At 30.1% G+C, this 72,089-nt stretch overlaps 2 protein-coding genes across 2 annotated transcripts; both read right to left on the bottom strand.

The window, feature by feature from the left end:
* Window positions 1-11,520: 11,520 nt before the first annotated feature.
* Window positions 11,521-12,792, bottom strand: LOC107170215 (uncharacterized). Its single transcript, XM_089230764.1, has 2 exons — window positions 12,614-12,792; window positions 11,521-11,866 (listed from the first exon to the last, which is right to left on the bottom strand). The coding sequence occupies exons 1-2, from the start codon at window positions 12,790-12,792 to the stop codon at window positions 11,521-11,523; spliced, it is 525 nt and encodes a 174-aa protein (XP_089086890.1).
* A 17,996-nt stretch (window positions 12,793-30,788) lies between these two features.
* eya (eya transcriptional coactivator and phosphatase 2) lies at window positions 30,789-67,305 on the bottom strand. The gene is made up of 9 exons (XM_089216056.1): window positions 66,896-67,305; window positions 46,743-47,516; window positions 44,932-46,093; window positions 43,904-44,448; window positions 43,032-43,121; window positions 41,934-42,456; window positions 36,618-36,732; window positions 34,604-34,901; window positions 30,789-33,134 (listed from the first exon to the last, which is right to left on the bottom strand). The coding sequence occupies exons 2-9, from the start codon at window positions 47,463-47,465 to the stop codon at window positions 33,054-33,056; spliced, it is 3,537 nt and encodes a 1,178-aa protein (XP_089072182.1). The 5' UTR covers window positions 47,466-47,516; window positions 66,896-67,305; the 3' UTR covers window positions 30,789-33,053.
* Window positions 67,306-72,089: the final 4,784 nt, after the last annotated feature.

The raw sequence follows: 72,089 nt of genomic DNA, 5'->3' as shown, positions 1-72,089 counted from the left end.
TGGATTTTTTTTATCTAATACAAAAACAAAACAAATTTTAAGTTGTCATTCCTAAGTCTTAATAACTTAACTTTTTCCGTGTGGGAATTTACATAGGTATGTACTCGCTTACCTGCTATGTTTCGTGTGGGAACTTACCAACCCCCCTCGAATTGCCTCCCAAATTCAGGTAGTTAACCTTTTTTTACTCTAATTGTCTCCGGAATGTTTTGGGAGGCAATTAGAGTATACCTTAACAGTCTACTCTAATTGCCTCCCATAGTATACTTGGATTATGGATAGTTTTTACTATGGACGATATCAATTTCCATAATGTTCAAAAATATTATTTTAAGACATACAGTATTTCTCAGGCAGATTAATTTGCCAAATGCAACAATCTTTTTGATCACTGATTATCAGTTAACGATTAGTCCGTCATCACCATTCCACACAGACAGTTTCGTAAATAACAATTACACGCAGTGTTATAAAAATGAACGTCATTAGTGTTATTAGTGAAAAAGGCAAAACAATTTTAATTTGTGATGGTATTAAGTTTGGATTCTAAAAAAATTTAGCCAATGACGTTAAGCGATGGACGTCTACAAAAACGAAATATGTTCTGCTTATTTAAAAACTAATAAGTGTACTTAATAAAATCCAGTTCGAAAATAGTAAACTTATTCATTATACGTATTATTATTTATTATAATTACACCTGGCAGTCTACTAAAATATTTATTTTATGTATTATTTTCTCAGTTTATTTAATATGTAAGATTATACCTAAATTGATTAATTATAACTATCGTAGGCGATTCTAGTACAAGAGGGTCACTACTTTTTTTCGGGAGGCAATTATTCGCGTAACCTTTTTAAAAAAAAATCACGGGAGGCAATTCGTGAGCGCCCACCTAACCAACTATATCCCGCTACTAATTTGAATAGGCAACCAGATGCACACAACGACGACTACGATGAGGATGGCAGTTAAAAATAACATGGGAATCAGGAAAATGCAAGTGTTAAGTATGGGGGAGGGTCTCTGCGATCGAATCGATCTAGTGCAATGCCCGCAGAGCTCACATTAAATAGGGACAAAAATGCTTAACACTACTTAACATCTACTGATGTCCGGTGTCGGTGAAAACAGCAGACAGAGGTGGAGAGAGAACGCTGAACTGGACGACCTGGGCGACCTCTCACACAACGCAATGTTGCTGGCAGACTTATGCGCTGGACCCACGTTGAGGTCGAAGATAATTTAAATGAAAAAGACGACTTATTTTTTTAAAGTCGACTTTATTGATTTTGGTTGCACACGGAGCATAGACAATTAATATTGGTGACCGACTTGTTGTCAGATAATTATAATATTGCAACCGTGTACACACAAAGTTGTGTATGAATTTAAAATACACAATATAAGAATTTAGTTGTTTCACTAGCGGACCAAAAAATCACAATTTGAGTCGCATTAATAGTGGATAACAAAAACACAACGGCAGAATAGATGGCACGTTGACACGGTGACGCCAATATAAAAAGAATAATAATAATTAAAGATAATAAAGGCGTTGCCGCAAAACAGACAAACGAAAAAACACAATGATAATAATATTAAGCAAAAGGCCGACCAACGATTAAACACACAGAATACTAAACAAAAAGAGAATAAATACAAATATCAATAATATTATAAGAAACAATAAATTATCGGACGGAGTGGTGGATGGGTGAGGAGAAAGATTAGGAAACGCTCGCCGTCACACAGTTGAATATCGCGATGCGCTATCAGCTTGGCGAGAACACTCATCAAATTAATTAAATCAGATTATGAATTCAGTATTTTGTGCATATGTCAAATTAACAATTGCATCTTCTTTGTAAACGTTATAAGTCGTATTTTTTAGTTTTATATGCTAAAAATATTTATCACAATCTGAAATAATATTAAGTACCTAGTTCTACCAACGTTTTTGGTAAACTACTTAAAAGTTTTGGCTTTTTATCAGCTGCATGTAAATAGATTAAAAATAGTATACAGTTTATTTATTTATTTTTATACAAGCTCTTAACCCAAACTAAGTGTTCGCCATTTTGGAGTTTTGTTTTACTATGAACCGTTAGAGTTGTGGTTTTTGTCTATCAACTTTTTTGTTGTAGAAATTATAACTTATAAGTGCAGTGTGGTTTTTGGATGTAACCTACTAATGTTTAGTTTTGTAGGAAAAGGGCCATCCTATTCAAGTCCGGAGAAATTTTGGAATAAAAAAATAATTATTGCGACCCAAGTTTATTTCCATCATATGAAACGTACCTATAGTTCGGATTTTTTTGGTAAATACAACATACTTATCAAAAATCAAAAATATAAAATATAAAACCAGGTATATAATATTATGGAATATAATATTATTCCGTACATTATTCTATATTTAAATTTCCTTCAAATTTTCACATAATATAATTCGCCACTTATAACTCCTATAGGAGTTAGGACTGTACCTATATAGTATAATATTGTATCACTATTAGAGCCGTGGTTAAACATTTTGTTTTAATTTTAAATGTATATCATTTTATTGACGTAAAAACAGATACTTTTTTTAAAAATTATTTTTCTTATGAAATCACTGTAACGTTGTAACTAAAAGTACAAAGTTATAGAATGCCAATATGTGTTATATAATATGTTGTACATGCAAGACAGATAAAAAAACACTTCACAAAATATGGTTAAACTAGGTAAGAAAATCATCGAAACAGTATTTTTTATGCCTACAGACTCCGTTATATCCGCTCATTTTAAAGACACTATTCCTTTCGAATCCGATCATTATTATTAATATTAACCGTTATGATGTTCTTTTTCAATTTATACCCACCCAATAAGCCAACCGAATTTTCCCACTGCGGTGTTTTTATTCAAATATTTCTAATAATCGAAGCAACGAATCATCGCAATTAATATATTATGTAAGATACGACGATATTCTCATATTTTTGTTATATCTAATAAATGTCTATATGTCGACGTTGTTATACCATAATAGGAAAAATATTTGTTATCACCAAGTTGCTGGTATGAATTTATATACAAACGAATAAAATTATTATCGTTGAACGTCGAGATTTTTAGTTTTTATCGAATATTTTGGTATATATAATTATATCTATAGTACCTACTACAATATTGATCTTTTGTTTATCATGCTCTGTAACCACTACATATTATATTTATAACGTATTCTATGAAAATATTTCAAGATTTTTTTAATACAATATTGTTATAGCACAGCTGTTATACACATTAAACGCACTCAACAGTTATTATTATCAAACCTCAATATTTATGTATTTGATTAAAAATAAATAGTATACACAGATTTATAATTTTTAGATGCATAGTGTAAGTTTTTTTTTTCATTGATTGATCTCAATGTATATTATAGTTTATATATTATATTAAGTTTATTATTAGTTGAATATAATCATATATACCTGTGTCGGCTAAATGATTTTCGAGTGTAGGCGAATACTGTATTCAGTATGCTGTATCTGCATGAGTAAATATAAAAAAACTGTAATTTTTTAAGAAGTGAATTATTATTACATTCAGCAACTTCTAGGTTAGATCTGTGTATGAATTCCTAAATTTAACACTAAGTGTTTTGAAGAATTGATATTTTAGCGTGAAGAAATGTTTTATTTACATACATTATTTAATGTATTATGTTATATTTTTAACAACAAGTAATGCTTATAATTTGATACTTTGTTTCATATTTTTATACGTTAGAATATTATATACTATACCTATGCTCAATTATTAAATATATATTTATATTCTATAAGTGTATGTAATTAGGTATTTGTTTTAAAGAGCATATTTTTATAAAATATATTTCATAGAGCATAATATTATATTAAAATTTTTAAGTGCATTAATATCCATCCTATTTATATAGTTATAACTAAAATCGTATAGTACCGTTATTTATTAAGTATTGTACCTAACCAAAATTTAATAACTAATATTATGCATTACTGTTAATCATGAACATAAACATTGAACGATCAACAATAATTTAATATTACTTATATATTTTCTTATTGACAATGTACAATATTATTATACAACACATACCTACACAATAAATTCCAAAGACAACACACTGATAGTATAAATCCATCATCTTGGATTAAATTATAAAATAAATAATATATTTTTTTGACAAAAATAATTCATTTATTATATTATTAGCTATTATAATTTTTAAATTATACCTGTAAAGTTATATTGAAAATTACAATTTATACTTTTTACTACCAACTCACAGTCTAAATAACACAATAGATACTTATATATATTGTGCCTAAAGTTATAAAATAACAAAAATCCGGAAAATGTAGATCTATAGCTCGATGAAGTTTTTCTCTTTGGAATATTTTATTGTTGCCTTGATGATAACAGTACTCGTATAATATACAAGTATCAAAGAGCGAAGTCATCCGTTACTGATGCATAGCTATATGATAATCTTTCCATCTTTCCCTATTCCATGGATTGACTTTTCCGCCAAATCATTAATTTGTGCAGGATTGTAACTTATTAGATAGATAATATATTTGAATAATATTGAATGATTATTTAAGTTATTAGATTGAAGGACAAATTATTAATGTACCTACACAAATAAAAATCTAATTATTAATTAAATTAAACAAACACACTTTTGATTTATAAATTTGATTAATAATATACAATGGCCCATGTTGCCGAGGGTATCATTAATAAAAAAAAAAAATAATAATATACGATTAAAATATTTCCTTTTGAGCTACAATATAAAATCATTGTGTACAAACGTTTGTTCTCGTTCAATTCTCATAGTAATTATACGCAACTTATCTGACTATTCGAGTTTCATATAAATAATGGCTGTCTTGAGAGTTGAGATTACAAAAACAGACATATTAATTATATTTTCTTTGGTCAAAAAAATACTAACGAAAACACACTATACAGACATTCGACGGTTTGAACTAAAATATGTGTTAAACATTATATGCATGATGTATATTATTTTTCTAAAACATTTCTCATTTATATCAAACAGAATTGATTATGATTTTATTCATGCATTATTTCATTATGTTAACGAATTCTTACTATTTTGTGTACGATTTTATTTTTATTTTATTCATACAAACAATAATACAGAGATAAATCACCAAGATTGAGTAGGTACTTTACAAAATGTATTCAGAATACGAAGTGTTTGAATGCCTCGTATCAGTATTGTATTTGAATGCTTCATTACAAAAGTATTTGAATTAATAAATAAAAATATTAATTTTTTTAGTTCTGTACGTTTTATATTTAAATATTTAAAAGTTAATAAAAATTTTAGAATATTTAAATTAAATAATCAATATCTATACTTATATACGTCAAATTGTAATAAGTTTGAGAATTCGAGATTTGGGGCCGATTAGATAAGTTTTTGTCTCTAATTTGTTTATTTGATGAAATCTTTTTGTATGTCTTTTCAGAACCATTAAAAAATATTATTTTAGAAAATAAATTAAAAATACCAATATAAAAACGAAAACATTGAAAATTGGCAAACAAAGGTAGGACAAAAAAAAAGTATTTAGTATTCCGGAATAAATTCATAAAGAAAATGACGTATTTTTAAAACTCACAAAGTGATTTTGGATCTTATCAGTTAGGTATTGAGAGTTGAATACATTTTAAAATATTGTGGTTCAAAATGTGAACAGATTTTATAACATTTACTAGGTACTGTAGTTTTTAAGATGAATTTCAAGCATGCCAGTGTCACGCTGCTCATTAGAAATACCAAAAAGTATTCAAATACTATACTGCAACTCTACTGCAAATTAAAATATAGTTTGTTTTTAATAAGTTAAGTATGTTAAAAACCAACGCTGAATACTAACTGCTAGAAAACAATAGAAAAATGATTATGTTTTCATTTCCAACGGGTTAATTACGTTGATTCGCTTTTATAAGTAAGTACCTACCTACATGATAAAATATGTCTACGGACAATAAGGCCATTGGTTATTCAAATTAATGTGGTACTTTCAATTAACGTAGGTTCTCCCCGTAGCAAACTTTTCTCGTTTTGTGTAAACAAGAAATTATAATATATTTTATTTTATTCTTACATGACGATAATATAATATATCCATACAAAATATCCGTTTTCGAGGTTGATATAATAATTTGTATGTAATATACCATAGTGTATACTAGATATATCGTATAACAACTACATTATTATAAATAGTGATAATATTAGAAATTTTCGTTGTTCTAGTTTGTATATTATTATAATTTATTAAACTATATTATAATATAGTAACGACAGTAAGACTGAGAGCTGAAAAATAATAAACAGGTCAGAGACTTAAATATTACATATTTTATTTCAACGCGTGTATAGTGTATATAGTATATATATTAACTATTACTATAATAATAATATGCATAGGCGGCATCTAGGGGGGGAATGAGGGTGCAGTTGCACCCACGAACATTTTTCTTTTGCACCCACACACAGACAATCACAACAGTAAAAATATTTTAATTATTTTGTTGTTAACAATTATACTGATATAATGAAATTTTGATAATAAAAAAGCGGGAAAGTGGATGTCGCTCTGCTGTTCAGTAGGTTACAAGTGGGTTACTGTAATGGATGGAATTAAATTTGAATCCAATGATATTTATATCATTGTAACGAAAAACGATTCTAAGCGAAGACGGTTTATCTGTCTAGGATATATGATAGATTATTAAAAATTTTCAAATCTTAGATTTAAAAAGAAAATGTTTAACGAATTTCTAGCATAAAATAAATTATGAATTTTCGTGATTTTTAGGTATTTAGTCAAAATTTGAAATTTACATGCTTGTAAACAAAAATTGTGACTATATATTCATTTCATTTTTCAACTCCTATTGTAAAAATATGTTAGGAGCTTTACATTAAATTTACAAATCTTAGTTATAAAAGGAAAATTTTTTACGAATTCCTAGCATAAAATAATTTGAACTTTGCCGTAATTTTTACGTATGTAGTCAACATTTGAACTTTAAATGCTTATAAACAAAAAAGCGGGTAAGTCGTGGATGTCGCTTTGCTGTACTGTAGGTTACTGTATTGGATGGGATTAACTTTGAATGCAATGATAGGTATCATTGTATACGAAAAACGATTCTGAACGGAGATGATTTGTCAGTCTAGGATATATTATATTTAAATATTGTCATCATATATTCTATTTTGAAATAAATATTTTATTTTTCAATTAAGACGCATTTTGCATATGGCATGGTTAATCAGTTAGTGTAGTTATCATAATTCATTATACCTTATATTATCATAGATATACGAATACCTGGTTTGAGGATAAATCGTTATCATTACGCGTTTTCATAAAAATTTAAAACTCAAACGCTCAAAACATTTTTCCTATAATGACGCTTCAAATTTTCTCTATAGTTATTTGAAGCAAAACTTATGAAAAACTTGGTGTTAAATTTTATAACCTTAGATATAAATACAAACAATATTATGAATTTTAGACTACAAAATAATTTGTAAATATTCATGGTTTTGACGAATTTTTGTCAATATTTGAAATTCAAATGCTAAATAAAAATTTAATTTGAATTTCCGGTGGACATTTTTTTTTGTGATAAAGATTGACAAATTTGTAAGGAATATTGTATTAAATTTTCAAAGCTTAGATTTAAAAAGTACATTTTTTATGAATTTCTAGCTTATAATAATTTGCGAATTTTCGTAATTTTTACGTATTTAGACAAAATTTGAACTTTAAATGCTTATAAAAAAAAAATGTGACTATACATTTCTTGATTTTTCAACTGCTATTGTAATAATATTTTTGGAGTCTTGTATTAAATTTTCAAATTTTAGGTATAAAAGAAAAATTTTTTATGAATTTCTAGAGTAAAATAATTTACGAATTTTCGTGATTTTTACGTATGTTGTCAAAATTAAAATTTGAATGCATGTAGCATGTAAAAAAAAAAGGTAGCTAATCGTGTAAAGAAAATGCCAATATAAATAACTGATAAATTTTTCAAGTATCTACGACTTATACTTTTTGAATAATAACAAATGTTTGAAATCGTTTGAGGATATATATATCGTTATCGTTACGCTATTTCGAAAAAATTTAAAATTCAAACGCACTTAAAATTTTTCCTATAACGACGCTTCGAGTTTTCTCTATAGCTATTTGAAGGAAAACTTATGGAAAATTTAGTGTTATATTTTTAATCCTTAGTTAAAAACAAAAAAAATTTTATGATTTTTAAACTTCAAAATTACTTGCAAATATTCATGGTTTTGACGAATTTTCGCCAATATTTGAAATTCAAATGCTAATAAAAAAAAATTGTGCCTATGTATTCTTATAATTTTTTAATCACTATAAGAATAACTTATGAGGAACTTAGTATTGAATTTTAAAGTATTTTTATTGGGCCAAAAAATTTTTATCGACACTTCAAAAAAATATTTTCAGACAAATTGAAAATTTCAGTCGTCTATAAATATCTCAAACAAAGTCAAAATATTTTGAAAATTAAATCATGTAAAGAAAATGACAATCTAAATAACTGATAAAATTTTCAAGTACCTACGACTTATACTTTTTGAATAATAACAAATGTTTAAAATCGTTTGAGGGTAAATCGTTATCGTTACGCTATTTCGTAAAAATTTATAATTCAAACGCACTTAAAATTTTTCCTATAATGATGCTTTGAGTTTTTTCTATAGCTATTTGAAGGAAAACTAATAGAAAACTTAGTGTTGCATTTTTAATCCTTAGTTATAAACACAAAAAATTTTATGATTTTTCAACTTCAAGATTACTATCAAATTTTTCACGTTTTCGACAGATTTCGTAAAATGTTGAACTGTAAACGCTTATTAAAAAAAATTGTGACTTACGATATTTAATTTTTTTTAGCTACAATAAGAACAACTCATAAGGAACCGTGTATTAAATTTTCAAGTTTTTTTGGCCATCCAACATTTTTTTACCGACACTTCAAAAAAAAATTCTCAAAAAAATTGAAAATTTCAGTGGTTTATAAATAACTCAAAAAAAGTCGAACATTTTTGAAAATTAAACTGTATATAGATATCACTAACATTAATATTTGGTGAAAATTTCAAGTATTTACAGTGATTAGTTTTTGAATTACAACCATATAAAAATATCGATTTTTTTGAAAACTGATGGAAAATGTTTACTTTTGACCTCTACAATGCACCAAGGATCTTCAATTTTACATCGGAAACAACCTCCAAAGTTTGAAATCGAAGCATTATTTCGACTAGTTATGCTGTACACAGACACAAAAAAAAAAAACAAAAAAAAACACACATCAATTGTAAAATCAATACATTCATCACTTCGATCAGAATCTAAAATTGTGACTATATTATATTTCTTTTATTTTTCAACTGCTATTGTAAAAATATGTTAGGAGCCTTGTATTAAATTTTCAAATCTTAGAACTAAATAGAAAAACTTTTATGAATTTATATCTAAGATAATTTGAACATTGTCGTAATTTTTACGTATTTAGTAAAAATTTGAACTTTACATACTTAGAAAAAAAAATCGTGACTATGAATTTCTTTTATTTTTCAACTGCTATTGTAACAATATGTTGAGAGCCTTGTATTAAATTTTCAAGCTTTTCTGCCTTACAAATAAATTTTTATCGATATTAATTTTAAAAAAACTAATGATGATCGAAAATTGCAAATACCTATGAATAGTTCAACTTAAGTCGAACATTTTTGAAAATTGCATGGTGGATAGAATATACTTATATAAACATTCGGTGAAATTTTCATGTATCTATGGTCATTTGTTTTAAAGTTACACCAAAAACCAAAATCTATTTTGTCGAAAACTGATTGTGCGTAAAATTTCCCGTTTTTTCCTTAATTTTTAGTTTGTTTTTCTCGATTATTTAGAAAAGTATTGAGAATTTTTTACTTTTAACCCCCCAAATATGTACTAACTAGGTTTACTTTCTGATCTAACATATGGTACTAATTTCGAAAATCGAAGCATTTTTACTTCCCCAAAACGTGATGACAGACAATAAAAAACACAGATCATGGTAAAATAAATACATTCTCCGCCGCTCAGAATCTAAAATACCCATGGATCATTTCAATATTTTATATCTGATTACTCAATTAATTGTATGGACTAAAATCTAAGTCCGTGATTAAATGTTTAAATAATAATAATTAAATAATGTAGGAAGCTAATTCGTCAATTAGAATAGCGATATTGTTCAAAATAGATCATATTGTTTATTTCAAAATAAAAAGTTGTTTTTTAATAATATCTTTACATATTCATAAACATATTTGAAATACAGAGACCCAATTAATAGTTATTAATAAAGAAATTTTTTTCTAGCTACATTAATTGTTGTAGCAATAGTTATATATTAGGGGGTACTGGGGGGCAACTTCCCTATGGATTTGTTAATGTTATTACCATAAACGTTTGCACCCACATAAGTTTCTACCAATAAGTGCTGCCTATGATAATATGATAGAACGTATTAGTTATATAAATGCTGTGTATAATATTATAATATTCGTCTGTAAAGAGGGAAACACGTACAAAGTACAGTATAATTAATAGTTTATTTATTTTTCTGATTTGAACGGCTGAAAATAATAAACGTCAGAGACGTTATTTAGACATATATATATGTTACGGGCAAAGTATACAATTTGGGCATTTTATAGAATGCCCAGGCGTTTTATACATTTTCCGGACATTTTATACAATGCCCTTCGTAAATTGGGCAATATAGATAACGGATGAAATGATTTGATGAAATATGGTAGGTAAATCGTAAAACATAGTTAAAATAAAGTCAAATTATCATCTAAAAATTATTATATATATCACTAGTTTGTTTGTTCTTATGTTATTTTTACAATGGTGATGTCCGCTTGTCCACATATTATATGCGTGTACGTGACATAATATATTATAACTATATTTACTGATTTATAAGTTATATTATATTATGTACATCAAAATGTCACGGGAGCAGTACATGCGACAATAAGTGATAATAAAATTTAAAAAACTTATTTTATTTTTTAATAATATAAATACATGTCATTATTCAATAAATCATCTTATCCGTTATCTACTCGTATATTGCCCAATAAACGAAGGGCATTGTATAAAATGCTCAAATTGTATATACTTTGCCCGTAACATATTATATATATTGCATATTTCTACGAGCTCAGTATTAAACTTTATAATACTGTAATATAATTAATGATAACTTACCATAGTACAATTTGAATATTGATATGATGGTATCATATGATAATATATAATTTAATTCTGTCACTGTGCATAAATAATATTCAATTGTACAGAAAGACACATACACATAGTACAACATTATGTCGGTGATTTATGATTTCGACTTGGACGGCTTGGAGCCATGAACGTTTCTTGGGCCCCAGGAAAACATATTTTCGTCACGTCTTTCTCTGTGGTGGATTGCACGAACACTCCTTGTGGGAATAACGAGCACCGGCCCACCGGCGATAATATTTTCCCGGCGCTTCGCTCTTTCTGCAAGTTCGACACCGAATGTGCCGACTTGATCCACCGGTGCACGGGTTGCGAGCGAAACGCTCTTGGAAACAAAAAGTTCATCCACACTTGAAACAAACTGATGTAATCGTACGCTTCTTCGGTGTCGCAGTCACAGCCGGAGTCGGAGTCGCTACTACTCTGGTCACTGTTATAAGAATGAAAACAATTCAAATTCTCGTTTGAGTCACGGTTAATGATTGATAAATACGAGGTCCAGGAGTTTAATGACCTCCCCCCCCCCTCACCCAATCTACCTACACACACACGCACATAATTTCAAAGTGTATACTTTTGACAAAACCAAGCGTTTGTGGAACGTGTGTGTAATGCCAAATTCCATAGATTTCGCACTATGGAGACTCACTGAATCAACTTCAAAACACAACTTAATAATCATCGTTTGTGATAAGTGACTAGAAAAAACGATAGACATTGATGTCTATTGAAACGATGCACAAGAATTTGGTTTTGTCAAAAGTTATATGGGGAAAGTGCTATGGGGAGGCAATGAAATGCCTGTGTGCATAGAAATGTGATACAAAATAACGCCCTCATTCGTTAGGTTTGCACGATAAACGGTCTGAATTAAGACAAGATAAAAGCCGCAAGGCTGGTGCTAGATTTTACGAAACCCTGAGCAAAGTTTTTGAGTATTACCTATTGACAAAGCACATGATATTTGTCGAGCAAATACCCAAAAAGGCACACAATTAAACCATACTCTTCGTTCAATTTTATGCCATTTTCAGCGTGATAAATAGTGATTGTTTAAGAATACAGATAAATATCTTTAAAAAAAAAAAACCATCATGGTTCAATATTTTCATATTCGTATCGCAATAAAAGAACACTCGCATGTAGGACTATGGCGATGTGAACGAAATGTACTTACATGTTTGACGAAGTTACTGCTTCAGTGGTTCTCGTCCTGTGGCGTGTTTTGCGCCGAGTCTTTTTTGAACGTTCTTGGTCAAATCCGTTTATTATAGTGCTTTGATGAAGCTCGCCATTGCTGTATCCCGACCGTTTTAGCGGCTTAAATTCCTTACGTTTTACAGGATTATAATTCATTTTTCAACGATTTATCACCTCAACGACGTATAAATAACTGTATGACGAATGATACACGCAGTAACGATCGAAAAATACCAATTACAAACCGTTTTACCAAACAGATGATTTCGGAACGCTCAATTATTATTTATTTATTATTTCAACCAGAAAGTAAAAAGGTATAATAGGTACCTGCTACTTCTTATCAAATTAGTCATATTTTTTAAAAATAAATGTAGGTATTGTATAAAGATAAGTATACACTAAGTAGTAAGTATTACATATTTCGATACAATTAACAGATTCTATTATTTTTTTGCAGGAAAAAAAATAAGTATAATATTTAACATATTTATTTTTATTATTAATTATGATTTTCGGCAACCTAGGCCATTGGGCTTTACAAAAAACGAAACTATTGTGAAATATAACATGAGCTTATTGTTTAGTTTAATCGTAGATTATTTAATTTAATCATTTTAAAATTGCTTAAACTTTTATATTGCATGCAACGACATAATGAGTTAGGGGAACCTATTTATGTCTTAAAGTCTATAGATAATAAATGCTATAGGTGATAAACATCAAAATTTTTTTTTAGGCTTAACATTTTTGTTATGATTTTATAAGTCATTATTTAATGATTGTGTAATTATGTTATAATCGTTAAGCTATAAAAATATATTATTTAGAATGCAAGTTCTGATTTATATTCGTTGTACGTTTTATGTTATCATTTTTAGATCATTCATTCTACAATATATAATGCTCATTATTTTAAAATCGGTCTCTCAACTTTGAATACAACATGACATTTTTTATTAATTTCGAAAACAAAAAATATTCTTGTTTAAAAAGAACCCTTATTTGTCGTTTTGTCTTAGAACTTATAAGACGTGCGTAATGTGGCTAATTTATGCTCAGCAGATCACGTTTAATTTCATTAGTTTAATAATTAGACTGAATATTTGCTTATTACGGTAACAACATTATCTGTGTTCGCATAATGGTATTTTACGATAATTCAGATTTTTAAGCGAATTATGAGTATTTTTAAAACACGCAATTTTTACAAACATTCATAATATAATTAGAATACAGATGATATTCTTACCATTAGTTTTACAGGTCGATACAATCTAACTGTTAAGTTAATGAATCTAAACTACGTTAACAACTTACTGATTACAGTAAATTTTCTATGTTAGAATTTTCACTGTAACATCCATTAAAAACAAAAATTATATTATATTTTTTGTTTTATTTATATGAATGATGTACTTCGAGAAAAAAAATATGATGATACCTTAAATCCCTAACAATAATAATTGTCGTGTCCACTGAATAGTATAAAGAATTGTATAATTGTATAAAAAATATTATTAATTAATAATTATCCGCTGTCTTTGTAACGGATGGGACGGAAAAAACTGTAAAACACGAATTTCGAAATTGGTGGCGCCATCTAGCGGACAAAAACTTCACGAACCTACTCATTAACGATTCCGGCATATTAAATTCACGGCGTCGAGTAGATGACTACGGCTGTCTAGTTGTATGTTTGTTACCGTCTTTACGTCGTTGAAGGCGCACACAATTTTTTATTGTGGACGGTAGTAAGTAAGTTCTTAACTCACCTTGTAAACAAGGGCAAATAACGATGAGAAGGGGGGGGAGATATATGTAGTTATTCCAGGCTGAGTGGTAAGACATTTATTCCGTTAATAACCATTCAGCAGTAACTACAAAAAAGTAGTTTTTCAGGAAACAATTAAAATGTTTTACTAGTACCGGTTATAAGGGCTGAAAAAATTCTATAATGTCATTTATTATAAAACAAAAAAATATAGCTAATTCTTAGTTAAATATTTTTAATTTCAGTTTATGAATTTACGATGTCACTTGTCAGAATTTTTAAAAACCAAATGAAATCTAATATATTAGTGGTCAGAACTATAACTGGGTACCAACTTATCTTGGGAATCATATAAAATGTTGAAATATGCTAAACTATGCACTAAAAAAGTTAAATATTGTTATGTTACTAAACAAATTTTGTGTTCAGTTAGCATATCATACGATCAACCAGAATAAATATGCAAATACGCACAAATGTCTATTAATAATATACAAGTATTAATATAAATTTTATTTAGAATTTATTTTTATTATAAAGTAATATTATTATTATAATATAATTTTCTAAAGCGACTAAAACACATTAAAATATAATAGTGTAGGTCACTGGCGTATGCTGGATTTTTTAACGAGAGGGGTTTGAAAATTAATTACAATTTTATTTTTATTTTGTCCATTATAATAATTTCAAACATTTAGGTGAGGTTTTTTTTTAAATGTTTGTACAACTTCAACTACTCAATTTTTCTAATAGAAAAATCGGTCTGATCATAAACTTCGTTGGAGCTTTTTGGTAGAATATTGTTTGTACTTTTAGGAGGTCAAAATTGAATTCTCAATATTTTTTAAAATAATTGAGAAAAACAAAAATAAATCAATGAAAATTTGTTGTAATTGTTTGGTCAACTTGGCAAGACTATCTATTTGCCACAGCCCTAAGTTTATCTTTAATAGATACAGTTTAGTCTTTTTCTTCGGTGGACACTTTATCTTTATGGCCTTATTATACACAGATAACAATATTTTGACAATTTGTAAAAGTATGAGCTCAATAATAGCTCAGTCGTCACTTATTGTGCGACACCACAATTTATACAATCAATATGTTGGCAAAAGAATTTTATTTAATTATAAGTAGTGACGAATCAACTACAAATCTTTTTATTGGCAAAAATGTTTTGGCAAATAATGAAAATGCCCAATGTCTTAAATGTGGAAGTGCTATGAATTTATACCTACGTAAGTAGAAAGGTAAGGAAAGGAGGATTTTACGTTGTAAAAGAAAGAGATGTCAAACAACAGTACAACACAAAGCTTAAGGTGAGAAAATTATAGGTATTATTATATTAAATTACTTTATCATAATTGTGTATAATATTATAGGGAGGATAATGCTTTTTGTACTTTTATTGACAAAAATAGTCGTCTAAATAGTGGACTAAGTCTCAGTCAATAATTAGAACTGGTGTTCTATTGGACTCAAGGTTTATCGAATAAATTTAAAATATAAATTAGAGATGTTACGAACCATAATATTTAAGGTCGAACCGAACCCGAACCGAACTTTTCTTTAAATTAACGAACTCGAACATTAAAAGTTAAATTGGGTATTATTTTATTTAATATTTAATATTTATTTATTTATCATTTAGCCACCATACCTCAGAATTATTGAATAAAGATTTTACTACTATTTACTTAAATACTTTAAATACTTTAATAGTTAATAATTATGCCTGAGATTTTTAATTTTTAATTATTAATATGATGATAACTGATAAGAAAAAGCGAAAACATCAATGTCATCAAACATTAAACAACTAATAACAACTAATAACAATCTATTTTTGTATCGAGGGTTTTCATAACGAAGTCCCCCTTCCCCACCGCACGGAGTATCTACTATCTTGACAGTCTCGGATAATGCGCTGAATGGTCATTGGCTATGGGTGGTAGGAAAGGTGTGCGGCGGCCGGTTGAAACACGCAATTAACAATAACAATAGCACCTAATAACTTATAAATAATAAATATTAATTATTAATTATTTAATAATAATATATAATTTTAGCCGTTACTCCATTGTATTTTTATTTATCTGGTTCGATTATCGAACGGAACTACCTATTAGATATTTGGTTCGGTTCGATTATTTGGAATTTCCAGGTCGGTTCGGTTCGAAAAACGAACAGTTCGTAACATCTCTAATATAAATATTTAAAACTGCACAATATTTATCATTCTTGACAAAAATTATACTACAATATAATGATAACATTTTTAGTTTATTTATTTGCCTAACGAATATGTATATACGAAAATCACCCGTAGACCGCATACTAATGACAACCCTTAAATAATGGCAATAGCACATTTTGGAATGTCGCCCTTCAATTATTATTAATAATATTCAGTAATATGTTAACAAGTTCGTGATGATTTATAACGTATTAAAAATGTTTGATAGATCTAGAATAATTAACTTCGACTTTTTACTGTTATTTACACGATTATACCATATGAGATAAGAATGTACACTTAGCACAAATATATTATAATATTATACAATAACTTATGCGTAGGTAGTGAAGCATTATTAAAAACATTTTAAACTCAAAATTATTTGTAAAAAATCAAAAAATCAAACTTTCATAATATTATTATTGTTGTTGTATGTGGATTGCCAGAGATCCATATTATGGAGGTTGTTCAACAAAAAGTTTAAGAAGATTCCCAAAAGTAAATATAATTTGATGGTTTATCATCTTAGAATTGTGTAGATTTTTTTATATATAAATACATCGCTTTATACAAGCACAAAAAGAGCTCACAGTAAACACAAATTATATTACATTTATTCTGTGATAGATACCACAATATAAATCGCAGCACACCGAAACCAGTGGGTCGCGATGTACCGTATATAGGTACTAGTGTGTCACGTATTACCATAGTATGTGTTGTTAAAATAGTAAAATATCATATATATATATAAAGAAATGGATTTCTGTCTGCCTATGTGTGTGCCTACTGTGCCTGTTTGTCATCTATGCATTCTAAACGGCTGGACCGATTGTGACGAAATCTGGTACAAAAATATATTAGACCTAAGGGCAGAAGATTGGCTAACTTAGAAAGGGATAGGCCAGTGGTCGGCAACCTTTTTTGACAGAAGAGCCAAAAGTTACAATATACAAAAATTTTCTGACTTTAAAGAGCCACTAAAAGTTTTCATAATATTTTTAAAATAATTTTATTTTTAAATTTTAATAGCTATAATAATACAATTTTACGGTTATTAATTAATCGGTTATATCAAGAGCGGCACATTAAGATCAAAATATATAAAGAGTTACAACAATGTGAGTATTGGCTTTACAAGTCTTTTGAAAGTTTTGTTAAGTCTGGCTCATAAGTTGTTGTTTTAAGTATCAAATTATTGTTATGTATTATTTCATATTTTCAAAAGCACCAAAACTAATATAATATAAAAAAATTTATATTATAAAATATTATAAAATATTATAAAATATTGTTTTTGAACATAAAATATTAATTTTTGCTTGGGAGCTGGAGAGTCGCGACTTAAGATCCAAAGAGCCACAGGTTGCCGAACCCTGGGATAGGCCCAACCCCGGGAGGGGTCAAACAGACATTTTAAAATTTACAATGGACATTTTGGTTTATTTATAAATGGTTGCTATTAGTGATGGTTGCTTATTATTATTATATAACATATTATATCACTGAATTATTGTTAACTGTGCACTTCATAATCCGTGAAAAATTCTACCTCTTATATGTATTTTTTGTATTTATGTTATAATAATGCCATTTCTAAGCAGTTATGATTCGCCAAAAAAAAGATTGATAGCCATCGATAGTTGTATACGTCTTAAGCACGAAAGAAAATGGCAATACGATATTAGCTTCAGAAATATATATTTAAAAATGAATTTCCATTTGTTCGTCCCTTATGCATTCCCAAAATGATGTACCAATAACGATTAAATTTGGTACAAAGATATATTAGACCTATTGGCAGAAGATAGGCTAAGTTAAAAAGCGATAGGCCCCAAATATCATTCAATTGAATATTTGAATTGGCAGGCTATTCTTAATAAAACGAATAAAATTAAATAATGATAAACTAAAGTATTGAATATCGTTATAAGATTATTATTATTTGGTATATTTTAACTGTTGTTTATATATATGGAAATATACCGCATGCATAATCACTGGAAACATATTTAATACACTATTTGAGACATATAATATATAAGAGATAAGATTTTTAATGGGCTACGAAGTGCACGGGTTCAGCTAGTTATTTATACAATTATAAATTATGACATGTGATATTATTTCAGCATTAAGATGAAATAGTAAAAACCATACATTTTCAACATAAAAAAAAGGCGGGTAAGTCGTGGATGTCGCTCTGCTGTACAGTAGATTAAAAGTGGGTTACTGTAATGGATGGAATTAAATTTGAATCCAATGATATTATATAATTGTATACGAAAAATGATTCTGAGCGAAGACGATTTATCTGTCTAGGATATATTATAGATTATTAAAAATTTTCAAATCTTAGATTTAAAAAGAAAATTTTTTAATAATTTCTAGTTTAAAATAATTTGCGAATTTTAGTGATTAACGTGATTTTTACATATGTTGTTAAAATTCAAACTTTGAATGCTTGTAAAAAAAAAATTGTGCCAATATATTTCTTTTATATTTCACCTGCTATTGTAAAAATATATTAGGAGCCTTATATAAAATTTAAAATTCTTAGACATAAAAGGAAAATTTTTTATGAATTTCTAGCATAAAATAATTTGAACATTGCTGTAATTTTTACGTATTTTGTCAAAATTCAAACTTTGAATGCTTATAAAAAAGAATTGTAACTATGAATTTATTTTATTTTTCAATTTTTCAATTGCTATTGTAAAAATATGTTATGAGCCTTGTATTAAATTTTCAAATCTTAGGATTTAAAAGAAAAACTTTTATGAATTTCTATCTAAGATAATTTGAACATTGCCGTAATTTTTACGTATTTAGTCAAAATTTGAACTTTTAATGGTTATAAAAAAAAAATTGTGACTATGAATTTCTTTTATTTTTCAACTGCTATTGTAACAATATGTTAAGAGCCTTGTATTAACTTTTCAAGCTTTTCTGCCTAACAAATCAATTTTTATCGATATTTATAGAAAAAAAAAACTAAAAAAGTTGAAAAATTAAAATGTCAGTAAACAGCTCAAAACAAATATTATTAGCTTAAAATAATTTGTGAATTTTCGTGATTTTTACGTATTTTGTCAAAATTCAAACTTTGAATGCTTATAAAAAAAAATTGTGACTATGAATTTCTTTTATTTTTCAACTGCTATTGTAACAATATGTTGAGAGCCTTGTATTAAATTTTCAAGCTTTTCTGCCTAACAAATAAATTTTTATCGATATTAATTAAAAAAAAACTAATAATGATCGAAAATTTGAAATGCCTATGAATAGTTCAACTTAAGTTGAAATTTTTTGAAAATTGCATGGTGGATAGAATATACTTATATAAACATTCGGTGAAAATTTCATGTATTTTGTAGAAAAATGAGTGTGCGTAAAATTTCCCGTTTTCCCCTAAATTTTTAGTTTGTTTTTCTCGATTATTTAGAAAAGTATTAAGAATTTTACTTTTGACCCCCCAAAGTACCAACTAGATTCACTTTCTGATCGAACGAGGTACTGAAGTCAGAAATCGAAGCATTTTTACTATCCAAAACATGATGACGGACACAAAAAAAAAAAAAACACATCATAGTAAAATCAATACTTTCATCTCTCCGCTCAGAATCTAAAATAACAAAAAACAAAAGAAGGTCTAAAGATATTAAAAGTAAATTACGCATTTATTTGTCAACCATTCGCCCAAGAAGCGAAGACCTATGTTTCGTTTGCCAATCACAAGTATCACGCTACTAATTAACTTAAACGTCTTAAACTGATATTTTTATAATATTTTTTTAATACTTTCTTTAACAGGAATATATAGCCAGCCTTTTATTTTTTTTTGGGAAGGGGATCGGATCTCATGGACCCTCTAGCAACGACCCCGTTCTTTAAGCCGTTTAAATTTAAATTATTTAAATTTAAAATTATTGTCATTTTTAAAAATTAAATGCCAGCATATAATATAAATCCATTAATTTACACAGGTTTGTAATTTTTACTTTAATCCATTACTTAAAGTGTATTGCCATTGTTATGGAACTAATTAGGGTGTAATCGTAAAAACAATGTCGAGTACCACTGATCTAGATAATATTATTATAAATTTTATGATTATATTACTGTGATTATAATAATGATTAGCTACAATAATTAATAAATCACAAATATTATATTAAATAGGTACATAAATACATTGTAGGCGTTCGAGGACTCGAGGTACAAGTAACTTACGGGCAAAGTATTAAACTATATTTTTAGTAGTTTTTCGAAAAGTACCTACACATTTTTCATTTAAGCAGGATAAAACTGAATAATATTATTTTACACCCTAATAATATTGTTACTATGATGTGTATCAGTGTATCGTATCGCAGTATTAATGTATTGTCTGTCTATTTCGTTTTTAAACGGTCTATTATTATCATCACAGAATATCGTATTTTTTTTTAATACCATTTTTTTGCACATCACGGCCAAAGTACAAACATAGAATACAGAATTTATACTTGTAATATAACGGAATAATAATATAGATTATAATATGTAGGTATAACTTATATCTTCACCCTACACATGTGTTTCTTCCAGATCACTCTTCGACTTCAGTTACTTAAAGTTACACTATTGTAAATATATAAATTTCAGAATATTATTGTAATCTTAAAATTACCAATTGTTAATTATCCTTAGTACTTTAAAAATATTTTATTGTTTTAATTATCATGTTATAATATTAAAACTATTATGTAAACTGTAAAATATCCATAGATTTAGATAGCCTTAGGCTAGGAATGTCTTATGTTTAAAATAAAAATAAAAAAAAGGTATAACTTATAATAATAATTAGGGCTAGGATTTATAATATGCAATTTGCATGTTTTTTCCTTTAGTCCAAATTGATTGGTTGTCAGATTTGTCCACGATTTGGCTTATTCTCGTTTAAATAGGACCAATTTTTTTTTGTGCATATTATGTACATAATGCATATAATTGCATATTCATAGATTTTTTTAGAATTCGATATTTTTTTTAACCAACATTTTTAATTTTTATAAGTTATTGTTAATTTTAAATGGTACTTCACGAAACCGACAGTTTTTGGTTTATCCATTGAATTTTCGTAAATATATAGCATAAATACTACCTATTTTATCTTAGGTCAGATAATATCCGTTCGCTACCTTATCGTTGGTCGGACGACTGGTAGAATTACTTACACATTGTTATTTGTTATACAGTAAGATAGAACAGAAAAATTGTATTGGCACGTCGCGTGTTGCGTAAATGTGCAGACGTTTATACTTAATAATTTGAATGGTTTTAATAACAGTGTCCAGTATGCCGAAAGTTCAAAGTGAATGTGCCAAGCTACGTCTAATTAAACTAATATTTAATGTAATAATATGAGCTAATAATGAGTAATAATAATAAATTATGAATTATAATAAATAATAATAAAAATTTGTTTTTGCATATTTTGGTAAATAAAATGCATATTTTACAATTTTTATTGCATATAAATCCTAGCCCTAAATTAATAATATTGCTGTGATAGCGTGATGTTTATGTAATAGGTAGTGATTACAATAAATAATAAATAATAAATCGTAAGTATATTACATGCGTTGTATTCGATGTACAATATTTTACACATCAGGAACTCAGAAGGAAAGCTTTAGCGCTACTCGTGTTGTAATATTGTAACACGTATATAATAATATTATAGTGACGCCGTAGACTGCTGTTAAAGTACAAACACAAACACAAAAACACACACACACACACTCACACAGACTACACACACACACACACATTACACAAACAAGACCGACTGCATGTCATAAAATATTTTATTATTATTATTATTATTATTATGATAACTGTTGTTATTATACTGTGGCGAAAACGAGCGCTGCTCGACGGCACCGTTTTTCTGCTGAGTTCCTAGTACCGAATATTACTGTTTTGAGGAACAGTTTTGCGTGGGCGTTCCAACTCTTTACGTTCGAGTGTAGTCGAATTGACTTCTAGTTGTCGGTTATATTTTTGACAGATTTCAATCGATAGAAAGCCGAAATAGGTACACAAAGTTTCTACCGAGCGTGCGCGTCCCCGCATTACCCGAACACTTTAACTGTAGTAGCAAAAAGAAAACGCGCCTAAATTTATTGTGATTACCAAGTCAAAATCACTTTTGTTATCTAGACCATTAATGCTTGTATGTTTTTTTTTTAAGGTTATATTAAAATACGAATAGGTATAAATGATATTATCAAATAAAAAAAAAAAAAAGCGGGTAAGTCGTGGATGTCGCTCTGCTCTACGGTAGGTTACTGTAATGGATGGGATTAAATTTGAATGCAATGATAGGTATCATTGTATACGAAAAACGATTCTGAACGGAGATGATTTTTCAGCCTATATTATATTTTAATATTGTCATATATTCTATTTTGAAACAAATATTTTATTTTTCAATTAAGACGCATTTTGCATATGGCATGGTTAATCAATTAGTGTAGTTATCATGTAGTTATCATATTCATAATACTTTATATTATCATAGATAACGAATACCTGGTTTGAGGATAAATCGTTATCATTACGCGATTTCATAAGAATTTAAAACTCAAACGCTCAAAACATTTTTCCTATAATGACGCTTCAAATTTTCTCTATAGCTATTTGAAGCAAAACTTGTAAAATTGAGTAAAATTGTATTGTCATTTGTAAAAAAAAAAAAACTAAAAGGTTGACATTTTCAAGTGTCTATAAATAACTTAACAAGATTTGAAATATTTTAAAAAATTTTATCAAGTATAGAGAATGCAAGTATAAATATTCAGTGAAAATTCCAAGTGTCTTTCTATCATTTGCTTTAGAGTTACACCAAATATCAAAATCCGATTTTTGCGTAAAAATTCTTGTTTATCCTTGATTTTAGATTCTGAGCGGAGCGATGAATGTATTGATTTTACCATGATGCGTGTTTTTTTTTTTTTTTTTTGTATCTGTCATCACGTTTTGGGACAGTAAAAGTGCTTCGATTTTTGACTTCAGTACCTCGTTCGATCAAAAAGTGAATCTAGTTGGTACTTTGGTGGGGTCGAAAGTAAAAAATTCTTAATACTTTTCTAAATAATCGAGAAAAACAAACTAAAAATTAAGGGAAAATTTACGCACACTCATTTTTCGACAAAATCGATTTTGGTTTTTGATGTAACTTTAAAACAAATTACCATAGATACATGAAACTTTCACCGAATGTTTATATAAGTATATTCTATCCACCATGCTATTTTAAAAAAATTTCGACTTAAGTTGAACTATTCATAGGCATTTGAAATGTTTGATCAATGATCATTATTAGTTTTTGTTTAATTTAATATCGATAAAAATTTATTTGTGAAGCAGAAAAGCTTGAAAATTTAATGAAAGGCTCTTAACATATTGTAACAATAGCAGTTGAAAAATAAAAGAAATTCATAGTCACAATTTTTTTTTATAAGCATTCAAAATTGAATTTTGACAAAATACGTAAAAATCACGAAAATTCACAAATTATTTTAAGCTAGAAATTCATAAAAAATTTTCTTTTTAAATCTAAGATTTAAAAATTTAATACAAGATTCCTTACAAGTTTTTCAATCTTTATCACAAATAAAAATTCCACCGAAAATTCAAATTAAATTTTTATGAGCATTTGAAATTTAAATTTTTACAACATTGGATTTTCACTTTTAGCGATATCCTTATTTTGGTGTAACTCTAAAACAAATGACCGCAGATTCTTGACATTTGGACTGAATGTTTATATAGGCATTTTATATATTTGATACAATTTTCAAAATATTTAGATTTGTTTTGAGCTGTTTACTGACATTTTAATTTTTCAACTTTTTTAGTTTTTTTTTCTATAAATATCGATAAAAATGTATTTGTTCGGTAGAAAAGCTTGAAAATACAAGGCTTCTAACACATTGTAACAACTAACAATAGCAGTTAAAAAATATTAAAAATACATAGGCACGATATTTTTTTACAAGCATTCAAAGTTTGAATTTTGACAACATACCTAAAAATCACGAAAATTCATAAATTATTTTATGCTAAGAATTCATAAAAAAAAATTCTTTTTATATCTAAGATTTGAAAATTTAATATAAGGCTCCTAACATATTTTTACAATAGCAGGTGAAAAATAAAAGAAATATATATGAATAATTTCTTTTAAAAAGCATTCAGAGTTTGAATTTTGACAACATATTATGTAAACATCACGAAAATCACGAAAATTCGCAAATTATTTTAAACTAGAAATTCATAAAAAATTTTCTTTTTAAATCTAAGATTTGAAAATTTTTAAGAATCTATAATATATCCTAGACAGTTAACCGTCTTCGCTCAGAATCGTTTTTCGTATACAATGAAATAATATCATTGGATTCAAATTTAATTCCATCCATTACAGTAACCCACTTTTAACCTACTGTACAGCAGAGCGACATCCACGACTTACCCGCCTTTTTTTTTATTGTTTTTCCGAAGCTTTTGAAAACTATTAGAAAATTCAAAATTTGACCTCCCCAATGCACTAACTAGATTTACTTTTCAACCGCAAAAGCTACTAAAGTTAAAAATCGAACAATTATTTCGATAACTTATTGTATACACACACATGAAAAAAACACACAACATTGTAAAATCATTAATCAATACATTTATCGCTCCACCTAGAATCTAAAACTCATTACAGGAATATATTTTTATATCAATTATCATAAAATTGGAATGATCGACAATTCAATGATGATTTTATCATTAGTATAATATATTATATAACCCACAACGTAGTTGAGATTAGTATCTATATTGTTTGCACTTTAGAGATAACTATTATACTTTTTATTTATTACAAACAACTTACATCAGCTTTATAAGATAAATATAGGTACTATAATATAATATAATTTTATAAGTGTTTCCAATAAAATACATCTTAGCTCAACTTCAGGTAATCGTGTACTAATTTTTGTTATTAATTCTTACTTATTACAAAACCAAATATTATACAGTGTGATCACGATAAGTGGAAACACTCAATAACTATTTGCAGGCTTCATATATTTCAATTCTGCTTTTTCGACTAACTAATAAACATTATTATATACATTTTCAAATAATTAGACTATTTTTTTGACACTTAACTTTGCGCATGCGCACAATAACTTTTTTTTTTTAAATGGCATGATCCATTTTTGACCACAAATTATTTTTTTTGGTATTTTTTTTATGAATTTTAGTGGTTGAATTTCTTTTCTAAGTCAAAAAATGACCGAGTTATAGCAATTTGATTTTACGTTATTTGCACGGGTATAACAGATTATAAAATACTTAGTTAATAATAATAAATACGTGAATAATAAAAATAAAATTACAAATATTAATTTTTTTATTCATACAAGTTTTATTTATCTAACAAATTGTTTAAACTGTGCACCATGGTGCTGTAAACAACATTCAACACGAATTAAAAATTCTCTGTTAATAGCAGAAATAATTTGTGCCTCTGTAATTTGATTACATGCAGCAACTATTTTGTTTTTCAATTCAAGAAGACACGTAGGTGGATTGGCATACACTACCGTTTTCAAATGACCCCATAGGAAGTAATCTAGTGGTGTAAGATCTGGTGACCTTGGTGGCCACTGAACTGCTCCATAAGTCCCTATCCACCGATTTGGAAAATATTCATTGAGGTAATTGCGAACAATATTTGCATTGTTATTTGCAATCTGTTATACCCGTGAAAATAACGTAAAATCAAATTGCTGTAACTCGGTCATTTTTTGACGTAGTAAAGAAATTCAACCACTAAAATTCATAAAAAAATACCAAAAAAAAATAATTTGTGGTCAAAAATGGATCATACCATTTAAAAAAAAAAGTTATTGTGCGCATGCGCAAAGTTAAGTGTCAAAAAAATAGTCTAATTATTTGAAAATGTGTATAATAATGTTTATTAGTTAGCCGAAAAAGCAGAATTGAAATATATGAGCCTGCACATAGTTATTGAGTGTTTCCACTTATCGTGATCACACTGTATACCTATTTAGGGTACCGAATTTTAAATATTTTAATGAGTTAGAGAAAAATGTTTTTGAATTTAAACGCGTTTGGGTTTGGTTTTATAAATGATTATAAATGTGGCGTATAATAATCGTATTAATACCCAGTGTTGTCAAAAATCAAGTTTTGACATCGATTAATATTATAATAATAAATTGTTACAAGTAGCTCCCCGCTCCGGGGTATAATTTTTTGTAATGAAAAGTTAAATTTAAAATAAAGAATAAGTAAGATGCTATTTTTGTTTGTGAAACAATACATAACTTATCTAACATTTTAGATTCTGAGCGGATCGATGAACGTATTGATTTTACCATGATGTGTTTTTTTATTTTTATTTTTTTTGTGTCTGTCATCACGTTTTGGGGAAGTAAAAGTGCTTTGATTTTTGACTTCAGTACCTCATTCGATCAGAAAGTGAATCTAGTTAGTACTTTTTTTTTTTGGGGGGGGGGGGGGGGTGGGTAAAAAGTAAAAAATTCTAAATTATCGTGATAAACAAACTAAAAATTAAGGGGAAAACGGGAAATTTTACGTACAATCAGTTTTCGAAAAAATCGATTTTGCTACTAGCTTTGATACTAGCTATAAGCTTTCTGGAGTCTGTAATAACTTGGTTTATTTGTAGGTAATTTAGTTATAAGATAGTTTGTAATTTGAACCAAAAAGAGTATATAATTATAGGTATTCGATTATTTGATATTCGTTATACTGACTATTTGACTGAGAATAAATTATTACTTATGATAAAAAAACTTAATAACTATACATACATTTATGACAGATATTATATAGCTACAACAATAGCTGTATGCGCAGCTTATTGGAAAGTAAAGTTCTAAACAGAATTTTGATTTGTATTATAATATATTATAATGTTTTTTTAACCAAGCTAATTAATTATGTTAGAATTCTGGATATTCTTTATCAAAATCTGAATTTTTCTTATATGATACTAATTTAAAATTATATTTTTACCTAAAATAATGAAATGATGATAATATTATATCATTATTTTAAGTAGGACCCGGATTTATATGTAATAAAAATCTATAAAATATGCAAAATCATTTTTTTTACAAATTAATAAATTATGCGATTTTGGGTAGAAATATTACATAATCTATACAGAATATGTACCTACCTATAAAAAGTTTATGAAAAAAAATTTTTTTAATGATATATACAGCATGATGTGTACATAGTACATATACTGTTATCTAATGTAGTCTGTATAGTTATAAATTTACCACTAGAAAATACAGTATTTTTCGCTGTTCATCAATAATAACTCATTGATGTACGTCATCATGAATTATTTACGAATTATTACGATCAACAGTAAGTAGGTACAGTCAGGTCTCTATAATCCGAAGGAGATTGGGGAAAGGGGTTAGGTTAAAATTAAGATTTTTTAATTATTAATCGTGTAAAAACTCGTAATTTCAAAAGACAATGAATTTATAAAAATATTTATATAATTATGAGTATAATTATGAACCTTACTATTTAAAATATTGATTTATTATTTTTTTTTTGTACACTGGTTTCTATTGTGGATTGGTATGCCTTGTCCCGCAAACGTCTAAGTAACATTAGTTCTTCGCAGCTTTGATCGTTTTGTTCAGCCCACTGGATGGCCGTATTTAACGCTTTTGTAGCTTCTGAAGCAGATAATTTTGAAGGGGGCAAAAATTCATCATCTTCTTCCTTCTCAATATCTTCTTTGGTCACGGCATGCATGATTTCATCATCAGTTAAAACTTCCTGGTGCTGTATCTCTTCATCGCAGCCCCCCGATGCCCACTGTTGAATTTCATCCTCAGTAATGGCTGTGTTTGGAGCCAACTTGGCTAAAAGTGGGGTAAGGATAATGTTTTCCTCTTGAACTTTAGTGGTTTCGTTCACATCCACCAGTTGTGGACTAAGATTTTTCCATGACATTTTAATCAGATGTGACGAGACAGATAACCAACAATTAGCCAAGTTAAAAACGACATCTTTAAGATTGATTTTTTTCAAAGCTGCTACCAAGTCAACTCCGTTTTCTCCATTCGCCAAAATATTCATAAGTAAAGTTTTTCGGTAATTCAATTTTATGTTTTGGATAACATTCTGATCCATTGGTTGAATCATAGCAGTTGTATTTGGTGGAAGAAACATCGCAAAAATTTTGCCATCTTCACTGCGAAGTTCATCTGCAGATGGGTGACCTGGGCAGTTATCCAATAGTAATACAGCTTCCATAGGAAAATTGATTGAAGAAAGATGACGACGAACGCTAGGAACAAATTCATTGTTGAACCAATCTAAAAATAAATCTCTTGTTACCCACGCATTCTTCTGCCCTCGGTAGCACACAGGAAGTGCAACCGATTTAAATGCACGAGGCTTTTGAGCCTTTCCTACAACAAGTAAACGAAGTTTATGGTTGCTCGTCGCATTAGCGCAAGGCATAAAAGTGACTCTTTCTTTCATAATCTTTCTATTGGGAGCGGCTTTTTCTGTAGATAACACTAAAGTGTGGTCAGGCAACATTCGCCAAAACAATCCAGATTCGTCGGAATTGTAAATTTGTTCTGCTTTAAAATTTTTTTGTATGACAAGTTGTTCAAAGTCTTTTTGGAACGATTCGATGCAGTCAACTTTACTCGAAAGTTTTTCACCAGAAATGTTGAGACGCCTTATCCGATGACGCTTTTTGAAGTTGTCTAACCAACCTTTGCACGCATTAAAAGCATGGTTATTTTTTGAGAATTGGCGGTGAAAAGATCGTGCTTTTTCACAAAGCATTTCACCACTCACTGGAACGTGTAAACGTCTTTGTTGAATAAACCACATAAAAACCGCACTCTCAACATTTGGATTTTCTGGTTTTTTCAATGTTTTACGCTTACCTAGACCATTTTCCGTTTCAATGACAAACTTCTGTATTTTTTCCTTGTTCTTTTTAATATCACTGATGGTAGATACACCTATCCCAAATTGTCTTGAGATAGCACTGTAGCTGGCCCCTTTGTTAATTAACTTTATAACTTCTAACTTATCCTGTAATTTTAATGTAACATGCTTACGTGGAGCCATTTTAAGAAAAATACGCAAATAAATGTTACAATAAGCAGTGTAAAACGATCTTTATGCAGTACGACACTCAACTGACGAACGTATGTAATCGACGTTCATAATATCTAAACGACATACACGTGCGATTAATAACATAATCGAAAAATTTTATTAGTGGAAAATATTATTTATAATTAATACATACATACATACATACATACATAAATATTACATATAGCGATAAGATAATTCTCAAGCCCGTTCGGATTACCGCGTCTTTCGGATTAGCTTGTGTTCGGATTATCGAGACCCGACTGTAGGTACTTGTACAAGTTGCACAGAAATAAATATAACTATTTTAACGAACAGTGGTAGAATTAAAGTAATTATTATTTGATTATTATTAATATTTCAAAATATGCAACATGTATGCCACTATCAAGAAATATGAAATTAATATGCATTTTCATTCAAATATGCAACAAAAAAAAAGTAACCATAGAATCTACACATTATAATGTGTATTGACAATAATCAACATTAATCTAGGTGAATTGTAGAAGAATATGCATTTGCATATAAATCCGGGCCCTAATCATAATGTAGCTTTGAACTCGATTGTGACATAAGATATAATCGTATAATGATGTAAATAGGTCAGTGGAATAACTATAGCCTATAGGTACTCAGAAACTAAAACGGAATATAATTCTGTGTTATTAACTTCACTTACTTCATTGTATTATACCACTCTACTACAAAAACTTGTGCTTAAAGGTACTATTGAATAAATATATATTTTCTTAAAATACCCGAGATGTGCAATCATTATTTTGGTGTAAATTACAATCACTTTTCAAAAATGTTGGTACAAATTGCATGACGTGTTGTATCATAATATTATATTTTTGGGCAATTTTGGTACAAATTTACAACAGCCCATTTATACTTGTATCGTTATAATTTAATGTTTATAATAACATGAACATACAATTGTTTAACTTTAATATACATTTAAATTTAAAAAAAGTAATTTATATAAATATTATAGCAAATAATAATTAATAAAAAAAAAATAATACAATAATAATTAGAGAGTTTACCACCGCCGATACTAGACTACACACTATATTCTCGGTAGATAATGGTATAAAGCATAATATTGAATAACAATTTTTTTTTATGTCTTAACAATATAAAATAGTAGCATTTTGATCGATAAAAATTAAACGAAACTTATAGGTACACAAATCGAAAATTAAAGTAACTCTCTCAACCTTTGCATACGTCAACCGACCACACTCAGGATTATTATACTATTATTACGCATTAGGTACATCAAAACAATCATACTACAGCCAGTAAATGATAATATACAGACATTTTCATCTAACACTTAATTTCCCGATTGCCATTGGATACTTTGATTGCATAGGGATTTTTTTCTGGCTATCTAAGTGGGTACTTACATACTAAAATAAACATTATTATAAAAGTACGTGGACACACAGTTTAACTAGTATTTTTTTTTGTTATTTTTAATAACAACATATTTTTCATAACATTTTTGGTATCAAGTGTTTTTTTTTCTGGTCAAATTGGCTCTAATACCTATCGCTCTATAAACAAACAAAATTCTGAATTCAAGAATTATTTCAAATTTAATTGTTTTCTCCTCGATTTATTAAAATGCTAGAATACGTTAATTCGTTTAGTATTTTAAGGTGATTTTTTTTTTTTAAGATTTTGTAAGTCTTTCATTACTTACTGAATTTGTTTTCTCTAGTATATATACTATATTTATAATACAATTTTAGTCGTTATATTTTAGGAGATTATTCAAGTTAGCGATTGGTATTGTAATAGTCAATTACTTCTCGTATCTATTATCATATTTTATTTAATAAAAATGGTTATTTTTGGTTTTTAAAATGATATGACGTTTACGTTCATAACAGATGTTTTGTTGATTGATATCATACGTTCGTAAAAGTGAAGGGTTAAATATTATTACACTAATTATACGATTTTTATTTTAAGTACTAAAATAATTTGTGATTAAATAACAATAACAATAATTTAATCTTGAGATATTTCAATAAATAAGTGTTGTCATTGAAAAAAAATACTAGTTTTACAGGGCGTGTTCGTCCGAGAGAGTTAACAGTTGAAATGTTACAGTGATATCCTATAGCCTATATAGGTAAGCTATTCCTAGGGTTTCAACTAAGTCCCAAATAAAAACCCAACGTAATCCAGAAATTTAGTGTTATTTGAAAAACTTTCATTATCACAATACTATGATAAAAATATCTACAACGGTGCGATATTTAAAAAGTGTACGGCGGCTAGTACAATAGGTAATACAATAAAAACATAACGTTAGCCATGGGAAAAAAATATGAAAAAATATACATAATAATATACAATATTATACTATATACTATATATAAATAAGCGCAAATAGTGTTTAAGATTTTGGGGTGTTGACGACTTATTCATATTATATTGCAACGTGTCGTAAAATCTTCAGATTTTTTTGGTAGTACTATATAAAAGTTAGTGGCAGGGAAGGAGTTTAGTCCCCCATTAGCCCTTATAATGAAATACCAGGGAATTTAGACAACAGAGATCTCGCTGTTTGCGCCTAAGAGTCTATACTTAATATATACATAACAACGAATACAAGTTGAATATTTACACATAGTTTGTATGATATCATTATAATCGTAATGAGAAAAAAAGAGTGTCCTGAGAAATAAAACTATGAAGTGATACAATAAATTTCAAGCGGTACAGAGTAATGATATATATAATTACACGTTAAAGACAAAATAAACAAATTCACGGACACACCAAAAAAAAAAAAAAAAAAACTGTAGGATACATTATATAATAATAACACATAATAATATACAAAACATAGAAATATATATTTATTTACGACGGTGCGTCTAATATATTATGTACACGACGCGATACTCGTGTGGCTTATATTATATTATATTATTATGTACACACGACAATATTATTCAATAAACTACTATAAAACTGTATATAAAAATTACGCTTATTATAGTGTGGTCAATGTATCGAATCACACACAAATTATCATTATATTATACACTGCGGAGACTGAGAAGACGATATCACTGACACTGACAATGCTGTTGCCACTGCTGATGCTATTGATTCAGGTTCGTCGGCTTAGAGGAATCCCATGTCGAGAGCGTTGTACAGGGCCCGGAGGTCACTGTGGCCGGACACCCGCCAAAATGGAAAGTTCATCTGAAAATAGGAATGAAAGTTAGAAATTGAAATTGAAATAATTTATTACTCGAGTTAATTATTAAGCCGTTAAAGACGACATCGGGATACGGATAGTATGTAATTATAACTAGAGTGCACTTTTTTTTTTAAATTTTATTTACAGAAGTTACAAAAAGCTATTACAATAGTAATAAAATTACATAATTACGACATTCATTAAGATAGAAATCCATTAGTAACAATTCTTTATGTAGTTATCTACGTTTTTCAAGTCTGCGTGGCGGCTTTTTTTCAATTTTATTATGGATTGTTCAATACAAATTGATTCTCTAAACCTGAGATGATGCTAATGCACCTACAACGTGTACTAAAATGTTGATGGAAGCATTTATACATCATTTTTGCTGGTTCAGCGGTAGTACCAACTTCAACTAAGTTATTAGGCTTAAATCGTTTTGTAGGGAAAGATTTGAAATTCTCTATTTTACACAAATCTAAACTGAGACAATTTGTCAGTTTATGTGTATGATAAATCATCATTTAAATATATTTTTATTAAATTATTTAATTTTATTATAAGTTATAATATTGTATAGACTATATCATAGGCAATATAAAAAAATTAATCTAAATGCTTTTAAAATATCATAGTTGTCTATATATTATATATAATAATTGTACGTAAAAATGTTAAAGTTTTACATTGAAAATATTTTTTAATTAGAATAAAATATCTAAAAATATTGTATTCTTAGTTTATACCTCTAATTTCGTTCACATTCATAATTATATAGTATTTAAAAATTATTCAAGTTTAAATATGTTTTAATATTATGGTTCCTGCAGAGTGAATAAATAATAAATAATAAATTATATATACATACAAGTTTTTCACTTTTTAATTGTATCAAAAAAAAACCAAATAAATTTTGTCGAAAACTGGTTTTCCCAATAAAAAATCTGTTAATTTTCTATTTTGTCCTCTAAGGCTCTAAGAGTACCAACTATATCCAATTTACTATCAAAAACCACCCTCTGCAATTTCGAAGATCAAAACTTATTTCTACTTCAAACGTTGCATTCAGAATCTTAAATGAATATTTGACTGTAGTTTTTTAGCTTATTGCTTATTTACCTATTTGAAAATAATCAGACCGATCTTAAAAAAATTTCAGACATTTTAATTCAATACAATGGGAAGGCTTAGAAATTAGTTTGAATTACATTAGAAAAAATACCAAGTGCCATAATATCTAATCCACCACTGGTAGGTGGCCCATTACGATCGAATTAATTTACAGAGCTAGGTTCCGTGAACTGAGGTACCTAGACTTTACATTCAAATTGAGATATGACTATATATATAGTATACACAATGCCGTGTTTTATATTTGTTTTTTTTCTCCCAGGTGAAGTCGGGTTATCCAGTGGTTTGAATAAGTAATAATAATTGTTATATTAGTATGCTAATAAGTAATAATAAGTACCTGTCGGGCCGCCCGTTCCTCTTCGGCTCCGTCGCCGATTACCACGTATGTGCACTTTCGGCCGTACCTCTGCACCACCCGATCGAAACACGATTCCTTGGACGATCCGGCTGATGCCGCAGACCCCGCAGTTCCACCTCCACCGGACTTACCACCACCCGCCGACGGTCCACCACCGCCACCTGAGGCGGAGTATACGTTTTCTACAGCAAAGTGTGGCCCGAGCCCGTACAGGAGCAGCTTGGCCAACGCCGGTATCAGGTGTGTGGTGGTGACCAGAACATTGACACAGTTGGGCCTGCGGTGATCGTAAAAATAGTTCATTATAATATTCATTTTAGTTATTAAATTATAATTTATAAGATAATAATAATAATGGGCATTCTCAGTGATGTGAAAATTCTCGAGGATATCCTTAAGCTTAGGAATTCATATAATAATTATAATGTACTGTTATATGTATCTTGAAAACAAATTTTCTACGTTTTTGAAATTTGAGTTCTTAACCTTTGAAAAACAAATTTTTAATTTTATGTATTGATAGTTTTAACATTCTAATAAAATCGAAGTGAAGAAATTAATGAAAAATTTAAGTGTCATTTTTAAGTGAATTTCAATATAACTTCAAATATTTTCAGAAATGTTATCGGATAAATAGGTTAGTTAGGTATAGGTAATAATATAATTGTTAAAACTTAAAATAATAATAATACTTTTGACAGTTAAAACTAAATAATTTGTTTTTCGTATGATTATCTATTTATTTAACAGTTACACAGACTAGAGATCACTTACTACTTACATTTTACACAACACGCGGTTACAAAATTGCCTATATAGTACCCCTTAAAATGATCAGTTTTTAATCCTCTTAACCAAGAAGAGAAATGAAAGGTTTTTGATGGTGAGCTTCGTCATCCAAGTGAGAATTTACTGCGGGTATCTTAAATATAATAATATAATTGGAATCTAAAAGTTCATATAAGTATGCAAGACGGGGAGTAGAGCTGACAGATCCAGAAAGGAAACATTATGATAGCGACGTTGGTCTACATAGTAGGAGAGATTTAGATTTACGGTAGTAAAGTCATTCTGAGAGCAGCTCACATAAAAAGTTTATTTAACAAAACTAAAAAAATGTTTACTGGACACGCTCAAGTTGTTTGCAAGTGATCACAGTCTACGGATCCCATATACAATTTAGCTATACTCAACTGTGGTCGGAAAAAGTACTATTGAAGACATTTGAGTGGATACCCATTCCTTTAAATAATATATTATTATAAACCAGAGCTTGAAATCAATTTTAAAATCAATTTAAATTTCGATGAAAATCCTTAAAAATCCTATATGAAAACAAAAGTATAATGAAAATCGAAATTGTTTTATAATGCTATTCGAAATCTACAACTATTGAAATTGAAATTAATTAAACTTTTATAATCTAAAAAAAAAACCCATTAAGAATATAATATAGCAAAATTTAATTCCATATTTAAATTCAACACTAGCCAACAGGTCAATAATATTTTTCATCGGTATAGTTAATTTAATTTTCTTAGTACCATTTCACATCCACTCTCAGTAACGAAATGTTTATATGGAACGTGCAAACATCGATCGTAGTTTGTTGAAATTTAGGCATCAAAATCAAAATTAAAATTATAAAAATAGAAAAGCTAATATTTTAAATTAAATAAAAAGAAAAATTATGTTTAAAATCTAATTACAAATCAGGGAAATATTATAATTTATGATACTGTGCAACGATATAAAAAATAATAAAATAAAAAAATAGACATACCTACCTATTGTTTTGATTGGACAAAAATTTAAAGTTGATAAGCGAAATTGAAATAAAAATCAAAAATTCAAGCCTTAGCTCTTATATGCTTATACATCATAATAATATATTATACCTCTGACTACTTATAATTTATACAATGTAACAATATAAATATAAGTCATGGCCTATATAAAACAATAGCAATAATAAACACTTTTGTAAACGAACCTTGAATTTATGACGTTCAAGCACTTGACAGCCATTGTAAGCCAGTCGTCGGTGTGCAATTCGATATCACTCCGGAGCTGAAGCCAAGCGTCCCGTTTGCCGGGTCCTAGCAGTCCTACAACATAAAAAATCAAAATTGTTTATAAAACTTAAAAATTCAAGCACGCCAGATATAATAGACGCAAATCTCACAAAAAATGTCAATAGCAGCCTCAAGGGAACTTCCTGGCCTTAAATAAAAAAAAAAAAAATGGAGTAGTCGTTACACGCCACATAAGTCAATTTAGGATAAATGTACGTGGTCGTTTGGATGTAAGGACAATTGAACGTAAAAAAAACATTATAAACATTAGTTAATTATACTGATTATTATAATATGTTTATAGAACGTCAAAAATGTATATAAAATATTTAAAAAGTTGTTGAATATCAAACATACGTATTTTGTGCCTCAGGTAAGAAAAAAAACGCCCCCTTCCGACCTAAATTTCTTTAGCAATAGGTGTATTTGTAAAAAAAAAAACGATAGCTCATTAGTATCTGAGTGTCATTACTTTTTTTCATCAGACAAATGACGTAGGTACAGTATATAAAAATTATCTTCAAAATTTAGCGCCCCTAAAAATTTACTGTCCGGGACTCAAACCCCCCTGCCACCCTAAATACGGCACAAAACTGTATACTAATTATATTTGTTATAATACGTCCAAAATATAATGTAAGTATAAAATATATTTAAGAAGTTTTTAATGTCAAAAATAGTTATTTATATTAATTATATTTTCTTGTGTAATAAATAATAATATTAAAAAATGATCAACATAATTGTTATCAATGCTAAGAAATATTTTGAGCTCCACGTAAAAATTATATTTTAGTTCTAGTGCCAAAACTTTCAACAATTCTTAAAATATGTTTATCCGCGTTTAAACTACGTAATATTAAATAATAATTGATAACGATAAAGTTTGGTACGACAGTATACCATTAGTTATATTATACGAATTTAATATTGTGATATAAATGGTTTTATATAAACCTATGAATAAACCAGAAATATTAATTTAGATTGTTAACAGTTATAATAATAATATTTATTTGATTTTTTTATATATTTTAGATTCTGAACAAAGTGATATGAATGTATTGATTTTACAATGAGGTGTGTTTTTTTTTTTTTTCTGTGTACAACATAACTAGTCGAAATAATGCTTCAATTTCAAACTTTGGGGGTGGTTTCCGATATAAAAGTGAATATCCTTAGTGCATTATACAGGTCAAAAGTAAACATTTTCCAATAGTTTTCAAAAAAAATTGAGAAAAATAAAAAAAAAAATGACAGAAAAACGGGAATTTTTATGCAAAACCAGTTATCGACCAAATTGATTTTTTTATATGGTTGTAATTCGAAAACTAATCACTGTAAATAATTGAAATTTTCACCAAATGTTTATGTTAGTATTATCTATATACAGTTTAATTTTCACAAATTTTTGACTTTTTTGAGTTATTTATAGACCACTGAAATTTTCAATTTTTTTAAAGTGCCGGTAAAAAAATGTTGGACTACCAAAAAAACTTGAAAATTTAATACAAGGTTCCTTATGAGTTGTTATTATTGTAGCTAAAAAAAAAAAAAAATCGTTAATCACAATTTTTTTTTATAAGCGTTTATAGTTCAAACTTTTACGAAATCTGTCGAAAACGTGAAAATTTGCTAGTAATCTTGAAGTTGAAAAATCATAAAATTTTTTGTGTTTATAACTAAGGGTTAAAAATGCAACAATAAGTTTTCTATTAGTTTTCCTTTAAGTAGGTATAGAGAAAACTCGAACATCATTATAGGAAAAATTTTAAGTGCGTTTGAATTTTAAATTTTTACGAAATAGCGTAACGATAATAATTATCCTCAAACGATTTTAAATATTTGTAATTATTCAAAAAGTATAAGTCGTAGATACTTAAAAATTTCACAAATTATTTAGATTGGCATTTTCTTTATATGATTTAATTTTCAAAACATTTTAACTTTTTTTTGAGATATTTATAGCCAAACCGTTTTTGTTATTAACCGGTTTTATCGAAAATGTATACGAACGAAAACAAAAACGGATCCACAATTAGTTATTTTATAAAACGAAAACGAAATAGTTAACCAGAAATATTTTTAGTTCTCAAACGGAAATAATTAAATGCTTAATATAATTATGAATAATAATATTTAATTTTACAGATTTTGTTAAGTTGGTCTGAGGTCTGACTGTGATGTTTGTAATAATATGAAAAATTATAGTGGTATGCACGGACCACAATTTATTAATATTTTAGTCTGGCTCACAGATATATATATATATATATAGTTATTGTGTATATCTGTGGTCTGGCTACTAATTTCCCACCACACTATTTATAGAAAATACGCTATCACTTTTAAAATTAAAGATTAAATTTTAAAAAGGCGGGTAAGACATGGATGTCGCTCTGCTGTATTGTAGGTTACTGTAATGGATGGGATTAAATTTGAATGCAATGAAAGGTATCATTGTATACGAATACGAAATACGATTCTGAACGGAGATGATTTGTCAGTCTAGGATATATTATATTTAAATATTGTCATATATTCTATTTTGAAACAAATATTTTATTTTTCAATTAAGAAGCATTTTGCATACGGTAAATCAATTAGTGTAGTTATCATATAGTTATCATAATTCATAATACCTTATATTATCATAGATATACGAATACCTGGTTTGAGGATAAATCGTTATCATTACGCGATTTCATAAAAATTTAAAACTCAAACGCTCGAAAAAATTTTTCCTATAATGACGCTTCAAATTTTCTCTATAGCTATTTGAAGCAAAACTTATGGAAAACTTGGTGTTAAATTTTATAACCTTAGATATAAATACAAACAATATTATGAATTTTAAACTACAAAATAATTTGCAAATATTCATGGTTTTGACGAATTTTTGTCAATATTTGAAATTCAAATGCTAATAAAAATTTAATTTGAATTTCCGGTGGACATTTTTTTTGTGATAAAGATTGAAAAATTTGTAAGGAATCTTGTATTAAATTTTCAAAGCTTAGATTTAAAAAGAAAATTTTTTATAAATTTCTAGCTTATAATAACTTGCGAATTTTCGTAATTTTTACGTATTTAGACAAAATTTGAACTTTAAATGCTTATAAAAAAAATATGTGACTATACATTTCTTGATTTTTCAACTGCTATTGTAAAAATATATTATGAGCCTTGTATTAAATTCTCAAATCTTAGAATTAAAAAGAAAAACTTTTATGAATTTCGATCTAAGATAATTTGAAAATTTCTGTAATTTTTACGTATTAAGTCAATATTTGAACTTCAAATCCTAATAAAAAAAAATCGTGCCTATGTATTTTTATAATTTTTTAATCACTATAAGAATAACTTATGAGGAACTTTGCATTAAATTTTCAAGTATTTTGATAGGGCCATAAAAATTTTATCAACACTTCAAAAAAAAATTTTCAGAAAAATTGAAAATTTGAGTTGTTTATAAATACCTCAATAAAAGTCAAAATATTTTGAAAATTAAATCATGTAAAGAAAATGCCAATCTAAATAACTGGTAAAAATTTTCAAGTATCTATGACTTATACTTTTTGAATAATAACAAATGTTTAAAATCGTTTCAGGATCGTTACGCTATTTTGTAAAAATATAAAATTCAAACGCACTTAAAATTGTTCCTATAATGATGCTTCGAGTTTTCTCTATAGCTATTTGAAGGAAAACTTATGGAAAACTTAGATTTGTATTTTTAATCCTAAGTTATAAACGAAAAAAATTTTATGATTTTTCAACTTCAAAATTACTTGCAAATTTTCGCGTTTTCGACAGATTTCGTAAAATTTTGAACTGTAAACGCTTATTAAAAAAAATTATGACTTACGATATTTAATTTTTTTTAGCTACAATAAGAAAAACTCATAAGGAACTGTGTATTAAATTTACAAGTTTTTTTGGTCGTCCAACATTTTTTTACCGACAATTCAAAAAAATCGGAAATTTCAGTGGTCTATAAATAACTCAAAAAAAGTCGAAAATTTTTGAAAATTAAATTAAAATCGTTTGAAGATAAATCGTTATCGTTACGCTATTTCGTAAAAATTTAAAATTCAAACGCACTTAAAATTTTTCCTATAATGATGCTTCGAGTTTTCTCTACTTGAAGGAAAACTTATAGAAAACTTAGTGTTGAATTTTCAATCCTTAGTTATAAACGCAAAAAATTTTATGATTTTTCAACTTCAAAATTACTTATTTCGACTAGTTATGCTGTACACAGACACACACAAAAAAAAAAAAAACACATCATTGTAAAATCAATACATTCATCACTTTGTTTAGAATCTAAAAGTCAAAAATTTTTGAAAATTAAACTGTATATAGATATCACTAACAACTAGTGATTAATAAATTATAAAAATACATAGGCATAATTTTTTTTAATTAGCATTTGAAGCTCAAATATTGACTAAATACGTAAAAATTACGGCAGTTATCTTAGATAGAAATTCATAAAAGTTTTTCTTTTTAAATCTAAGATTTGAAAATTTAATACAAGGCTCCTATCATATTTTTACAATAGAAGTTGAAAAATAAAAGAAATATGTATGCATAATTTTTTTTAAAAGCATTCAAAGTTTGAATTTTGACAAAATACGTAAAAATCACGAAAATTCGCAAATTATTTTAAACTAGAAATTCATAAAAAATTTTCTTTTTAAATCTAAGATCTGAAAATTTTTAATAATCTATAATATATCCTAGACAGATGAACTGTCTCCGTTCAGAATCGTTTTTCGTATACAATGATACCAATCATTGCATTCAAATTTAACCTACCCTTGTCAGAGGTCCACCTCCCCCCCCCCAATGTACAGCCAGAGCAATACCCACTTTTTTTACGTCCAATTTTCCTCACGTCCAAACTAAAACGTCCATTTGTCTATCTAGGTATACCCGCGTATACGATCGACTACATTACCACTCGGTATTACTAATCTTATTGCTTGAGAGATCTTATTTATTAAGATGAATTAATTTGTTTCTCGTATTGTGTACACACGTATTAATTGAACATAACTGAAGTATAAAATGCTTTGACTATTTCCAATTCATCTATTAATAACTTATAGTATTCTGATTGTTTTCAACTTTAAAATCATCAATGATTAATTTAAATGTCAATCTAACGATTTCCCAGAACCTATAAAATGTATAAATACGCCACAGGTAACCGGTATAATAATTACCCCCGACCGAGTTCCGGTACTGATTGTACAACTCTTTGACTCGCCGGTACCGGAACGACAACTTCCGCATCCAGTCTACGCCACCACCGCCGCTGGAACCTCCACCACCGGCACCGCTCCTCAGACCACCACCGCCACCCCGCAGACCACTCGCGGCCGGCGGATTGGTGACGGACGCACCACCGCCGCCCGCGCTCATCAGGTGGTGGTGTTGCTGCTGCTGCTGGTGCGGCTGTTGCTGGTACGGCTGGTGCTGGTACTGCTGGTGCTGATGGTGGTGTTGCTGCTGCTGCGGGTGCTGCTGCTGCTGATGGTACTGCAGGTGTTGCTGGTGGTTGTTGCCGGCACTGGCGCCAGCGCTGTTGAAGTGGTGCTGATTGATGAAATGGTGCTGGTGGTGTTGGCTGGAAGTTGTGGATGCGGAAAACCCGTCGGCGCCAAAGTCGTAGCCAGATAGGTCCTGGCCGTTGTCGTCGGACGCGGCGTCATCAATGTGCTGCGCCTGGTCTCCACCACCACACTCCTACGCACAACATGGTTATGAATTAAATAATGTATTTATATTCACAGATCTATTATAATATAACTATAAATTCCTGTGACTTCCTACATCCACAGTCTTTTTGAAGCCCGGAAAATGGCCGAATTATCTTATCAAAAAAATCGATGTAGCTTTTAACCGTCGTATGGTTGGGGTTAAACATTGTTTTTTTTTCTTTTACGGTCACGGCTACAGTAACGGTAAAAAAAAAAAAAACAAAACAGTGGTCTTAGAAATATATTTTTTTCAATATAGATAGGTATTTTATACATATAGTTTTCGGATCACTGTTTTTTTTTTTTTTTTTTTTTTTTTTATCATAACGGTTTTCATTGACAAAAACCAAATTGAATTGATAAGCTAAGTCCTACCAAGGTAATCGTTGGATAAAATCCAATTTGTTGATTTATTTTGGTTATTGTCTTATCACATTTCAATGAACACTGTAAACATAGAGCTATTATTTGATTAGAAAAGTCGATCATTTTACTTACTTTAAAATTATAGAAAGTCGTTATTATAATTAGGATAATGTTTGTCATTCGATTACCACTCACCTCGATTTCGTTGAAAAAGAAATTCTGGTCTGCCAACGTGAATATCATTTCCTCCATCCGGTACCCGAGCTGCTGCATGACTCGCTGGTCCTGTACAAATTATTAATGATGAACAACTATTGACAAAAACGAACAGTACCCTACACTGTACATATTAATAAATGATTGTAATTGTTTAGGTGGGTATTTAATTTATGGGCTGTATGAGTTCAACACTTCGTTCAGTATAAAAATTATATTATAGATAACTAAACTATAAGTGAGAAATGTATTGATTTTACAATGATGTAGGTATGTTTTATTTTTATGTCTGTCATCACGTTTTAGAGTAGAAATATTGCTTTGAATTTTGACTTTCGACCCTCTTTGAAAAGAAAAATTCATCTAGTTGGTACTTTATGGGGTCATAAATAACATATTTCAGTAGTTTTCAAGAAAAAACCCAACATAAGGTTCTTCATAACTTTTACTTTAAATAATTTTAAAAAAAACGTGTCTATAATCATGCTTAAAAGATAATTATTTGAATAAAAAAATAATATATCACAATTTATATAGCTACATACCTATATGTAATATAATATTATCCTAGACAGTCAAATCATCTCTGTTTGGAATCATTTTTCGTATACAGTGATACCTGTCATTTAAATTTACCACATTCGTTATAGTGACTTACTCTCCATCTCTACTATAAAGCAGAGCGATACACACTTGCCCACTTTTTATAATTCTTATAATTACATATAAAATGTTTAAACCGATTTTTTTTTATTTCAAGATACATATTTATTTTTTCAAACTTTTAACTGTACCAATATTGTAGTATTGTAAGGTAAGAAATACACATAATACCATATGGAATAACGTACCTTTCCGTGAGCCGCCGCGTATCCACCCGTTAACAATGAGTTGAACACGATGATAGTCTCGTCCAGGTCCCAAACGAACACCCTGTCCAGCGGCGGGCTCTGCTGCTGTTCCGTGGCAACTGCAGCCACTGCCGCAGCCGTCGCCGACGCCGACACGACTGGAGGGCCGCCTGTGCCGAATTGCTGCTGTTGCATGTGCGGGTGGTGGTGTGGGTGCGTGTGGTGTGGGTGCAATATCAATGGTTGTTGCTGCTGTTGCTGCTGCTGCTGCTGTAGCGCCGCCGCAGCCGCAGCTGAGAGACCGCCAGCCGCCGTGGCCCCGGCCGACCTCCGACCCCGACCGCGACCACCCCCGCAACGGCCGGTTGTTCCACCACCTCCACCTCCGCTGACCGTGTCATTTATGGCCGCTGATGACGCTGTCCTTCTGGACTTGCCAGTGGACGGCGAAGACAACACTGCCCCTGCGGTAGGATCTACCACCGCCGCAGCAGCTGCGGCCGCAGCAGCCCTCAGTTGCATCAAGGCGGGTGTAGAAGGACTATCTGCGACACGATACGAAAAAAAATTGTTATTCGAAATAAAATTGCAGTGCAAATTATATGGAAGAAAAATGACGACACTATCGTTATATTACTACCTATTATATTATAATATTCGTTTTTCCACTTTTTCTGCATTATAATTAATAGTTATTTATTTAGTGGTGCATGTATGAATAAAATAGATGAGGAAGGGGGGCCGACCAAATCGATATTATTTAATTTAAATAAGATATTCAAGCTTTTTAAAACATTTGTTTTTGGTAGTTCATCATTGTCATAGCCAGAGAAGTTGGGACTTACTCGTCATGCTCACTGCTATATAACGCATACAGTGGTACCGTTAGTAAGTTGCATATGGGGGGGGGGGGGCAATAAAATACGGAAAAAATTGAAGTGACATATTACTACCACCCTTTTTCATCAATTGCGTCCCTAGTGTACATATACAAGCCACCGGAAACGAGCGATATAAATTATACTGACCAGACGCCGGCGAAGCTGAGGTTAACGAAGGAACGCCGCCGCTGCCGATCACCATCATCTGGTGATGGTGCTGTTGCTGCATACTATGTTGCTGGTGAGGCGTGGACGGCACGACCGGTGGCAGTAACATATGCTGCTGTTGTGGCTGCTGATGATGGCCACCGTGATGGTGGACGCCGTGGTGTCCTTGGCCACCAGCACCACCGCCATACAGCGCCGCCGCCGCAGCGTAAGCAGCAGCCGTGGCCGCAGCGGCGGTTGCTGACGATGATGACGAATATCCACCGTTATCAGCAGCAGTGGTTACTACATCGTCGTCATCGTCATCTCCAGCGCCAGCGCCGTCACTGACGCCATGTTGCTGGTGCTGCAGGTGATGGTGTTGCTGTTGGTGATATTGTGGGTGAGCGAGGGCGGCTGCGGTGGCGGCAGCCGTGACCGGTGAGAACTGTTGCCGCTGTTGTTGTTGCTGTAAGTATTGCGGGTGGTGTGGATGCGCAGCCGTAAACTGCTGGTGCTGTTGCTGCTGCAGATGGTGATGGGCCGCAGCACTGGTGAGTTCGTGATGGTGATGCTGGTGATCGATGAGATGCTGTTGCTGCAGCTGTAGCTGATGATGGTGGTGGGGGTGATGGCGTGATAAGTCTTCGTGCTGCTGCTGTTGCTGCTGGTGCTGCTGATGTTGATGCTGCTGCAACAGTTGCTGGTGCTGGTGCTGTTGCTGTTGGTGCTGATGCTGGTGTTGGTGGTGCAATTGTAGTTGAAGCTGCAAGTCACCACCGATTTGCTGCTGCTGCTGCTGTTCGTGAAGCAGTAATGGTGGTGGTGGTAGTGGTAGTGCTGTCGTCGCCACTGATGAATGATGATGTTGGCTTCCTACCGCGTCTGAGCCGTAGTAACCTGTGGCCGCGGTTCCGCCGGTCTGGAGCTGCGACGGGTGCGAGTGTTGGTGGTGTTGCTGCTGCTGTTGTTGTTGCTGTTGTTGCTGTTGCTGCTGCTGGTGATGTAAGAGGAGCAAGTGGTGATGATGGTGTGGATGAAGGTGATTTCCAACGCCGCCTATCATGTCGGCGAGACCCACTGACGTCGCTGAAGAGGGATAACCATCGCCAATGCCGCTGTATCCGACACCGGAAACTGTTGTCGTCATATCGTAATCATCCTGTTACAAGCACACACAGAATTTAATAATTTAAATACAGTCAATAATGACTCCATTTCTATTTATTCATTATTACGATTTTAATATCAATATTATAAGTAGCTACTATAAGAGGAATAATTGGTATCAAATTGAGAGCAGAATATTGAATGCACAACAATTTAACAAGGGGAAAAGCGTATTGAACAATAAGTTCGAAAAGTAATACATTTTTCAAACAATATTTAAATTTTAACAAGACGTTCCAATTAAGTATTTTAAAAGTTTATACTTTTTGAATTGAAAATATTTTTCTACAACTGGATAAACCTTACTTGACAAAAATAATGTTATTTCAAAAGATTGTTAAAAGCAAACAACATGATTTAAATAAATGTTTTTACAATCAACATTTTTCTAAAAAATAGATTTACAAATTGGTTATTATTAGAATTTAAATTAAGTGTATCATATTTAAATTTTTTATTCATTGAGTTTAAAAAAAAAAATTAAAAATATTGATTTCAAAATAATTTATTTTATTTGTCTGGATTTTCTGCCGTTTCATTCTGCATAAGTATAATGTCATCTGATATGATATTATACGAGATACAAACATGCAGTAGTCTATATTAAAATAATATTAATTTTATCGCTCTTTAGTATATACCTGTTGGCTCTCAGCGGTGGTACTCGTGGTGTTGGTGGTGATGGACGACATCGGTACCGAGGACGTCGGCGGTGGTGGCGGTGGAGGCGTCGAAGACGACGACGAGGACGTCGTGGCTGGGTCGACTTTGATCGACCCAAGCGTGACCGGGGGCGGTGGTGGAGACGAAGAAGACTCGCCGCCACCGATGGCCACCGGCTGTCTACCCGAATCTATCATCATCATCATGTCCACGTCGTCGTCGTCGTCGTCTTCGTTCACGTTCACGTCACCGCCAACACCCGCACCGTCACCGGTGCTGTCCGCCGTCACGTTGGCAGTCACGTCGCTACACGTGCTCGCGCCAACTCCGCCGCTGACCACGTCAGTTTCGTCGTCCGTCTCGTTCAACAACCGGTTGGCGTCTGCACCACTGGCGTCGGCGTTCCGCTGATCACGTCCAGGCCGCCTTTGACCGCGGTTACCGTCGCTATCGTCACCGGCGACACCACCACCGCTGTCACCGTCTTCGGTGGCCTCTTCTCCGTCGTCGTCGTCTTCGTCGTTGCCGCCGTCGTCGTCTCCGTCGTCGTGGTGATTTTGGTGATGGTGTTGCTGGTGTTGGTGCATCCGCCGTCTGCTCCTCCGCCGCTGATCGTTGTCGTCAGCGACGACCACCTCTTCCTGATGCAACTGTTGGTGCTGTTGCTGCCGCACCAGCTGAAGATCAAAGTCGTCGCGCATCCGACCGAACCCCGATGACGCTTTTAGTACGCTAATTTTCGTGTCCGAAATCTGTGGAAACAATCAAATATTAAGTTGAATTTTAGTAGAACCTTGGTAACTTTAGCATACGAGCCATATCCTAACAATTCTAACGCGTTCGCAGTGTATAAAATAAAGAGGCTTAATAGACTTTAAAATCGATTTTTTTTTAACATAGGGATCGTTAATGATTTGATAATAATATTGTTGATATTATATATTTGTTTAGAAAGACATAACACGGTACTTAGTTCTTTAGTACTTTGTGTTGTATACTCTTTATGCCTTATGCTATAGAGTCTAACTATAGTATAGACTAAAAGTATAAAACAAATAAATGGTATTTCAAATGAGTTTCTTATATAACAATTATTAATACTTTTTTCTTTATTTAAAGTAATTTTTTCTTAAAGTTTTATAGAGCTACAAAATCCTAGCCCTAATAATAACTCGACCATAATTATAACACACTAGATAAATTTTTAATATGATTATAAATCATTCTGACTGATGTTAATAGGAGGAATCATTCTAAATTTAGGTTGTGGTGAACTATTTTTTTTTTTTAAACCTCATCCCTCTATGTATTATTAATTTACAATATTTTCGTTGCCTATTGTATATCATAAATATTACTAGTTTTGAAATTTACAATATGATGCATAAATGATAAATATTTAAATTATGATAGATAAATAATAATCTACTTTAATATTCTATCTTCTCTATTTTTTTACTTGAAATGTAGGTTAGTAACCTACCAACTAACACATACATAATATTATCTTGGGAATAATCAATAAATCTGTGGTATTTTAAAAACAAATAAATAAAGACGTGTTTAACACATTATTATGATACGATGACAAGACCGTGTAGAAAACTCCGGGAATAGGTATGGTAGAATAGTATAACGTACATAAAAGTAAATGACCTGGCAAGTATAGTGAATAAAATAAAATATTTTTATTTCCAGGTTGAGACGGATCAGCTAATGATAAAATCGGATATTTAATGAAAATAAAAATTATTGTTTTCAAAAAATAGTTTCAATGAGATGAATCCAGACTATAAACTGTGGGAAAACGTTTTATTTTTACATTTTAATGAACTTTGTATACAATAAATAATGATATTTCAAGAAACTGTAAGAAATAAACTAATTATATGACTTACAAAAATCTTTCATCACACCTAAACTCAAAATTTCTTCACTCTCGTGCAAATCTATAACTAGAAATCCTATACGCGTCGTTTGAAATTCCATTGATGCAGAGACCTACTTAAATAAATATACAACAAAATTATAACCAAAGAAAAAAACAAATTGTATACCATCACTAGATGGCCTCCATTCTCATATAATTCTGTAAAAAAATTCTGCATCTATTCTGTTAAAATAATTTCTTATCATTCACACAGCATAAGAAACATAGATTGTACGTTTTTAAATAAAAAAATTTCTTTACAACCACAATTTTTCAGTCTCTCCTAAACTTTATATTATAATTATCTCTGATACCTATAATTAATCAAACTCTTTTCACCTCTTTTGCTGATGACACAGAAATACTTACAACAAATATAATTCTGATATCGCATCTCAAAATCTAAAGTTACATGTAAATAAAATAGATAGGTAAATTTTCCAAAAATTGGAAGATCAAAATCAATGATAAAAAATCAGCTCAAGTAAACATTTTTATAAATAATTAATGGAATGCCCGTCTCCCCCACTAAAATTCAATAAAACATACAAACTAATTCACTTCACCAGTAAACCAAATATTTAGGTATCACCCTGAATAAAAGATTAACGTGTTCAAACTATCATCAGGTCAGTATGGTCATAGGGCATCCAAATTTGGAGCTCAGGTAAACCTGCAAACATTCACCCTATCCTAACATTTCAATCAATTACCCTAAGACTTATTACTAGTGCTCCGTGGTACATAAGAAATGCAGCTCTTCATAATGACCTAAAAATTCAAACAATAAATGAGCTTGCTAAAAGCCACTACAAAAGTTTCCACTCTAAACTAAATTATCATGTAGACCGTTTAATTAAAAATATATACACTCTCACGTTACAAATTCGACGTCATCTTAAAACAATCTGGTATAGATTGAGACTTTTTAAAATGGAAGAAAAAAATATTTAAAATAAAGTAAAAAATAATATTAATTCTGAGGTTCTGTCATTGAAATTAGTGAACGAACATTTGGTATGTCTCACGTGTGTAAGACGAAGAAAACAAATGCATGGGAACCGTCTCCTTGACTATCCTCCACTAACTTAACGCGATTTTGTTCACCTAATTGAACTGAACTTGAACATTAATTGTGTTCATACAAATATTACTGTCCATTAACTATAATTTTTGACCACTTATTTGATTATTTAATCATTCAAATCATAACTTTAGAATAGTAATAAGTGCGATGATTTAATTTAATGTGTATTATATAATGTTATTTAAGTTGCAGTGATGAAAAACATAAGCTTCTGTAGGTATAATATAATACAGTAAGTTCTATAAACAGATTTCACATTGAAATTCGCCTCTTTAAAATTAATTATAAATATATAAGGTACAACGTTAAGACTGTAGCCTGCTAAAGTTACAAGGCTGTATCATATGGCTCATGACATTATTTCTAATTAGCTTGATGCATAAAACATTGAATAAATACATTTAAATAGGTAATATTGTAAATTCAATCTCCAAATTCACCACCTTAGCTTTTAACTATTATTAAGTCCATCAATTGTTTACAATTTGTCTATAAGCGAGATAAAACTACTGTAGTATAGACTATAGAGTTTACTACACGAACAGTACCTCCGAATTTATTTTTATTTGACGACTTGGGGGTGAGTGCTTATAAATTCGAGAGGATTGAATATATAAAATTAATTTACAATATCGTTTCATGTTTTCAATAATTTTAAACATTTTAGCATAGAATCAGAGGACCCCAAAATCATGCATATCTAAACTATAGGTGTACATAATATATATATATATATATTTATGCTGCAGTTGCAGTGCTAGAAATAAAAATAATTTTGCAGTAAAATATGTGTGTAGATATTATAATTTCCCGTTCGTTAATTGCTATTAGTCGCAAATGGTATAAAGATTCGCAAGTGTCTGTACAGGCAGGAAACGGAGATGAAAAATTGCACTTCGATGTTGGGCGTAAATCGCCTTATAGGCGGCAGTGCCGGAAGTCGACGATAACCGCATCAATAATGTTTATAAGCGGATTACACGACGGCGTGCACAGGAAACGAAAGATTATATACAGCAGACGTTACAAATTATATAGATGTAGCAGTATTATAACTTTATAAGTGTTATAACTTATTATTATGTAATTATGTACTTGTCAGAGGTCGTTTATTGTTTGCGAGATTACACTATGCCTATTGATGCGAAAGACACTTTGACTAGGAAGTCGGAGAAATAGTACTAAATACACGTGATGAAGTCATTTTATAATACCATAGGTATATATTATGAATATAATACCTCTTAATATCGGATTGAGATAATATTATAGCACTTTGAGAAAAATCGAACTTTTAGGTATATCATTAACTGATTTCCAAGCATTGATCGAGTAGTAGGCGAGCGCTACCTACTACCTTTTTATTATAAGTGTACCTAAGGTTAGAAATACCAATTTTATAAATGTTTCTTAATAAATACCAAGTTACCATCACATATCACATATTTTATTTTGTGGTATGTATGATTGTACAACTTCTGAAATCTTATCGATGTATTCATTAAGTTTAGCGGATCCATGGAGGTCAGTTTAAAAATTACATAGGTAGTAGTTACAATGGTCACTGTTTAGAGTGCTCCATGGTTATAAGAACCAACCATTAATAGCGCTCAGAAATACCAGGAACAAAATTTATCTATCTGTTATTGGACCAATGTGCGTTGATAGTTTGGACTAAATATTTTTATTACATAAAAAATGCTATATTGATGTATGAGAATTTTCTGATCATTACAAATACTTCTGAACAATCGTCGACAACACGTAGTTGCTTATTTAGATTTTCATCGTAGCAAAGAATTTAAATGAAACATGTTTTTACATTATAATTATTATTTGTCTATCATCAACCAAAACAAAAAGGCATTTTTCTTTAAATCCGAACCCTATAATAATGCATTGTATGAATTATAATATTGTGCATATCCTTTTTATTAAATTTATATCCTGTATAGAAGATAAATTTTCTAATAAACCTACCTAATAATTATGAATATATTATGTTTAAAAAAAAAAATTGATATATGATAAATGTCATATAACGTAATTTAGGTCATGTCAATATATTAATTTATTGTGACAAACATGACTAATAACACTCTTATTGTTTTTACCACGTAATTAATATTGACAAAGTGAAATAGTATTGTAAGTAATTCTTAAGAAATTTACTAACTGCAGGTGTTCTTAAGTCATACGTTGTGAATATAAAAATAAAATTGCATAAGCGTAATATAATCTGATTTTTTATTATTAAATTGTTCGCGGTGTTTTCAAACGTTTGTTGATAATATAACTATCACACAATTTAGCATAGTAATATGATAATATAATATTATGTTAATAAATGTATTAAAATTATTTATCATTGCATAATAATGTTATTATTATTATAATTCATTAATCATCAACCACCGTGACCCGTGAGAAAATGATGGTCACGGATGTTATTCGTGATAACTATTTAAAAAAATATGTTACTATAAGTATCAGATTTTTAACACAATATAATTAAAGTAGTATAAAAATTAAAGTTTTACTAATTAATGTTCCTCGTTTTTATGGAATTCATAAATCTTAGAAAACTAAATGCAAAAACAGTGCATACTACTATTTTATATGCGTACAATTTTAGAACTGATATCTAGGTATAACTGCAATTAATGTAAATATGGGTGTATATATTATATAGAAATATGCAAAGCAACTTCTCAAAAACAACATACGCATGAACTTGAAATTTCGACAGTAGTTCCTTCTGCAATGCTCTTTATCCTATATATTTGCAATAAGAATGGACTCAAACAAATTCTCAGTTCAAAGATGAACAAATACAGAAATTTATATAATACATAAAATCCATTTACCACTCACTCATCGAGTAGGTAGGTATTAAATAATATCGTATGTACTCTACCCATCCTATCAGTATGTATATTCATGTATATTTTAAGCTGGAAGATCGTCGATATAGGTACACGCCTGAGCTAATTCTGGTTATAAAAATTAGATAAAAACTATAATAATATTATGTATCATTGCAGAGTGGCACGTGTAGTTAAATAGTGCGCAATTTTCTGCCCCTCGGAATTGAAAGATAAGAAAATATAGGTTAGTCCAGGGGTTTTTAAGCTTTTATTTAAACCTGATCGAAGATTTAAAAAAATCGAGAAACCTATAAATTTCTTTCGAATACTTCATTTTTATAAAATATCTCATTATCAAAGTATTCTTATCATATAATCATTATTTTATATTAAAAATCACATAAGTAGGAACATAAAAACGTACACATTTATATTTAATTATACCACACATAATTATTCATAAAGATGTAATATTTTTATTTTTATATAGATCTGCTGACACGAGTATCGTGGACCCATCACCAACTATAGTGACCACAGTTAGTTTAAGAACCACTGCGAGTTAGTACAGTTAATAGGTGGTCCATATTACTCGACTCTATAGTCTATACCCTATACCAGGCGTGGCCAACTTTAAAAGACTAGGGATTGACCTCTGAGTTTTTTAAGGTTGTCGCGATCGACCAAAAAAAAAAAGATCAATAAACAAAACAAAAATTAAAAATTAATGATTAATTAAATAGAAGTACAGTAGGGTCTCGATAATCCGAACGAGATTGGGGAAAGGGGTCGTTCGGATTACCTATGGCTTAAAAAAAAAAATCAATTTTATTGTAATTTAAAATATGAAATTTTATTTTAATTTGTATTAGTCGTGTAAAAACTCGTAATTTTAAAAGACAATGAATACATAAAAATATTTATATAATTACGAGTATAATTATGAACTTTACCATTTAAAATTTTATTTTTCTGTACATTGGTTCCCATTATGGATTGGTATGCCTTGTCCCACATAATTGAAAAACTTTATTACCGGAAAATATTATTTATAAATACATACATATGTACATATTATGGCGATAAGATAATTCTCAAGCCCGTTCGGATTACCGCGTCTTTCGGATTGGCCTTTTTTCGGATTATCGAGACCCTACTGTATTATTATATTATTATTGACTATTGTACACAAATATTATTAACACGCTTAATTTTGACAATTTCACACAACATGTAATTTAATATATTTAATTAAAACTATTTCGATTATAACTATACTAATATAAAATATCACTGTATACTCATTTTCAGAATTATTTATTTCCTTTTTCTAAATCTGATTTTTATATTATGGGGATAAGTATACAAAGATACACGCATTTACAAAAAAAAAATAATAATAATAATAATAATTTTTTTCTGAAAAAAAAATCAAAAATTAAAAAAAATGCCAAATGGTGTCGCGATCGACTCTAATTCACCTATACCGATACCTATATTATTACGATCGTATAGGTATCCTGTTAGGACCTAACCTAACCTAGCCTCCCGGTGCCCGGTATACCTATTAGACATTGTATTGCATTATATTTATCAGAAAGGATCCACCAGATTTTTATGACTCAAGTCTAAAGTATAGTATTTGTTGTGATTGAGTTATGTTTTCTGCAGATGGTTGAGAAGTGGGGATAATAGAAGCAGCAGTTATAGAGACGTAATTTTGAACACATAACACTTTCGATTTTTTTTATATTTGATAATATTAATTTGTTTTTATAAGATATCATTAGGACAAGAATATTTTAGATATATATAAAATAGACGAACATGATTATATTTTTATTCTAACAGCAAATATTATGCGTACCTACTTTTTGAACACTCGTAAATTTGTATATACCTAGTACTGCCCAATTAATAACCTAAGTACCTAACAATACTTAATTAATGTTTAAACATTAACTAGTTAAAGTATGCATTAAAATAATTTGAGTTAATATCATGTTAATGTTTAACTGCGGTTAAAACTAATAAATAATTCGTATTTTATTTTATCAACTGCGTTGGTATACAATTAAATAGGTAGCACAAATGAATAAAGTATACTCCTTGATTTAATAATTTAGTTGACACAGTATGATCGTTTAAATAAACGCTACAGATAGTTTAGACCTAAAATCTACCAACTAACAATCCAGATAACAATTTAAAATAACTAATTAATTTTTTTTAACCGAGTTAAATACATATTTTTTTCCATATTAAAAGCTAAATATTATATTGTCTGTTAACCTTCAGCTTATAACACTCTCTAACGATTTGATATAGCGTCGACTTCACTAAACTAATTCGATTTAGTATTTGTCATTATTGGCTCGCCGAACAAGACCCGAACACACGAACTATATTATAAGTAATATGAATTAAATATAGGATATCACAATAATATTAAATTTGTATGCCATATTGATTTGATATACTCGTGCAAATAGTATAATACTATAATAATACGTACCTAGTACCTGTCTAATGCACTGGTAGGTATATTATAATGTGAAATTTCGTCGTCGTAGCCAGCGCTGGTTTTCGGAAACGACGACTCGAGAGCCGTGTGAAACGAAGGAATAATGATAATACGAATACGAATAATAATGTACAGAAAAAATACGGACGAGTGGAAAAAATAAATAAAAAAATACGGAAAAAAAGTGTGACACGGTCGCCGCCGAGACGGGCGACGGGGCCCACACACGCCGCCGCGACAACGATGATGATGTTATCGGCGTGCATACATCACCGAGCGCGGCGATGGCGGGGCGGGTAGGTGACACGCGTCGTCGAACTGGGTTTTTCGTGGTCGTCGCATTCGTTTGTATTTTTTTTATTTTAATTTAATTTTTTCGTTTTGTCTTTTACGCATTAAACGCGCGTAAAAATAATAATAATAATAACGATGATGATAATAATAATAATAATAATAAATTCCTGACGTTCGACGGCCCAGTCGGTGCGTATTTCGTGTTTGTGTGTGTGTGTGTGCATGCTTGTTTTTTGTCCTCTGTATTTTCTATGGCATCTCCGCCATACCATCCAGCAGGTCTTGCTGTAGCACACTGTAGAGTTGAGGAAGTTACATATTTTGGAAAATTTAATCACATTACAAATTACCTTTCAAAATTGTAATCAAATTGTTCCTGAGTTGTTTTTTTTCTACTATTTATTCAAGTTATAGTAATTTATTGATTTGAAGAAATAACTCCATTACAATATTAAAGTTTTTGTTTCTTAATATCAAAAATATCACTAGAGTAACTCTAGTAAAGTTTAACAACCATGTTGTAAATACATTAAATATACATTCGTAGCATTGAATTTAACACGCGATAATATACATAATTTGTTTAAGAACACAAGAAGACAATAATAATGGCTAAACCGATAATAATTTATTCGTATTATATTTCTAAAATATAAAACAATACATTTTAAAAAGTTACTAATTAAAACTACAACTTTTTAAGAATAAAACTTTTTTATGAAATAGTAAGTCTATTATAAATATGTTTTTGCCAGAAAATATTTTTTTATGATATATTTATACATAATATATTATCAATCGGTTCATAAATACGTAAAAAAAATTAAGTAATGACCAGCTATATAGTAATTTTATTACAAAAAAAAAGAATTTTGTTATAGTAAGGAACTTATAACTAACTTATATACTAACTAAAGAAAATTGAGTGTTCATCGTTATGTCGTGATATACGGTCGACAGTCGGTCGGTGGTCATGGTGTGGAAAATAAGGGCCATATTTATAGTCAATTATTAAGAATAAGTATTGCTTAAGTCCTTGACTTAAATGAGACTCATGAATAATTCTTGAGCTTAAAAAAATGAAAAATACAACTTATTTAGAAGATTTTAAAAAGGCTGGTCTCGTCAATGCTTAAGAATTTCTTTTAATGATAATGACATAATAATACGAGGTATGTTTATGATTATTTTTGTTTTTGATCATATCACATTGAATTTATAAAAATTAAAAATATGGATGTAATATAGACTTTTTAGAATTACTTAGTTTTTACTATCATGATACTGAAGAAAATAATGAACGTGTTCCTAAACGATACATTAGTCTTGCTATCTTCCAACAAAAAACACAAAAACCAGATAAACACACGTTGATTCGTACGATTTTACATTATTATTATTATGCATATGATTTCTGTCGTTGTCATTGATTTTGGTATATTATAGTTTTATTTTTTTCTCCTTTTTCGCTCCCCGCGCTGCAGATGACGACGCCGTGTATTGGCGTAATCTAGAGAGTAGAGGGGGCGGCAACTACCACTTCAAATATTTCGCTGAGAGGGCAATAGTGTCTTTTTGCCCACCCCTTGTCATAAGTTTAAAGTAACTTTATTTTAACAAAAAATATACTATAGCACAATGCATCGTACCTATATTATATACGATAATATATAAGGTAATACATAGATAAATAAGATGCATAGAGTAATAATTAGTTTTAATAATTAGGTTTATATGGTTATGATATATATTGCAACATTGAAAGGAATAGAGGAGTTGATTTTGATAAAGTAATAGATGAATTTGATTATAATGCATCAATTCGTGATGGTCGATGACTTGTAGGTATTGAAATAAAATATTTACTATAAAAATTGTAATAAATTGTAATAAGACGTAATCTGTTTTATATACGTTTTATTTGTTAGCACGTACGCATAAGTTTTTGACCTGTTCGTATTCACATATTGACCGTCTAAAACTCTAAAAGATCAAATTATTATTTAGTTACCTGCAACAGCAACGTCAAAAGCCGAATTTACACTACACTCGCCTTGTAATCGACTGTAAGTTGTAGGTAACAATTGTTATCAATATTTGTATATTTATATATAATATGTAGGTACGAGACACGAAGACACGACACGGTGCGCAGGTATAGTGTGGTCCCGGCTTAAGACGATTTTATTTTAATTACCACTTCGTTTCACTGCGACTACCGGTGGCGTTACGATATCGCGGCACAACCGGTCATTATAATCACATAAACTATAAAGTGCCACACCCGGTTTGTCGTTCGACGACTGCGTCGTGTAAATTATTTTTTATTTATTATTTCAATAATGTTTATATACATATTGTAAAATATACTTGCATACTTACTACACTGTAAAGACATATTAATTTAACATTACATCGTTTTTGTGTCTCTATTAGCAACAACGACCATTATTATTAATAATAGTATACAGTGCTAACGCTAAGCAAATAAATTGCCACATTGGGCACTACAAGAATAAAATAAATAATAATAAAACTATGGTTCATATATACGCTTTTTTGATCTTATATGTTTGAGTATTTTCCTGTGTTTTTTTTATCTTCCGACCCTCCCGCTTACCGTTTTTTCCTTATGTATAATATCGTATATAAGGGATCCTGTAGGTATCCTCGTGGAAATATGAACATATTGTATTAAATATATAATATGTATATTGTATACATTGCGCATGTGACCGCCCAAAGAGAAGTGATGTTTTCAAAAGGCCAAAAACCACAAATGACTAGCGGATATACTAGTTACTTTGCTAAACTTTTTTGCAATTAACATAGAAAAAAAAGGTGAAAGGGTGTACACTGTACAATATGGTTGCCAATAGAACGTACACCTGATAACTGAAATATCAATGATAAAAATTAAATTTTTGTAGAAATTATTGAATTTTTGTTTACAAAATTAAAATCAGCCCAGCCTATATTATGTTCTACAAACTTATTAGGATTTAGGGTAGATATATTGTATATATTGTATACCTAACCTAACCTAACCTATGATATTATTATTGATACGTCGAGCATTTCTAGGCTATACGAGTATGTATGATTGACTCGCATTCAGTATAATTTACCATATGGTACTTATCATCTACTTGTCACACACACTGACTGCACGTTATCAAAATACTAGCTGTCATTTAAATGTCTCTTTAGTTTCCTCCATGAAACATGTCCGACTGTAGATCCCTTAGTAAAGCGACCAGTGTACAATAATTGTACTAACAGATACTTAGGTACACGATAACGTGGGATTACAATATTTCAGTAAAGTAAAATACAATTTAATATTCATTTTTATATTTGAAATCTGATTATAGTGCGTTATAACCATTATATAACTATTATCAGGTATAGCTGGTTTACATTAATAATAAACGCCATCGTCATTACCATCATTCATTGCCATACACAGAATTGTATTAAGCTGTAAAGTATATTGTATTATTATCACATAATATAGCTAGGCGAGCACAAATATCTGCGGATGGCGGATACAGTATGTTATAAAAAATAAGCAACTCAAATTTATTATCACCAGCCATATTTTCAATAATTACCAGATAATATTGTAACGAAAAAATATTTTAATACCTATTTAATATATTATCAGTGATCTATGAATTTATTATTATCCAAGACTAATACATAATATATGGCTATATTAATATTATTATATTAATTTTAAATGTTTTTTTTAAATTTTAAATGTCTCATGGTAAAATGTAATGGTTTGTAATGATAAGCTAATATTTATTTTTTGCTTGAAATATTTTCAGGGTGTTATATTTAAAACATCTACAGGTTGTATATACAACATCATTCAACGCCAAAATTCACTGATTACTAAAATTCAAAGATAACCCGCCGTAAATAAAACAATAAAGGACAAACAATAAGTAAAATTTGTAGCAGTTGCAGTTTTCAACAAAATCATAATATATTCATATATTATATAATAAAATGATAGTGTATGAGAGTATGACGTATAATAATATTATCCAATACTAAAAGCAACCGATTAGTATTATGATATACTTAATTATTTATGATAATAACATTAATTATCTATAATTATTTTTGTTTTGTGTAAATATTATGTAAAAAATATTTTAACTCAAAAACTAAGAATATAGTGGGTGCTGCATAATGTTATATAGTTAGGTATAGGTGCATAACTATTCTACTATTCGTGGTGTTAATATAGAAAATTTCCTAAACGGATACAATGTATTCTATTCCATTATATTTCTATCTTTTAAATTTAAGGAAATATGTTTAAGTTTCATTTTTAAATTATATTGCTATGGCTATTTAGTATTTATTTTACTGTAGTTTAGTTCATTTATATAGGTAACCGTTACATAATACCGTAATGTTATAAGCTCATCTTGTTGACAAGTTTAAAATCTACTTTTTGATGGGGAGCAAGTGAAAACCGTTAGGGTAGGGGACGATATGGCAACTACGCCGTCATCGATCGATACAGACAATTAATTTATTTATATCGAGCATACATTCACTATATATTATTATTATTTATTATATACTTTTACGAAGTTGCACTTTAATATTTTTGAATGTAACATTAACCTATATAGTATTATCAAACTTAAATTTAAAATTATTATCTATTTTCTCTCGTTGGTTTTTTACGATGTTAAAAATATATTTAAGCGAGTAATGAGTAATATAATGAAAAATATTACATTTAGAACATTGTAAAAAGCTAAAGAGATAAAAATAGTCATGATAATTGATTTACATTTTACAGCTTTTATCAGAGTCTCCCTCCCTCCCTCCCCCTAATTTCCAATGGCGTGTTAGGGAAAAAATGTGTAAATATAAATATACAGTACAGTACTACTGGTATAGTCATCTCTAAAGTAGCCACAGTATACCTATACCTATGAATAATTTTGTTTTTCATCTTTTTAATTGATGACGACACTATTACGTATTTAGCTATTATATAATATTAATAATATATATTATATCGTATTTCTAACGTCACTTACAGACGATCCGCCATCGGTGGCCGCGGCCATTTTGATGTTATACGTACTTACTCGCGAGTACTATGTATTATATATACATATATATTAGAAAAGTATATATATTATATATATAGTTCGTCCCTTATTCGGTCGTCCGGCCCACTGCACGTCACGCGATTTGCACCGCTGCGTCGACGTCACGGATCGTCTCCGATCGAGACCATTCGGCTCCCCACACCCAACAAAAAAAATTAACCTCACACCAATACTGCCGTAGTCATGGTGGACGATTTGGAAGTCCACTGCCGCACGCACATAGGTTATCCATCTACGCTTTTGTCTTCCGCTAAGACAGACCGCCATCGCCACCATGCAGATGGTAACGCGAAACCGGTGACGCAGTGCAACGCAATCACTATAGTACAGTGAGTACAACACTTGGTATACCTAGGTATATAGAACATGTATATAGCTAGGTATCTGCAGCACACACGATAGACGATTTTTGTCGTAACTCAACCCACCACTAAATCCACATCAGCACCACGAATACCTAGGTTAATATTATATAGATAAGTTATGTGCCTTTATACGGAAATCGATATCGCCAACCACGTATAATGTTTCGTCAGCGATGATGTCGGGAACTGCACGCTATATACAGACGCCGAACTATCGAAACAGTCACAATACGTCTAACATGATGTGTATAGGTATAACGTATATAAGTAAATTATAAAATTATGATAATGTATTATAACAACTCGTTGCGAGTTCCTATACCTATAGCTTTTTCAATAGATCGTATTATTATTATTATTATGTGCATACGACCAGAGAGTGTTATCGAAAAAAAAGTATACCGTATATTGCTCGCCAAGCAGTGCTCGTCTCATTGTTAAATAGGTATGTTATTACATATTATAGGTATATAAATAACTAGGTATACTTTGGAGTTTGGACATGCAGTTGCTGTGCTAGCCTGTGCTCGGTCGGATTTTCTGTTTAATCCCGCAATAATATCAAGACACAGAAATCGTGAACGCCTGTATTTTCGCATGATGTACAATAATATACGTGTATTTATACTATATACATTATACATATCAAGTATATACTAAGTCATATACTATATAATATACGACAGTAACAATATAAAATATATAAGAATAATCGTTGTACCTACCTATAACTATATATACCTATATTATACGCGCGATGTGCAATATAACCGATTTAATAATATCGTTTTAATTTATGACGATTTCACGCGACTTTATCATAAAAGTAATACGACAAAACGGGGTAAAAAGTAAAAACCGTGACAACTGCAGCCGAATGGACGTCGTGTATCTTGCTATATACGCGGAGAGATTTAAACGCGCGCACGCTGCAGACGGCGAGTGATATTACACACACACACACACACACACTCACACTCACACACATATACATATATTTATATGTATATACAACACTATTATGTACATCGCTGTGATAATATATTGCGACCTGTGTGTCTGCCGTGAGTCGTTGTATATAAATATTATCATACATACTACTACTACACACACACACACACAATATACATTCGTAAGTCGGATGGTTTATATATACATATTATTATGCACACATAATATAATATGTATACTTACGACATATATACACGAGTGTAAACGACTCGATAAGCCCGTGCGCGCGGATGTTATATATATTATTATAATATATTTATGTGCCCCTGTGATGTGTGTGAGTGTGTGCGGGGCACGCGCGGTTGCCGACGACGGCCGTGAATATGGTGGTGTCCGGCGGTGGCGAGATGACGCGGCGACGAGATCTCTTGAGCCGATAATGGGCCGTGGCCGACTGCGCAAGTATACATCTATACGATAATAATATATAAATATATATATATATATTATCACTACCAGCCATAATACACACACGAGCTCATGAGCACGAGAAAAACAAACGACCAAATAAAATACGCATATTATATGATTATGATTATTACTATTATTGTTGTTGTACAACGACGAAGACGACGAAAGAACGGTATAATATTTTATTATGTATATATAAATTTATTACAAATATATACAGGGTGATACCGATCATACTCATGCACTTTTATTTCTTCGACAATGCAATGAAGCATAATAATTAATAGTTATCCAAAATTTGAATTTTAGAATTTTAAAATAATAAAATATACCTACTTAAAGACCATACATTCTAAGATTTGTTTTCATTATTTAAGCGGGAATGTCTTGTAGAGACTGGAGATACTAACTTTTTTTCAAACATCCCCTCCCTCTTTATACTCCCTTATAACTATTTATATTTTTTTTGTAAAATATACCTATTTGTGTGGCTATGATAAATTGAAAATATTAGCAAATTTTTCATCAATTTATAAAACTGCTTTATAATTTATAAAAATTGGTCCAAGTATAACAAATATTAGATCCAATATTACAAGTATCAGTATTTTATAATTTTATAAAATCATTTTTACTTAATACACATTTTAGTAATCAAATTTTGAATGAGGTACCTAATAGATACAACAAAATATTCAAAAACATTATTTATTAAATTTTTCACAGAAAAAAAAACTTGGTTCTTATATAAAAAAAAAACAGAAGTTTTTATCACCGCAAAACACAAAAAATATCGAGGATTTCAAAATATGGACTTCAAAGTCTTAAAAACCATAATTTGAATAAACCCATTATCAAATTAAAAACTAAAGGTTATCATGCTTCGAGAATCACTCTGTATTATAGTTATATATACGGTTTATACCTACTTTGTGTGTGACACTAGAAAAGTCCGACGCGCTAGACAAACGTTTTCTGGGTGTCATCGTTTGAAGACCTAACGAACGAGGCCGCACACAGCCACACTGTCACATGTGTATAAAGTATTTAACTCGCGTATAATATATTAATATATTTAATTTGTTTGTATTTCACGTTTACATAATAAAAAGCATTATTTTAATGCATGAACGACACGATATGTACATTATGATACCTACCTACTATAATATTATTGTAATAATATATTACGTAACTGACGTCGTAAATACTGAGATGTGTCGCGCACTTGCGCGTGACGTCGATGGCGGCACCGCGTTTTAATGAATGCAACGGTGCGGACGATGAAACACTAAAAATCCGTACACTTGATGTCGAATTGCAGGGTGGTAAGAAGACTGCGGATAGGGTACCATATACCGTATTAATTTTTGTTTTTAAGCACTTCACCTGTACGGCTGTACATGTGCATATCATTTCGTACCAGGAATATTTTTCTAACCGTTTTTTTAAATCATAGCTATAATATTTTGCATCACGAATTATTTTATAGTTAAACAAATATTGCCTTGGTGAATTTTATGAATGTTCTGATTTATATACCTATTTTTATCCTTGCACATTAAAATTGACAATAATAAATTACAGCAAAAATACCAATTATATGCAATTTAAAACAAGTAATAACAACCTATGCGGCTACGTTTCAAAATATATGATTATGTATCAATACATAATAATTTAAAAATAAAGCATTGTTTATATAATAATTAACTGAAACGTTATACTAGTATAGGTACCTACATAAACAAAATGTTCAATATAAAAGATGCACTTTTAAATATTATGTCGTGTGATCCTTCTAATTTAAATTATTGGGAGCTGTTTTTATAGTACTACTAGTATTAACATTGAATATATTAATAAATTTAATATATTCTATAGGAATATTTACCATATCTGCAGATACATGTATACCTAATCAAAATCATTAGCTATAAACCAATGTGTAACAAATTAAATTTTTTGGAATTTCTGGGTTTGTATAATAGTGTTAATTTATTAATTTATATCTTCCCATAAGTATTAAGTGCCTAATTCTATAGATGTAATTAGACAGGAATTTAAAGATAATTAGATTAGATTTAATTTTCTCCGACTTCCCTCACTTTGTATGTGTTCATTAAGGCTTATTATCTTTTTTTTAAGCTGTAAATATTATTATTTAAAATTAAAAAGTGCTTTTTTCTAAACAACCAAACTAAAATGCAAACAGATGAATTTTATTTTTATTTTATCTACTGTACACATGTTAAATGTAATTAAACAAATATAACGAGTTATACATGAATCATGAGCTAATAAAAATCAATATTAGCCAACTTTGACAGCCATCATCAGGCAGCAATCTATTATAGTGAATTAAGTCATATAAATAGCGTACAATAAAATGTTTAAATTACTGATACTCCATCCTTACAGTGTTATAGTACTTGCCTAAATATATATATATATTTTAAATGTTTTATTATTTATTGTGTTTAACTAGGTATTATACTCTATTAAAGTTAAGAAACGTAGTTAATGGCAACCAGCTTTCGTCGGGCCTCGGTCATCAGGCAACACCCGTTTGTAATCTCCACCCATAGTAAATTATCTTTAAACTTGACGTATAATATTGCCACGCCCCTCACTACGTTTTTAATTTCAACAAAGTTTAATAGGTACCACAGAGATGATAACATTATAGACCAGTGTTATGGAATTATGGAATAGATACTTAAGAGTTGAAACTTGTATAGACTATATATAAGTAAACATATAACCTTTAAATTATGCGATTTACAGACAAAGGCCACTCTTATTGGCCATTAAGAGCAAGATAATATTATTTTTAATTTAAACAATACATTCATTACTAAACTGTTATAAATTATTTCAGAAATTACATAACATTCATAAATTATTTCAGAATTTTAAGTATTTATAGTATTTCCGCTAAAATTAACTAGACATATTTGAGATTTTGTAGACCACAATACGTAAGACAAGGTTTTACTATTTGCTTATATTTTTGTATGATTTTATCAACAATTATACTTTGAATTCATAAAAATAATGTTCTTGAATAATTCATAATATAAAACGTAAGAAAACAAAGAGAAACTTTAAGCTATTTGTAATGAAAAATGTGTTAATTTTTAGTCTCAAAAGATGTCTCAATTATGAAGTATATGCATTTAAATCATATAGATTGAGACAGCTAAACGTTGACATTTTCATGTACTATATGTTTTTTGTATACGTATAACTGTACAAAATAGTATTCTATTCAATGGTTTTGATAAAATGAACTTTTATTTTGATCGCGCTACCTTTATAGAACCAAAAAAGTTTTTTTGAAATAAGTGCACAAGACACGACAATATCTGCAGGTATGTAAGAATTATAATAGTTAATCGGTGATAGACGGCTGGCATGAGCTTTGTTAGTTTGAGGGTGATTGAAATCCGACATTGTAGCATAAGTATTAGTACATGTGACGTTAAGCCGTAATAGCTATTATCATGAATCGGTGGATAAGTACCAGAATGAATCCGACGCCCCGTTATTCGTGCATCAAACAAATTCCTAGTGGAAAAAGCGCGTCATATTGCAACTATATATAACTCAAAACCAAACTTATTCGATAAACAATGAATACAATGCCTAAATTCTTGATTGCTCGATCTCCACGAGAAATTATTAAGACTCGAGATCCGTCGATAAATTTTTTCGATTCGTATGCCTTTAAGACAACATTAACTTAAAACCACGGGTCGAAATTATGCAAATCGTATATGATGTTCTGCTGTGTGTAAAAAAAACAACCATCATGCGTCCCTAAGTTATAATATCTCAACAAAAGTACGTCATCGTCGGATGGCTGTGTATAGGGTGTGTGTGTGTGTGTGTGAGGGGGGGTTCGCGTATAGATTTCGTTTTTGAATCGTATTGTTTCGCCTCGCCGCCCCGAAATAACGTTTAACCATATCGTACATAATACACATCGGGTTGTACACGCGTGTTACATACTTGTATATCGCCGATGCGCATATTTTCTCTCAAACGTTATTCCGGTCCATCACTATAAAATGCATCCATCAGACTCGACCGAATTCTTCACGATTTATTGCACACACGACTAAGCTTTAGACCTACCTATATTATTTCGTATGTTTCATAATTTTATAATATAAAATATTATTCGCTCTGGTCCGCCCACAGCGACGTTTCGTCGTTTTCCTACATAATAACTTGTATTATGTTAGATAATATAAAATTATGCGTAATAATCACGCACATCAATAGTTAGGTATTATATAATAAATACATATAAGCCCATGTTTGTAAATTATAATGAAATTGCAATTATATTATACTCGAGATATATACATATTGGCCATTTTTGAGTCCTATAACACCCTATAACACGGATGGAGCCACCTGGAAATTTCCGGCTTACCGGTAAGCCTATCCAGCCATGGATATATATATTAGTATTAAGAATACGTACCACCAGCTAGATCTGAATAATTGTAGTTGAAAATTGTAGTAAGATCGGAAGTTCCCACCGCCGTCTCCGCCGCCGCCGCAGACGATGTAATGTTATTATTTTTCGTCCGTAGCGTCGTAGCGGCACGATCAAACAATTTCCGCACTCCGTGGACGCGTATTAAACGGATCGCACGATCGCGATTTATTCTTTATATGATATTAAGTAGATCGGTGACACGAATGTTTCGTCGACTTAACTGCAATGTCTCACAGAAGTAATCGTAAGCGGAAAAATAAAAAATAATATAATAATCGCGTAGGTAGTAGGTACCGCAGTTGTACCTTTTGCGCGTAGGGCGGTCGCGACGAGCAAAATTCGCGCGCGAACGCGAGTGTGTCCTCGCGGGTTGCGGAGCGGTTTACGGCGACGTCTCGAGAGCTACTACCGCGGTCGCAGTTGTCAGCAACGCACGGCCGGTAACCTGCGGGTGGGGGGTCGGTGGAGGTACGGCTGGAGCGGCAGGGCAGCCGTGATAGTGGTAGCGGCGCGCGAAGTGCGCTTGCGCCCGAGCACTCCCCGCGACCCGCACACAAAAAGGGTTGCAGGTAACGTCAACGGCGGCGGTCCCCCCCAGCGACGATTTTCAAATATTGTACTATTACATAATACAATAATATTATTATATAAACACGGATATTGCACCCGAGACGAAACTAATATAGTGTGTGCTCGAATAAAAATATATATAACTTAGTGATAAGCATTACTAAAATCTAAATAATTATTACGACTGAGTCACGAATACGCCTGATTAGTCATAATTTACTTGATAGTCGATTATATTATAATCATTGTCATTGATTATTATCAATAATCAATAATATTACCTACTTTATGATGGTTCTCGCAGTGTGCATTAATTCTTAGCATTTTACGCCACACAGTCTCTTAAAGTTATAATGTAGACAAATGGAAAAAGAGCTCACATTGTTTTTTCACGTCTTTCCTATATATATATATATATATATATATATATATATATATATATATATAAGTACCTACGAAAGTGTTAATCAGTTTTAAAAACACAAATCAAATAAACATACTCATAAGAAATAAGACACGATCTATATTTGTTTTTTATTATTTGTAGTTGCTTTGACATGAATCTTTTAAAAGAAATAAAAATCGTGATCTTATCACGTACATCAATATAATCGTGAATAGGTATGCTTTATTTGCTTTGTAGTCATATGAATATACTAAATATGAACAATTATATTTCAGAACTACTCATTTGAGAAACAATGCTATTAAGGTACCTATACAATTGATCTATAAACATGGCATATATATAATATATATGCACAAATAGATCAATTTGGGGGAGGGTTGGATTCCCATTTGATATTGACAAAAACAAAAAAATCATGGAAGCTATTATAAGCTATAATATTTCCCTCCCCCATGTACACCATATTCATTGACATTAAAACAAAACAATAATCTGAGAAGTATCTCTGTTGTATAATGGGTGTCTAATTTACTTGGTACATCTTCTGTTTGTCATTTCGGTTCTTGTAATATTCTATTATATATTATTTTAAATACGAATTCAATGATATCATTTTAAACGAAAAACGATTATCAGTAGAAATAAAATTTTAACTTCAAACGCATAATATTAAAAATTTTAATTTAATTTTTAATTTTTAAAGTTATTAGTATAATCACTATAATCACAACTTATGAGAAATTTTGTATGCTTGTTTTATATTATTTTCAAATTATTTGGTTATTTGAGCGATTATAAAAGTATTTTTGACGTTAAAAAAGAAAAAAAATATTAAAAATTGTTACCAACCTCAAGGTAAAGATACGTACTATAAATATTTTATTCATTGTGTAATGATAATAATTTAGGCAATGATGGAATGTCACAAGTTTCTGCATTATATGTTTTTGGAAAAATAACAAAAACCTATGAGCATTAACCGTTATTGCATTATAAATAAAAGTACCTCTATGCGTTTGAGGAAATCTGCAATCACAAATTGTGTGAGGAGTTACGCTAATCCTTTTTTTTTTTTTTTCCAGTAGTAAAAACTTATATGAATAATCTTACATCAAACGTTTAGGTGTTGAAAACGATTTAAGGTGGTCGTTTCACGTTCGTATCCATAGCAGTCGCATACCTACAACATAATACATAAGACATTATTAAAGCATAATCCATCACCGTCCTCCGTCGTCGTCTTAACTCTTAATAACAATATTATTTTTACTATTTAAATACGTCTTCCGGTGCTGCTGCGGCGCTGCGCTACCTTATTTCAATCGATCTCTTATTTAGCGCCGTATACATAATGGTATACAATAATTAACTAATAACTTCCCCTCCAGTCGCCACGGAGACGGTGAACAGATTTGGTATACCACGGTATACGATATACCTCAAATAATATAATGATTATTGTAAACGCGACGATTTTATTATAACGAACGGTTTTCGTTATAATTTATATTATCAGACAATTCGCGGTGCGCGTGGGTTGCCGACGGAGCGCGTGTGTTTGTATGTGCGTAGGTGCAGCGTGTTCGCGGTGGCTGGTCGACACTGGACCAAAACACCACGTGTGCGTCGGCAGCGTTTGTCTGGTCGATAATATTATAATATACAAATGTGTGTGTCTGGATGTATACACCGTGCACGTGTGTGACATATTATTATTATTATGATATTGTAATCGCCGGACAGCGGCCAGAACAGCAATCGCCGATGCAGCAAAAGTGCACGCGTGTATATGTATAAGTGATAAGAAAAATATCGTTTTATCTTTTTTTTTTTTTAAGTATCAGTGTGTAACACCGATAAATCGATTGGCAAACAAACGCGTTTTCTCAACAACAAAAAAGTCACGCAATTTGAGCTCTTCATCTTTTTCTTATACCGCCTGCTGTAATCCCATTAAACGGCAATACCGCGGCAAAAAATAAAAAAAATTCGTTATGATATTATCTGTACACACGTTTTGCCGCCGAAAGAATCGTGTGAAATTGCCCACAAATATAGGTATTATAGGCGATATAATAATGATATGTATCTATATATGGCTATATAGAAAACAATGACGACGATTATTATTAGGTAATATTCATTTTACAATTTAGATGTCGTTAGATCTAAATATTATGATATTAATCACTGCAAATTTTGGTCGTACGAACTAAATGCATGTGAATCACATTATGACGCTCAACGCCGTTTGGGATGGAAATGGTCTGAAAATGCCTTTCGTCGCTTAACGCGAATGGGTTTAACAATAGTTGATTCTATAATATCTAAGTATAATCTTTCGATGATTTGATGTACCTTATCTAACCCGTAAATATTGTCGCTGTTCCGAATCTTAGTTCCGTCTAAATTTGTATTGTAAATTATAATATTTAAATTTTCCTACCGTAATTTGAAGTTTGAATTGAATTTTTCATATTATTATATGTTAACTTAGAAAATAACAGCGCATAATATACAGCACGTCGCGCCCACTTCCCAGCACAGTAATTCGATTCCCGTTTCCGTGTGAGCCATCACCATCTTAATTGAATAACGACGACGACATGTGTACACCTAATGTAAGTATTCACGACGCGGCGGCACGCGCGCGCGCGACAAGGTCGTCTCATCAGTCATCCACTGCGTTCCATTGAAACTCGGCGTCTGCGAATCGTCGCGGTCGCCAGACAGTACGACACGTGCAGTCTGCGATTGCTTCGTCCTCGTCTTATCGGGATGCCAGTTCACACGCGTGTCATCCGAACAGATAATATATGTAAATCTGGTCAATACTATGCTATATATATATATATATATATATATATATAATATATGTAATATGTATACCGAGTGGTACTGAAAATGAGGTAACTCCTGGCATCTAATTATTTGGTATACAATAATTATACATATTACGCGATGTGTGTATAAAATAAAAACGACACCAGTCTCACCAACATTTGCCCACATTCTAAGGATTTACACCTAACACGAATCCCTTAATAGTGAACTTATTAATATTGGCACTCATTATGAAACTACAGGTTCAATATACTTTAGGTTATGTAGCTAGATACTTATAATTTTAATTATTTAGTTACATTATTAAAATATTTAGATACATGTCACCTCGTCTTATATAATATAGGTATAAGTAATATATGTTACATATTATACTATAGTCGATCGTTCACAACATTACCAGTAATAAACTAATAAATTAAACAAATTTTTTGGATTTATCCAATCTTAAATTTCATTAAATGTAAACTCCACAAATTGTTAACACAGTTATGTGGTTTTTACCAAACATAAAATGTATTATAAAATTATATCCAATCATAAATATTGTATTTTTTGTGACCGATTTAAACCAACTACCTATACCAACAAAAAAAATCATTGTCGGCTAATCAATCTCTGTACGAACTCTTCTTTAAACTGCGAATTTTGGAACATCCTTTAGTAAAGAGTGCCTTGCATGGTAAAAAGAACATTTCCTAAAAAGTAAAAACTCAAATGAATCGATTCGCTATAGTTTTTTGATTAGTTATTCACGACTTCATCATTTATACATATACCTAATAATAGTAGAGGTGGCTCTAAGTTTTAAACATTGAACTGAACTATATTAGGTGATCAGTTCGAGTCCCAAAGTCAAACTTAGTCTTATTAAATTGATTATTTTGGTTTAACATAAAGCTAAAAAGAGTTAAAGTTAAAAAGCTCAATTAGGTTTTACACGAAATGTTTGATTCGAGTTTGCATCATTAGTCATTATTACCTGAAATTATAAATGAAAATGTAACAGAATATTTTGTATTTTCGGACGTTTTGTCCTACTTTTTCAAAACAGACTTATCGTTCGGGATTCATTAATATTATACTCAAGTGAGTTTTATATTGTTCCTTAAGTGGAGTAAATACTCGTGCATTCAAACTGCACAGACCCTCGATGGTACAAACACAAATAATAGATGAAAAAAAAATATAAATATTGTCTCAACCCTCAAGACATATTATTGGTGTACATATACTGTGCGCCTTTTCTCTGTAGCCCAATCGCTTGGTTTTCTTTCGGTTGGATTGTGCTCGTATACTAGCTAACACTGCGCGTTTTAACCTATTATAAACGTCATTATATTTTCGTCTGTA

Source organism: Diuraphis noxia, unplaced genomic scaffold (assembly GCF_037042655.1).
Source record: "Diuraphis noxia isolate RWA-SAM2 unplaced genomic scaffold, SU_Dnox_SAM2 contig0001, whole genome shotgun sequence".
Lineage (NCBI taxonomy): Eukaryota > Metazoa > Arthropoda > Insecta > Hemiptera > Aphididae > Diuraphis > Diuraphis noxia.
Note: the sequence above shows the minus strand (reverse complement) of the source record. Positions and strands in the feature narration are given on the sequence as shown.

Coding starts and splice junctions, on each gene's coding strand:
- LOC107170215 (XM_089230764.1), bottom strand. CDS start 12,792: ATGAATTATAATCCTGTAAAACGTAAGGAATTTAAGCCGCTAAAACGG. Junction 11,867..12,613: donor GCAGTAACTTCGTCAAACAT/GTAAGTACATTT, acceptor TTCTTATAACAG/TGACCAGAGTAGTAGCGACT.
- eya (XM_089216056.1), bottom strand. CDS start 47,465: ATGCGCGACGACTTTGATCTTCAGCTGGTGCGGCAGCAACAGCACCAA. Junction 44,449..44,931: donor CTCAGCTTCGCCGGCGTCTG/GTCAGTATAATT, acceptor ATCGTGTCGCAG/ATAGTCCTTCTACACCCGCC. Junction 36,733..41,933: donor GTACCGGAACTCGGTCGGGG/GTAATTATTATA, acceptor TTTATGTTGTAG/GACTGCTAGGACCCGGCAAA.